A 72,089-nucleotide genomic window follows, 5' to 3' on the forward strand; every position below is an offset into this window, starting at 1 on the left:
AATTTTATCCTACCAACCATTATTTTGTTGGATTTAAATTTTATCCCACCAACCTTTATTTTGTTGGATTTGGGTTTCATCCCACCAATCGTTATTTTGTTGGATTTGGACTTTTATCCAACTAGTTGTTATTTTATTGGATTTAGATTTTATCCTACCGACTGTTTATTTTGTTAGATTTGGATTTTATCCCACCAACCTTTTACTTTGTTGGGTTCAGGTTGTCCCACCAATCTTTCATTTCTGTAGGTCTGGATTTTCCAATCCATTAGATTTTACTAGTTGTTTCGACTGGGATTAGATTCTACCGATCGATTTAAACGCTTGCTGATTTTATTTGAAACTCACTTTGTTTGTTTTGATTTTGTTACAGTTGGAGCAAACATGTAAGTAATTTGGTGTCTACGTTTTTGTCTTGAACTTCTGCGAAATTCGAACAAAGAGAGGCAAGTTGTAGGCACCAAAAAATTTTATATTATTTATTTTTATTGTTATTTCATTTATTCATTTTATTTATTTTATTTTATTCCTACTTCTTACTTTTTCTAAAGAAAATCATTTCAATTCATTCTTAGAAAATTAGAAGGAAATTAGAAAGAAAAGGAAAGGAAAGATAGAAAAAAGAAGAGAAAAAGTAGATTCATCAAATTTTTGTTAAAAAAATTTTTTTTTCTCCACGCGCGCATCTTCTTCTTCGTAAGCTGGTACCGAAACCAGTATGTAGTACAGAGAGTTGCAGCTGGCATTTGGAGCAATTTTGATTGGCATCTTTCCTTTGTTTTCCCCCTAATACATTGTTAGTACAAGGAACCACATCACCTTCACACAATTCATTAAGAATATTTTGGAAAAAAACCATCTAATGGCTCAAAAATCCCGGCAAAATAAGGGTTTCATCCATACCCTTGAAAGTGGGTTTTTGGCCACTTTATTCTATATAAAAGCAAGAGAAAGGCTTGAAAACGCAGCCATTAGGAAGAGGTGAGAAAGGGAAGGCGGCCAAAAAAGAGAAAAAGAAGAAAAAAAGAACAGAAAAATTTTGTGAAAACCTTGAGCAAGGGTTGAGCATCCTGCCTCCTTCTTGAGCAAAATCCGACCTCAATCTCAGTCACTTCAACGTTTTTTCCAAATCTGCACTATCTACATTTGTAGAAGTGCAACTTCTGTTCAAAAAACTCCCAGAAAAAACCCCTCCAAGTACGTGAAATTCAGGCTCGAATCTGCTGCTTCATCAGCCCGTGAACATCCTGCCTCAAAATTTCGGCTGTTAGATTCCAGTCTTGAAGCTAACTTTTCTCGGATCCCCCACATTTATTTGGTGTCTTTAAACATCAAAGGTAACCCGTTCAACCTTCTCCCTCCGTATAAGCTCAAATCTACAACAACTTTACCCCATTTTTTTCTTGGCCTTGTCTTTCCTTCCGCTATGTCTTTTGTGAACTCTTGGCTTGAGATTTCTACCATGTTTGCATGTGACTAAATATGATATTCAAGTGATGAGATTTGGTTGAGTTTCCGGTAGGGGTGGGCACGGGTCGGGTACCCGCCCCTAACATGATTTGGCTGACCCGACCCTAATATATCGGATCAGCCATTTTGCGACCCTAACCCGCTCCTAATATTTTCGGGTACCCGAATAGCGGGTACCCGAAAAAAAGGGGCGGGTCATAGGGTACCCGCCCCTAAAAAAAACTATTTTTCAATAAAACATATTTATTTTCTACTTAATATCAACATGTTTTTCAATAAAAAAAACATGTTTTTCCAATTAATATTGGTAGAGATATTGTAATTAAAGTCCATACATCACCATTCTCACACATTTCATCCAATAATCAAATCGATCTCATAAATTTAGTACATATTAGAATATCTAATAGACAAAACGAAGTTTCATAATAATTTTGAGTACATCACCATTTTCACACATTTCATACTTTTACAACACAACAAACACAAGGATAATAAGTATTTGGTAACTTCCCCAAGGATAATATGGTACAAGACCGCGTCTCAAATAAGTCAATTGTGAAATCAAGTTCGGAAAAGAATTGAATAGAACTAATTATTTTTGAAAAAAATATAACCAAAATAATGTTAAAAATCTTCCCCAACTTCTTTACATCTTTGGAATAGACCTTATGGTATTAAGGTGATGAAAAAGAAAAATAAATTTCTTACACTAAATAAAAGAGACAAATTAAAGAGATATAATTGCAAATGAATGACACAAATATTTTAATTATCTAACTAACAGAAAATTGAAACTCCAAACAAAAATCTTTGATTGAATTGATGCAAGATTTGCAGGAAAGATCGATGGAGGTAGAATAAAAATAAAAAAGATGAAAGGGATGAACAATTTTTATAACAGAGTTTCACAAATTTTTTTTTCATTTTGTTCATGTTTCACCGAGAATATTCGCTTTCTTCAAAAAAAAATGAGAAGAGTAGATCATATAGGATTAGAATATGAGACTGCGAGCCACTTCACTTGCACTTAGAATTAAAAATTACAAAATTATAAAATGATCCCTACTTTTTTAATATTTATAAAATATACCCTGCGGGTCGGGTACCCGCGGGTTTTTATTTTTCTGATCCGTATCCGTACCCGATTTTTCGGGTACCCGACCCTCATCTGCCCCGCTAAGAAAAATCGGATCGGGTATCCTATTTTTCGGATCGGATCGGATCGGGTTCATCGGGTTTTCGGATCGCGCGGGTTTTTTTGCCCACCCCTAGTTTCCGGGCTGCACAATCTTGTTTTGGTCCAAATTTTGATGATTGTTGGTGGTATTTTGCGTTCTGATGAAATAAGAAAAGCATGCGGAAGAAAGCTTTGAAAAAGATTGCATGGAAGTTTTGAAAATTGTGACTTAACCCCTCAATTTCTGCATAATTATACTATGACCCAAAGCTTGGAAAAAATTTAAAAAAAATTCTCTTTTTCAAGCTTTGATCCTCTTTTGTATATTTTAAGCATGTTTTTGAATAAATTATTTCTGGTTTTAGGGCATGATTAAGGCTTAATAATTTTGGGTAGATTTAATGTTTTGTTGGATTCAGTAAAAAGAAGTTAAGCTTTGGTTAATGTTATTTTGATTGCGTTTTTGGTAAAGAGCTCGGTTTTACTTTTTGGGTTAATGATGTAGGTTTGGGAGTATAAAACCCATGCATTTTAGTTGGGTTTGGTTGGACCAGAAGTTGGGCTAGCCCGTTCCTTTCCTTTGATTTTTCATTGGGCAAAAATAATTTTCCGGCCCAAGAAGAAAGGAAATGGCCCAAGCGGCCTTTCATATTGCAAAATCTGATACCAAAATTACAGTTTAGCCCTGACCTTTTAAGTAATTTTTCTGTGGCTCTAAAATTTTTTTATTTCTTGGAATTAAGTCTCTAATTTAATTGCAATTTAATCCCTGAACTTTATTTTTCTTTAATTTTGACTCCTAATCTTTGTAATAATTAGAATTTGACCCTAAAAATTTTCTTTTTTATAATTAGATCCCTAATAGTTTTGATTTTTTAAGTATAATTTGTCTATTTTCTTTAATTGTTAACCATACCCCATTTAAATGCTTTTTAATTGGTAGATTGTATGATTATTTTCATTTCTTTATAATGATAAAGTGAATTTGCACTATGTTTACATGTTATTCCTTTTATTTGTTAATTAAACTGGTGTCTTGATCATTTTGTTGATTTTGGAGTATAAATAGGACAAATTCAATCTCATTTAACCACTACTTCAAGGGAGGTACCTTCTTTTATTATTTTAAATCCTTTTATGTGCTCCTAGGTGTTTTTATATATGATTGAATGTTTTGAGTGTTTTTCTTTTTATTTATTTTTCATTATTCGTTTTAAGTTTTCATCCATTTTATTTATTTCATTTAATTTTTGATGATTTTTTGGAAGGCATTTAAATGTCAAATTGTAATAGATAGGTGCCCAAAAGATGTATTTAGTTAGGCTATGTAATAGATAGATTTTATTTTTGCTAGAAATATAATTTGTTAGATGAATGTAATAGTCAGGTTATTAGTTTTTCAAATTCCCCCCATAGATTGTAATTAGGACCCCAAATATAATAGTTAGGTCTTTATGTGAGTTTATTTGCTTGTGTGTTTATATGTTTATTCACTTTATTTATGATTTTTGCATCTAAATATTATGTTTTATGTGTTCGTGCTCTATTTGTTTTATGTGTTTATTTGTTTTAATTATAATTTATATGGTTTATTTATCTATAATAAATGCATGACGTCACCACACTAATCCAATGCTAATTGAGGCCTTTTTCTCTGATTTCTCACTAGTCCAACACTAGTGAGAACCTATAGAAATGGGCTAATCCAATGCTAGACCCTTAGGGTCGTTTACGCGTTAGAATCACATTTTTGAGTGACATTTATTGCATTTCATGCATATTTTTATTTTTAGGGTCATTTTCTCACCTTGCATGATTTTTTCTCTATATATTATCTTCCTTACTCCCATGTGCGCGAAACGTGATATTTAGACTTGCATTCCATTTAGGAAATTAGAAAATAAATTAGTCCATTTCCTTGACTGGATTAGGAAAGTCATTCTTCAAATATAGGAAATGAACAAATATGATTTCTTAACTTTAGCATGCTCTTTTCCCCTCTATAAGAAGGAAAATTCGAGTCATAGATTTTAGTATCCCATACCCTTTATGTTGCATTCCCCTCTTTTAGGTCACATATATTTATCTATATTATAATTTTCTCTTTTTGAGTCTCATTTTTTACATATCTGTGATCTCTTCAAGGAATCACTCTTGGGCGTCGCAATTAATATGATTTGCACCAATTAAATTTTGAAGAGACATTCCGACCCTCCCGATACCCTTAGATCTAAATTCACATCCATGTAGAAGCATCCTAATATGATAAGTTTTATAGTTTAAACTAAGAAAATTTTCGACTAAATCTCGCAACTAACCTTGGTTAGATTGAAAGGATGCCTTACATTTGAACTTATTAAATCTTTGCCTTCTCTTTTTTCAATCGTGACTCCCAAACTTTGTTCTTTTGTTTTTACAGACCTGAAGTCGTCTAAAAAGGGTTTTGTCTATTTTTTATATATATTTGGATGACTTGGTACACCTAAATTTAATATCAAGTGGCGACTCTTATTTTTCTTTAAAAACCCTTTTTAGACAAAATTTTGGACCCAAATCATCGCACATTTTAAGTCCTATATTAGGCCCTTTTTCTTTATTTATTCTCTAAAATAAAAAACTAATTTTAGATAAACTCATCATTGTTTCAAACACTAAAATTTTATTTTAAAAAATGGGGCGCGGCAGTGGAAACTCCGAACCCAAAACTAACTATACCAGTGCTAAACTTTTCTAGCAAACCTGCATTGAATGGTGGTGTTAGGCCCGAAGACAACCAACGAGACAATTAACAAGAAAGCAAGACTGCTTGGGAGTAGAAGAGATAATCAATTTAAAGAACACAAACGTAACAAAAAGTAAATAAAAAGGAAAGAATTGCAAACCAATTAACTACACAGCTACTCTTGAGCTTGTAGATTAATTCAACAAACCTACTTCAAATTGATGAATTACAATCAATCTTATGTACAAAGGAAGGTTCACCTCCTCCTTGTCCCGAACTCCACTCGGTCAAGTCAGGACGTTTTACTATCCCTCAGGACAACCCTCACAGAACTACACTCATGAAGTATTCACTCACAAATGAAAAGATTACAATGAACCTCACACCACTAAGACTACAAATCTTCTTTGAAGAGTATTTTCTCACTAAAATCACTCTAAATCTTTTGTATCTTCAGTGTGCCAAAGTTGTTTGAAGTATCTGACCAACCACTATTTATATAGGATCAAGAAAGTGCCTCATTAATGCTTCCAATGGATAGAAAGTAGTTGAAGAGTCAACTAGCCGTTGGAGTGTTGGACGTCCGATAGCCCTGTTTTATGCGTCCGACAGCAGGCAGTGAATTTAAGAGATTTTCTTCAATTCTTTCGGACGTCCGGTGCAAGCTTTTTGTACGTCCGACAGCAAACAAAGAGATTTGAGAAATTATCTTGTTTCTATCGGACGTCCGATAGAGACATACTCAGCGTCCGATAGTTTTGTCGATTTCGAAAGATTCTATCGGACGTCCGAAGCATGCGTCCGAAGTTGTGCAATGATTATCGGACGTCCGGTACTGTCTTCTTGAGTGTCCGACAGGTTCAGCATACTCTATCTTTTTCAAATGTGCTTAATCTTTGAACCTGATTTGATTTATTTCTGAAAAAACCTTTGAGGAGATATTAGCAACATCCATTTGTTTTGTAATCATCAAAAACTAGGGACCAAGGTCAACAGGTGGAGTTACTAACAATGAGTTTCCATTTTTGCACTTTGGTTTAATTACATGGGAGGCTTTAAAGAAGTTAAAGAGTGAATGCTGCGGTAGTGGTCCTTTTCGAGGAGTTGGGGGCTGCACTGGGGGGGTAGGAGGGGAATAAAAGAATACGAGCTATCTGACAAATTGAAAATCCACAAGATTATTTCTTTTTTGACTCCAGTCTAGGTTTGCAAACGAGCAGAACCGAGTCGAGATTTGGCCTTATCGATCCGAGTCTTGACTTAATTTTATTGAACTCGAACTCGAGTTCGAGCTCGACGAGCTGACAATTTAAAACTTGAACTCGAAAAAAATAAAAAAATAAAAAAATAATATTTTTTTCTTAATAAATAATAAAATTTTAAGGATATATATGTAATTTTACTATTAAAATAAAAAATATATATACTTAAAATAAAAATATATATATACTTAAAAAATATATATATACATATATATATATATACTCCAGCTCGTGAGCTAATGAGCATAATATTTTGAGCTCGAATTCGAGTTCGATTTCGACTCGAACTTGACTCGAGCCGCTCACGAGCGGTTCGGTTGGTTTGCAACCCTATGTTAGGATATGAGCTGCAATTCACTCAGACCGTTCTAATTATCAAGAAAGAAGAATGAAGACAGAGTGCGAGAGAGAGAGAAAGTGAGTAGAAGAAGGGAAGAGAAATGAAAAAGAGCAACTGAATTCTGTTATCCGACTGTACATGTGTGGGCCCCTTTTATTACCTCTCTGCTGATACGCTACTAACTGCCTAACTAACAATTGCACCGCCATAATTTCCTGGAACCCTTATTAATTGGAACGACACCGTTCAGTGTCTTAATCACCCCAATTACCAACCCCATTTGCTAACCCAATTTCCTAACTTCTGACCCAATTACCCGATGCCTAACGCCCTACTCCAGTCATTCAACTCAAGCGGCCAACCAGCTGTTTGTGAAGCTCATCTTGGTCGGACCCTCCAATATTACTGGGCCTTATTATCTCAACTCACTTTTTCAGCTTTCATAATGTAATCTACTCGAGATTGAAGTTCATTGCTAAGGGCCGTCTGCGACATGAATGTTAGTTTCTGTTTTAACCTCAAAATAAAACAGAACATAAATGTGTTTGTTTCATCGCATCATTTCTCTTTCACAAATAAATCAAAGTGCAAAATTACACTTTACCCCCATATGATTTAGTTTTTTTACATAACCTCCTATAATTTCTAAAACTATATATAATCCCCTCATGATTTGAATTAAAGTGTCAAAGTGACGAAATTTGCAACCCATAATGGAGTCACCTAAAATATAAAAAATATCCCTATGAAAAATTAAAAATTATTTATTAACCACAAGGGGATTATGTATATATTTTGAAAATCATAAGGAGATTATATGGTAAAACATTAAATCATAAGAGATTATATGGTAAAACATAAAGGCATACAGGATTAGAGTATCATACATATTATATTTATATATTTGGTCACTTCGGCCATTTTAATTTTTAAACACAGTAATTTCTATATTTTCATAGGTTCCGTTACGAATGATTATTTCCATTGTTTTGACACTTTAATCCAAACTATGAAGAGATTATATATAGTTTTTAAAACTATAGGAGATTACGTGGAAATTAACTATACCACAAGGGGGTAAAGTGTAATTTGCCCTAAATCAAAATAAACGGTATGATAGAGGAGGATCTTTGTTTCTTGTTTCAGTCTTTATACAATATTTGTAACTATACTCCCCCCGTTATCTTCAATTTTTCCTTCTTAGAATATTTTTAGGCAAATTGTTAATGAGGAAATAAGCTTGTATAACGTGTTCAAGACTCAATACATCAAAAATGCAATACTGCTGAATACTATATCATGTTCTAGGTAGGTATGGTAAATACTATACAAAGAAAGCATGCGAAATTTCCAACCCAATAGCGAGGTCCCAATTTGCCTTTGTATAAGGTGACATTGTGTAATTAAGCAACAACAAAGCATATTTCCTTAACAATAGCTCTCATTACACGGTTCCTGGTCTTTCATAGCTCATAGACGGTTGCAATAAAGTCAGTCAGCTGAGCTTGTGGGCAATGTTATTATAAGAGCAGTGCCTATTATACCACACATTTTTTTTCTTTTGCGTATTCATCCCACTTGTTTCTCATAGACTTTTATTCTTGCATTACTAGTCTCAAATGTAGCATAATTTATGTATGTATGGTTTTGCATTATGGAGAATTAATTGATAATGAATTCTATTATTATTTTTTTGTTAATTGTATTGATATTTAAATTCTTAATTAGATATCCATTCGAACTATAAAGAATATGAACTATAAGTAAATCAGATTCGTTTTTCTTTTTTTAATTTTAATAGATTATTAATTGAATTTAAGATGAAATTAATATTTTGTATAATTGTTTAAATCATTCAATAAAATTATTAACGTAACGGGGGAAGAGATAGGGGAAAATATTAAGGTAAGAAAATAGCAAAGTAACTATTCTAAATCTTTCCATTGAAACTTTTGATTTAATAGATAGGAAAGTAAATAAATTGTGCCCTCATTAAGAGAGCAATTTAGTACGAGTTCAAAGTATTTAAATGTCTCTTGGTTGTATACAGTTCACCTAGTATAGTCTTTTTTTAATGAAATAATTTTTGATTGTTTTACTTCTTTGGTTCTATAGATAAATAATTCAAAGCAGATGATATAGTGTCGTTAACCACTATGTACTCTATATAGAATAATATAGACACAACATTATCATTTAACCTAAAAAATGTATCTTCATTAAATAAGTTAAAATTGGATAATAATACACATTTGATGTACGAAGCAAAAATTAGGAGGTTGTGGTATAGGAAAATTTGAAATAGGATTTTATTGCTAAAACGATTTTGACTATTAGTCAATGTTCAGCTCCATCAATTGAAATGTGCTTAAAATTATAAATATTGGAGACTAAATTTATTTTTGTTGAAATATTATCATTTTAATACATAACTGAACATTCACATTCATAACCTGCCCATCATGTGACCCCATTTTCAGCACATCTCTTTATCAGGTTACTGGTAATCTTTTATTTCCTTTCTCTTATTTTGTGCTTCATTTTCAAGGTGAAGTGAGGCTTGTCAGTTGTTGTCCATTGGTTCCTAGTGACTTGACGTGCGGCATATCTCATGTGCAATTGTGTCAGTCTAATACCAATGAAATGGTAGAAACCACCGTACCATTTGAAGAAGCTTCGTCTAGTCTAGCCTTGGGAAACTTATGAGTTCATTTATTTGGTAGAAAGTAGAAACACTTGAAATCTATCATTTACAATCTAATGGTAATATTTTCTTTCATTTTTCTAGAAAACCAAATGGTTTGTCTGGATAGGAGTTTATTTGGATAATTTATTTGAGATAATTACTGTAGTATTTTTTATGATGTGATGTATATGAGATAAAAAGATGATTGAAAAGATAAAAAGATGATTGAAATTTGTGAAATAAATTATTTTATTTAAAATTATGTCAATTTGAAAGAAAGGCAAGCGCAGCTCTATATTGACCATTAGGCATTAGTACTCTTCAGTTTTATTGAAAGGAGACACTTTAACATCAATTGAAGTCATTTTCCAAGCTATGATGAGAAAAAGACAAACACCTATTACGTATACCTCGTCGAGTAACGTTGACGCCAGATTTGAATCTCAAGTTTCTTCTACAAGTGACACACTAAGTCAATATTTAGATCATTTACGTAAATTGCTACATGATTAGTAAATAAGTGAACAAGACAACTGGAACATTTTTCAAAAATGTCGGCTGAAACCTCTAATTAGCACGACAACGATGAATGTGCATCTATTGGTTTTCAGATGTGTATATATTTGTATCATGTTTGATTTGGTGTATTTTCTTTCGTTGTCGGTGCAGATTTATTGAATGAAATATATTCCTTTTTACAAAAAAAAAAAAAAAAAAAATCCCCATATAAAACCAATATAAAACTTCAATCCAACTTGAGCTTAAAAAAGAAAAACCTGACAGTCTACCATGAAGATGACGAAAGAATATAGAATTAAGCTTAACCTGGCTAATTCGTGTAGCCAACTCTGCTTAGCAGTAGTATTAGTTGTCCTTGCAAGTCTAACAATCTCAGCGGATTGTTTCCATCATGATGATCATTATCCGGAAGCCATTGCTGCTCTCTTCGTCTTTGGTGATTCACTTATTGATCCTGGGAATAACAACTACATCAACACAAGTACACGTTTCCAGGCCAACTTTCCCCCATACGGAGAATCATTCTTCAAATATCCATCGGGAAGGTTTTGCGACGGCCGTGTAATTACGGATTTTATTGGTAAGTATGTAGGAGGTAGCCTGACTTCTTAAATAAAATCAACAAGATATGCACTTAATTATGTCCTTTATACATATATATATATATATATGTATGTATATGTGTGTGTGTGTGTACGCTTCAATAACAAGCTTGCTTTGTTGTTATGACCATTTGCAGCTGAATACGCAAAGCTCCCTTTCATTCCACCTTATCTCCAAATTGGCTACCAATATCAGCTGGCTTATGGTGCAAACTTTGCATCTGCTGGCGCTGGTGCTCTAGTTGAAACCTATCCCGGATCGGTAAATAAGAGAAATGACCACCAGTGATGTAATATTGCCATTTCCCAACATATATAGGTAATTGATTTCGAGTCATTTCTCAGGTTGTCGACCTTAAAACGCAGTTGTGGCATTTCAACGAGGCTGAAAAACTATTGATTTCGAATATCGGTAGAAGAGGAGCAGAACGAATCGTATCCAATTCTGTGTACTTGTTTAGCATAGGGGCAAATGATTACTTCAGCGATTCAACAAAATCCAACATATTTAAGTCGTTTACCCCGGAGGATTATGTAGCAATGGTGGTTGGCAACATTACAGCTGCTCTCGAGGTAAATTTTTAATTTTTACTACTAGACAATAGTCAATTAGCCATTATAGAGCAAGGCGAAGTGATTGTTAGCATGCATAACAGGAAATATACAAGAAAGGTGGGAGAAAATTTGGAGTTGTAAATATGCCGCCTCTAGGCTGTGCACCAGTCTATAGAGCTGCCGATTTGGCTGCTGGAGGGACTGGAGAGTGCAATGGACAGGTGACAGCTTTGGCCAAGTTACACAATGTCTTACTTTCCAAAAGACTCGAGCACCTGCAGAAGCAGCTCAAAAGCTTTAGATATTCATATTTTGACTTTTTCGCTGTTTTTGTCGATTTATTTGACAATCCATTAAAATACGGTACGTGCATCAACTTTATTGCCTATTAGGAATAGTTTTCCCCAACTGTTAAAATCATAACTATGTATTCATCAACTATGCCATTATCAAAGTATATAATTGATTTTGCATGTTCCTGTCTAAGTTTGTTATTTTAGTATCAAAGTATATAGTTGATTCCTAGATTGTACTGTACAAATTTAATTGAAATTCACAACTGTAGAAAACCCTGAATTCACTAGTTAAATGGTTGCTAAATTTTTCAGCAAACCTTCCATAATTCTAGCAAGAATGCGAACATGGTGGAGTAACTAACAATTAGCTTCCATTTTTGCTATTGCATTTAATTACTCCCATAACAAGGCTTTAAGGAAGTGAAGAGTGCATGCTGCGGCAGTGGTCCTTTCCGAGGAACAAACAGCTGCGGAGGGAGGTGGGGAATAAAAGAATACGAGCTTTGTGGCAATCCACAAGATTATTCCTTCTTTGACTCCGTTCATCCAACTCAAGCTGCCAACCAGCAGTTCGCGGAGCTCATCTGGGCTGGACCCTCCAATGTTACTGGCCCTTATAATCTCAAGTCACTTTTTCAGCTTTCATTGTAACCTGATCTACTCAAGATTGAAGTTCATGACCAAGGGACCATTTGTGACATTTATGTTTCTTAATTTCTGTTTTTACTTCAAGATAAAACAAAACACCTGTTAATATATATATATATTGGTTGCCAAAAACAATACATAAATGTGTTTGTTTGATGGAAGAGGATCTCTGTTTTTTGATTGCCAAACCTTGGGGAATTTTCTTAAATCTCACAAGGTGCCAGGCTACCTAATGTTGAATGATAAGCTATTCAGATTCTTCTAAACTGATACCTGATTATAAGCTGCAGATGAGAAAGTGACCTCAAAGATCGTTGGGATCTGATCCAGCAACTGTTCGAGATAATACATCCAGCTGATAAGTGCTGATGCAGCACAACAAGCAGATATTAATGAATGTAGAACTGCATAAAATGATTTTTTGGTCTTCCGGGAAATTCATGGACTCAATTCTCTTTATCGTTTTGGTTTGTTGACAAGAAACAACAAAGACAGAATTTTACTATGGTGATTTTGTATGGTTTTTGAGCAGCAGCATGATTGATTAGCTGATTGTAGTATTCAGTTCCACATTACACTATTCAAAATACATGTTAGCCATTATGCAGAGGAGTGTTATGATATAGTTTGCATTTACCCTTGAACATGTAGAAAAGCTATATGCCAATATATTGAATTGTAGATACTGGATTGCAAATGTCAAAGTTTTCTAAATTAAAATGATTTTCTAGTTATAAAGCATATGAAGCAGAAAGAGAAGTCCAACATTCCAATCAAATCCTACAATACAGAAAATTTCTTTTTCAGCTGTTTTCCCCCCTTTTGTCTTGCTGTACATGGACCTTACTCCTCCAGTCCCTGCTGTTCTTTTGCTTTTTCTCTCCAAATGAATAAAAATAGAAATCCAACCATAGAGTTTATTCATTCATTCATTTTTGCTCCTACTCTTCTAAATTTTTCAAATTGCATACAGCGATTTAGCTTCATAACCTATTCCCTACGGGCCAAATATCTGGAGGCTATGATGTCTATAAGCTGGAAAAATGACCAAGTGGCTGGTCTGCTAATCCTCAGCAAAAGTCTTCCTGTCTTAGCTTGGTGTATGCAATGGAATCCACGAGCAATCCACGAGGAAAATGAACTGCCAGGATTTAAAACTAATTCAATTGAAGTAAAAGTGATGAAAAGATAAAAACCAACCTCTAAATTATTGATTACACATCTCATATTTTTGTTATATAAAGATGAAAACTTTACCCTAGACTACAAACCTGTAGCATGTTTTATATTTGTGTAAAGGACATAATAATTCACAAAGCATTGTCGGATGATGCGCCCGAGAAATTTATCTATTCATACAATTACAATCACAACATAAAAGGTGAATTTGTATCATGTTGCAAATTGTCACTTCTCTTTTACTCCAGTTGTCTAAGCACCTGAGTAAGTAAGAAAAGGATAGTAATAATTTCTGCTAAGAAAAGGATAATAATAATGACATATATCTTGCTTTCTTTTTTAGTTTTGGAATAATGTATTCCTGAATTTCGCGCCTCAATCTGTAATCCTTATCCAGAACCCAATTTACTAGACCAGCACACCAATGAAGAAAGAGGAAAAAGATAACTGCCAATATAATTAGCAGCAAGAAAATCTTTTCTCCCCTGCATTCTGGCAGACTCAGTGAACAAAACATCTAGCATGCTCAAGTCAACCACAGCATTGATCATAGTTTAACCAAGAATAATACAAATAGTCATAGCAATAATAGGTATATCTACGCAATACTTCCAATTTTTATTGAAGCTGAATCGATCAAGTTCCTAGTATTTTTGCTTCTCATGGCATATCTGTCTTTTCCCACTTTAAATCAAAGTAAAGATATCAAATGCATTCTTCTGTTGGCAATGCATTTGAAAAACTTTCCCAGTCCAATGGTAAGGGATGCTGACCCTTTCGCTTCTCTTTAAATATCTGTACGTCTGCTTCCTTTAGATGCTTCTGCCACAACGCAGTTTGCAGCATTTTCTCATGCTTCTGATTCGTTTTGAACATCAGTAACTTATAGAGAAACTAAATAATTCTCTTTTGGACTCCAGAAGTTCCAATGTCTTCTTATAGGTTTAGGACGACAAATCAGGAAGAAGTAAACCAGAAACGACAATGCAGCATCGGCAATTTTATCATCAAATCTATCAAAGCAGATAAAGAGTTATTTAACTTGAGGCTGAGGAAAGATGACACTAAATTCATGATTCTCATGATCTACACTAAAAGCTGGCATGATCATTGGTCCCATTCTGATGTCGAGTTCGGATTTGATTAGCTTCATCAAAAATTCCAGCAATCTGAAGAACCATGAAGTCCCCAAATCTGTCTGGTAAAATATATTAATATCTTTTTTTTTTTTGACAAACGTTACCAATTTTATAAATATTAACACTTGATAACATAAGGGTTAATAACAAAAAGGGGTAACTACCCCCATATCCTTTCTAGCTAACTCTGATAGCCAAGATGGGAATGAACCTTCCCATTCAATAATCCTAACCGACTTGACTGCAAATTGAGCCATAGCATGGCTACAACCATTAGCAGTTCTGGGAACAAACAAGAACAAACAGCATTCAAAGCTCTTCTTCAGGTCCTCAATGTCTTCCAGGATTGTTTGTAGCTTACATTCCTGCACATTGCCTGTATTGATTAGGCTCACTACATTTGTGCAGTCAGATTGGAGCTCTATACTTGTCCATCCTGCAGCTTTGGCCATTTCTAGCGCACTCCTTACTGCTAAAGCTTCCTCTGTGGTTGCTTCTCCTCTCCTCCTCGCCATGATGCCTTTGGCTTTCACAATCTCTCCATGCCAATTCCTTGCAATTATCCCCAAGCCTGTCCTTACCATCCTAGCTGAGATTGCAGCATCTGTGTTGATCCTTATTACTCCTTCCTTAGGTGGTTCCCATTTCTGCTGTAGCTGTCCTTCCACTACTGATGTTGTATTTGGCCGTGTGTTGGTTTCATTTGTAGCTTCATACTCAAGCCATTCTTGCTGTGCTTTATCTATAATCAGTTTTGCATCCATATTCTCAGTCTGGAATGTCATCTTATTTCGAGCTTTCCAGATCTGCCACAGTATGTTCATCGTGAGCTGGATTCTATCCATACCTTGCGCCTCCCTAGCAAATTGCATCACAGCATCCCACCATCTCCAAATGTTACATTGCAGCTCAACTATCCCCTCCCACCTCACTGGAGCTAACTTCCATACTACTTGAGCTAACTTCCATACTACTTGAGCTGTTGGGCAAAAGAAGAAAATGTGCTCAATCGTTTCAGCGTTCTCCCCACAACAGTTACATAAATTGCTTCCCTTTCCAATCCTCTTATAGAGTGTTTCATTAGCATGCAGTGCATTTTGTAGACACCTCCATAAGAAGTGTTTCAGTTTCATCTTAACATTTAATCTCCACAGTCTTTTCCACACTGTATGCTTCCTAATCTCCCAGCTAGTTTCTGATCCTTGCGCTAACCTTTGATTCACATTGTCTCCTTCCCACTTTGCGACATCATATCCTGTCTTCACTGTATATGCTCCAGATTGACTATGTTTCCAGAACAGTCTATCTTTTCCTTCCATATAAACTAAGGGGGATGCTGGTTATGTGTTCCACCTCTTCTTCATTAAACCAAAGCTGCAAGAGATCTGTTCTCCACTTCCCTTCCTCTATTAATTCATGGACGTACTCAAGCTAGCATCCTGTTGGTCTTGCAGTTGATGCTCGTCCATTGATCGAACCAGGTATCCATTCGTCTTGCCAAATCTTCACTGTCCTTCCATCTCCCACTCTCTTCCATAAGCCTTGTTGAAGTAGTTCTCCCCTCTTGTGCATACTTTTCCAGCACCAAGAAGCAGTGGTAGGGGGCTGTTGTTCCAGCCAGTCTTCCTCTTTCATGTATTTAGCTTTCAAAACTTTGCTTACTAACAAATTTGGATTAGTGATGATCCTCCAAATTTGTTTTGCAAGCAAAGCTAAATTGACAGCTTCCAAGTCTCTAAAGCCCAACCCCCCCTCTCCCTTTGACTTCTGAAAGCTTACTCCATCTGACCCAATGCATTTTGTTATCACTTTCCCCACCCCCCACCAGAATCTAGCAATTCTAGCACTAATCTCCTTACACATACATTTAGGAAGTTTGAAACACGACATGATATAATTAGGCATGGTCATGATAACAGATTTGATCAGTATCTCTTTACCCCCTTGACTAAGCATCTTATGTTTCCAATCTTGTAACTTGCTATGAATTTTATTTTTCAAATACCCAAAAACCTGGTTTTTAGCTCTCCCAATAGTCATAGGGAGGCCTAGATATTTACCACTCTGAGCCTCCCTCATGTTGTCCAACACCTCACTAATCTCTTTTCTAATCATGATGGGAGTATTTCTAGCAAAAAACATGGCTGACTTATCAAAATTAACTACCTGTCCAGTAGCTTGGCCATATTGTTGGATGATTTCCTTTATCTTCAGAGCTTCCTTTTTGCTTGCTTTGCAACACAATAGTGAGTCATCTGCAAAAAACAAATGAGAGACCATGGGTCTGTCTTTGCTGATTTTGATACCAGTTAGTTGCTTTCTTTCCACAGCTTTCTTGAGTAAATTAGAAAAGCCTTCAGTGCACAAAATGAACAAGTAAAGAGATAAAGGATCTCCTTGTCAAATTCCTCTGGAAGGCTTAATAAAACCAACCTTTTGTCCATTCAAGTTAAAGGAATATGAAATTGTGGAAATGCAAGCTATGATCCATTGAACAAGATAGGACAAAAACCCATGTGCATCATAATTCTCCCCAAAAATTTCCACTCCACTCTATCATAAGATTTGGACATGTCAAGTTTAAGGGTCATGAAGCCAACTTTACCAGGTCTCTTATTTTTCAGGAAATGCAAAATTTCGTGTGCAGTGATGACATTGTCCAAAATTTGTCTCCCTGGGACAAAAGCAGACTGTGAGGGGCTAATGCAACACTTAAAGACTTTTTTCAGTCTATTAGCTAAGATTTTAGAGATAATTTTATAAAACACTGAACATAAGCTAATAGGTCTGAAATTAGTCAGCATCACAAGGTTATCAACCTTTGGAATTGAGGAAATGATGGCCTCATTGATGGTCTCATTGACAGACTTGAGAAGGTTACAGTATGAAAGAAACTGGTAATAGCATTAACCATGTCAGCTCTAATGACATTCCAGTATGTTTGGAAAAATAAAGGGGACATACCATCAACTCCAGGAGCTTTGTTAGGAAACATAGAAAAAATAGCTTGTTTGATCTCTCTCTCATCCACTGGTTTAATCAACTGCTCGTTCATAAGATTGGAAATAGTGTGAGGTATGCCTTGCAGCACTTCATCAAATTCTGTGGAATCAGTGGAGGTGAAGAGTTCCGTATAGTGCTTGTTTAGTTCCTCTTCAATTTCCTGTTCGCCCCTACACAACTCACCATTTGTCTTCTGAAGCATACTAATCCTGTTCCTTTTCCTTTTTGCCATGACACTTAGGTGGAAATAGGCTGTATTTTTGTCCCCTTCTTTGAGCCACCTACTTCTTGATTTCTGGCTCCAGTAAAGCTCCTCCTCCTTATATGCTTTGCTTAGTTGTAGTTTCAAGTTTGCAGTAGCTCCTTTATTACACATCTCTCCTGCCTCCCTTAGTGCTTTTAGTTGCTCCTTCAACTCCTGTATCTTTGCTTTTGTATTGCCTTTAATTGTCCTATTCCATTCGATCAATGCAATTCTACACTCTTTGATTCTTCTTGCCACCTTAAACATTCCAGAGCCATGTTGTTCTATCCCCCACGCTCTTTTGATTACTTCATGAGATGTTTTGTCTTTTGCCCATCGTTGGTCAAAGTAGAATCTTCTTTTCACTCTTCTTTGCAATGGGGTTGTGTCCAAAATTAGAAGGCAGTGGTCAGATGCCTCCTTTTCAACATGTTCGCAGGTTGCTTTCTCATACATCTGCACCCACCCCACACTACCTAAACATCTATCTAGCCTCTCTTTTATCTCACCCTTCCCCTCCCATGTATTACTCCAGGTCCAAGGTACCCCTTCATATCCTATATCCACCAGTTCCTTACCAGAGATAAAACTATTAAAGTCCCTAAAGCTACCCTCTGACCTTTCTCTCCCTCCCCATTTCTCCCCATTAGAGCAGATATCATTGAAGTCTCCCACCAGCACCCATTTCTCACCCCATTCCCTCTTTTTTCCCTCTATAGCCTTCCGTTGTTGCTTTCTTACACTGTCCTCCGTACTTGCATAAATTCCTACCATCCACCAGTATTCATTAGTGTCCTTATCTACCTCCCTTGCTTCAATATACCAATCAGTACCTTGTACATCCAGCAATGTCACATCCTCCTTCCAAAACAATGCTAATTCCCCTGCTCTACCCTTAGAGCTCACAACAAAGCCATTCTCAAACTTAACTCTTTTTCGTACCTTTTTCATAAATGTTTCCTGGTTTTTTGTCTCACACAAAAACACAATGCTAGGAGAGTGGAGGTGAATTACCTCCTTTAGTTGGGGAATTGTCAAGGGGCCTCCTGCACCTCGACAATTCCACACCGCCACCTTCATTGGCTAAGTGGAGACATTGCGAGGCTAGCCTCCATTTCCCCTCCTTGTTAACTCACAGCTATGTCCACTTTTGATAGCTTGTGTTTTGGGCCATCTACTCTGTCCTCTTCCATCATATCCATATCTTGTCTGGCTTCCTATTCTTTTCGTTTCACTCCCAATCTCCTCAGATTTCCATTATCAGTTATATCTCTTAGTGGTGCCCTTTTAGTTCACAAGCTCCTCCTCCATTGTTTCTTTCCATCTTTTTTGCTTCCTTTGATTGGATATGGGCACACTTCATTTCCAGCTTCACATTCAGTAGTCAATATGCTCCTCTTTTCAAATTTGGCTATCGTCTCACTATCAGTGAATTCTTCCATCACTAAGTCCTTTTCATGATGAATTTCGCTTCTGCTCATACCTTTCCCCAAGTCCACAGTTGCCTTGCTAATTTCTATATTTTCCTTCTCTCCAATCTCACTTCCCTCTGTTATTTGCTCCCCATGCTTGTCTCCTTTCTCCCCTCTTTTTTCCGGTTCTTTGCTTTCCCTTAGAATCTCTCTCCATTTGTCCTTAGTTGCTTCTTTTCTCTTACCACTGTCCTTATCCTCCCTGTCGTCCCTTCGGCTACTCTTTTCAAGCATCACCCCAGGCCCTTTGTTAGTAGATATCCCAGCACTTGTTCCCTGCACTTTGTTTATCATTGGTACTACCATAGCTCTGTGATTTACTTCTGTGCTAGTCGTCTTCCCAGTTCTCAACGGGGAAACCATTATGTTCCCCGCTCTCATCCATGCCCCATACTGACCTTCCCTATTAGACTGCCCCTCACTTCTTTCTCCAGTGCACAATTTGTCCCCATGTCCTATTAGCCCACAGTTGTAACAAAAATCCGGGCAACGTTCATATTTAAACTCTACCCAAGTATTTACTCCCTCCAACTTCACCAAAGTTGCTCTCAGCAGGGGTTGCAGCACATCAATCTCTGCTAAAATCTTCATATGCCTCCCCTTCTTTCCCTCCCTGGTGGAACAATTACCTTCCTTGTACCTCCAAACACTTTCCCTAACTTGAAACCCACTGTTCTACACATCCAGTGAACTGGAAGATTCCAGATTTGCACCCATAAGTGCGCAAATCTAAAGTGGTTGAGGTTTCTTTCACACCCAACCTCCATTCCTTTATCACAAGTATCTGATTATCCATGACCGACAGCCCTCCCATCAGAATTTTCCCACGGTCATCTTTCTTTTCTAGCTGAAACTGAAAGAGGTTTGGACCTAGCCCAGTTACTACCATATTTCTCGGATACCCCCAAACATGATTAGTAAAGTTTTTTATCCCTATGAAATCTGCCACCTTTTCTCCCGTCATTCTTCCAACTAAGTTTCTGCTACAATCCTGAACCCCCTCCCTTATATCATTAGAGCAGAGATCTACCCCTTCCAGCTCCGACTTCGAGAGCTCAAACTTGCTAAAAGCTCGAGTTAGTTCTTCCTCCATCCTTCCGAATCCTGCTACGTTTGACCTACCTCACGCTATTTCCCTTCTTATTAGCTCCAGTCGATTAAACCTGCAAGACAGAGTAGGAACACGCAAGGTAAAAAGACAAACTCAGAAAACCTAACAAACGCACTACCAAACCTTGAAATCCTCTAGCTAGCAAACAGTCTCAGCTACACACGCAAATACACTTTGTGGTTTTTCATCCTTCCTCAGTCCTTCGGATCATGGCTTCATTCATACTTGGGAACAGAGTATTTGGCTTGAAGATTGGTTTACTATTACTGATTTTGGGTGTTTCAGTTGTACGGAAGTTGAAGGGTCACTATTGCTGGTTTTGAAAGTTCAAACATTCTTTCTATTTTGGGTTGCCGCTACCATTCAAATTTTGATAACTCCTATTGGCAGGAGAGAGGCTCTCAAAATAGAGAGAACTTTGCTGGTAAAATATATTAATATCTGAAACCCAAAGATTGCATGGAGATATCATAAAAGAATACTTGGGGATTGTATACCCGTCATATTTCAACAAAACCATGCTAGGAACATCTAGCTGCACCTCTTCCAGATTCCCAATCAAATGTATTTTTCTAATTGAGTGACTTGAACTTTCGAGTGTTCGCAGCCCCAAGCAAGAGTCGATTTTCAACTCTTCAACGTGTGGGAAATTTTGTTCAAAGTTCAAGAAAAACTCATAAGAGATGGCAACACTGCACAAGAACAAATTCTTCAGTTTCTGAGATGGATTTAGTTGAAGCCGCCAAGTTATTTTATTATCTGAGTCGAAAGAGATCACATTCCTTTAGTAAAAGAATTCAAGACTTGGTGATTCGACTTTAACTTTTCTACTGGCGAGCAAGGCAACAGTAAATGTCTTAAGTTTTTGAAGTTTGGTTACCTTAATATTCTTTACCCCAAAACAGTAACTAATTTGTAGGTTTTCAATTAAGCGACAGCTTGAAATTATTTTCTCGCATGTCAGATCATCTAAATACACTTGAAAAAGGCATAATTGTCGAAGACTATTACACCTTATCTTCTCAACTGTATGCAGATTTAACACGCAATTTTGGGCAAATAAGTCGACGAGCCATCTGGATTCCAAAACCACTTGAGGTAAAGCATAAAAATAGATACAAATGCCAAGCCTTGTAACACTGTTTTCGAATGCAATTTGCAGCACTATCAACAGGAGAAGCCAAAGCTAAGAGGTTGTTAAGCTTAAGCACCAAAATACTTATATCTTTCTTGTACTCGCAGTACATTTGAAAGATGGAGTGGGTGAAAGTCGTGTAATCTGCAAGTTTTAGTGGTCCTTCAGAAGTTGGGAAATCATTGTTATAGTCCCACTCAGAACTCAAAAGGTAGTGATCGATAAACTGCAGACTTGGGCGAGTTTGCCATGCACTCAACCATGCCTCAGACAATGAAACTATTTTTACTTCTTCTTTGGTGGTGAGGATAGATGGCATGTGATGTATAATAGGTTCTTGCAATTCTGGTATGCCTTCAAAACCATCTGACTGTGTCATCTTGTTACAAACCCTTCATGTTCATGCTCCTAAGAATTGCTGTGAGTGGTAAAATCTAAGCTTGTTAGAATTAAGAGATAAATTTAATACGCTCCACTAATATATATGGCAGGAGAGACTACGGGATGTTGTCATTAGACAAGTAGAACAAAGACTCTAACATTTCACCTTTTCAAATTAAATACAATAAAAAAAGCATCTTAATTATAATTCACAAGATTTGGTAAATATTGAACAACTAATTAATACAACGAATTTTACCTTGACCTTGATTGAATTCCAAATTGGAGTAGTAAATAAGAAAGCTTACTAAAACTTGATTTGACCAAAAAAAACTGTGAAATTTGATATGGAGATTTTTTTAACATATAAGTTAGGCTTAACATACCAACAAGAACTACTTTTAAGAATATCTATTTGGATGGCCCAAGTTTTGGATAGAGATACAAACATATGCATGTCCTTTAAAAAATTTTCAATAGATAAAAAAAAAAAAAAAAACTACATTCAGAGGATTTTTTTAACAAGTGTCTGGAGGAATTGTTAGCATATCTAAATTACACATAACTTACCATGTGAAATACACACAATCATAATCATTGTATCCCTGCATTTAGCCATCATTATAAATTTTTCAAATGCACACTCATTAACACACCTAAAATCCATCCAACCTACCATGTATATATACGCACTAATAATTACTACCCTTCATTGTATTTATACACTTTCGCTAATTAATTTTACCTTTCTAAAAATTTAACGCCCAAAATATATTTTAACAATTAGGCACCCGTTAAATAGATCCTTTATAAATTAGTTCCACTTTTCCCAAAAAAAAAAATAACACTTAAGTCCTCTTAACGAATGTATAGTGAGTAGCAATTAGCTAAAGTGATACTAAAAAATTATTTAAAATCACTCCAAAATTACTTTTGGTATTAAAAACTAAAATAAAATGTATCGTCTTTGGAGCCTATAACTTTGACGCAAACATAATTTAAGGCCGTATATTCAATAGCACTCAGTTTTTGCATTAATGTTTAATATGTATCCATAGATTGCTTACTAGCAAAGGACTAGCCACAAAGATGTACCCCACAAGAGTGGAATTCATATAAAAACTTAAAAAATAAAAACAAAATTTATGTATGTCAAAAAATGTGTTTATGTGAAAATGTGTTTACATGTATGATAAAATTATTGTGCATATGTAAATGTGTGTGAGGCGTATTTATCAAAATGCATGAAATAATATGATGGGTCATATTTGAGTCAATTTAATATGACCCAACTCAACATCAATCCAATCTATAATTGAACGAGTATAACTCACTTAAACAAAAATCCAACACCAACCCGTCCAAAAATCGTTCAATCCATCCAATTGTCAGGCCTGATCATTTTATTGGGGTGATTGGATCTGGAAGCTATGCTAGTAGTTTCATCATATCTATAGTGGGAAGTTCTACAAAATGGTGAAGAAGTTTCTAACATTTTTGTGGTAAAGTTAAGATTAACCAATGAGAAGATGACACATAAGAAATTACTGAAATTGAGAAGGGTTTGTACAGGTTGCCTATATTGTTTATTCGCGTTGATTTATCTCCATCACTAACACCCTGTTTGAATTGGAAAAAGCTGACCCTGATTTGATGTTGAAATTGGCAGTAATTTAAATGCATATACTTACCTGTGGGTAAGGTTAATTAAAGCATGGATAATTACTCATATGTGTTCGACCCAATGGATAATAACTTATTTGGTACTAAAACATGAACTGGTTATTGCACTTCGACAGAGGAAAGCAAAATTTGATAGCAAAAGCCTCGAGACATGTGCAATTTGCTGGCTCCCATTCTTCAATGAATGACTAATGCTTGCAGTTAAGGCCCTCAGTGGTGTTTTATCATTTATTGCATGTTTACATTTTGTATAGGCCATGGGTATTAGTTTATCTTACGGGCATTATAGTGTCCATTTGGTATTTGTTAAGTGATCAAGTCCGGCAACTTGCGTTTTATTTGTTCTCTTAAGTGGTGTAAGCACTTGATTTGATAATAACCCATTTTAGTATGGTTTTGTTATTCAAATTTAAATTGGAATACAAGCAATATTAGATACCTAAAAATCAAATAGACAAATCGTACTTACCATTGTCATTAGAAATATAACTAGTTGGCCGAAATTGATACTGTGCAATAGTCAAAATCAAAATGGAGTTAGCAAAACAATGCGGGATACTCGGAATTGTATATTGCAGGTCATCTAATATTTGGTTGGATTAGGAGCAGATAGGATATATCCCAAAAAAAATGCTATAATTGTGTTTGGTTGGGAATTCGAGTATGATAGGATTGCTATTATAATGATCAAAGAACCTCTTATTTTGCAATTTGTGACGGCCCCACCTTCCCCTAAGGCGAACCAGAGGGTTCGGCGGGTCGCCTGCCCAACTCTCGCCGGGACTCAGTCGTTCACTACAGTCCTCAAATGCAATCTTATCTTTCTTTTTCCTCTCACATCAATCAAATCTCACTCTCTACTTATCTCTTAACACCCGATAAATTTTACACAGTATCCGGAATTTAACCTAATTGGCCGAATTTTTCCGAACTTTTCGCACTAGTGGGTCCCACGTCCAACATATATTCTTAATTTTTCAAAAACTCTCCAAGCCTAGAAAAATCATCTAAAAACTATAATTACTCATAAAAATTCCTCAGGAAAAATTTCCTAAGCCAGGAAATGCAGAAAACATGCTATTAAAGGAAATAAAACCCTCGGAAAAGATTAGGGTTTTTACAGGTTCTCAAACTCTTTTTTTTTTTTCGGGGCGTCACAATCTCCCCTCCTTAAAAGAATGTCGTCCTCGACATTCCACTTGTACTAATCAAGTCGAGATATCCCGCAAGAATCACTAATATTTCAAGCCAAGCCCACAGTCCGGCATCCTAAACTTCAAGCCTAGGATACACTACAGAGATCTGAAGCCTAAGCTCTGATACCACTTGTAACGGCCCCACCTTCCCCTAAGGCGAACCAGAGGGTTCGGCGGGTCGCCTGCCCAGCTCTCGCCGGGACTCAGTCGTTCACTACAGTCCTCAAATGCAATCTTATCTTTCTTTTTCCTCTCACATCAATCAAATCTCACTCTCTACTTATCTCTTAACACCCGATAAATTTTACACAGTATCCGGAATTTAACCTAATTGACCGAATTTTTCCGAACTTTTCGCACTAGTGGGTCCCACGTCCAACATATATTCTTAATTTTTCAAAAACTCTCCAAACCTAGAAAAATCATCTAAAAACTATAATTACTCATAAAAATTCCTCAGGAAAAATTTCCTAAGTCAGGAAATGCAGAAAACATGCTATTAAAGGAAATAAAACCCTCGGAAAAGATTAGGGTTTTTACAGGTTCTCAAACTCTTTTTTTTTTTTCGGGGCGTCACACAATTTCTTCCTAATAAGGTTAATTTACCATTTTTAATATTTATAACCTGCATTCCTAATAAGCTTAACTTACCATTTTTAATATTTATAACCTTCGTTAACATTATAAATTAAATCAAGGATTTTAATATATGCAAACTTGTAATTGTCACTCGACAGTTTTAATACATCCCCTTATTGACGACGTCATTCATAGGGGTCAGCAAATTGTGCAAATGCGGTAATTCTTCAGTATATGAATTTGGTAAATTCTATTATTGGATTCAATTGAAATATATATCGCTCTCAATTTCAAATTGGAGATTCCTAAATTCATTTCACTGTCGAATTGGGGCTCTAAATTATTATACATTCATTATGCTCCTCAGTTATTTAAAAATTTATTGCTGATTTGATCCCCAACTTTATTTATAATTTAACACAGTACTCATGTTTTAATCATTTTGTAGTTTAATTGGTATTCATTTGATCACGTATAGCTAGTTATATCTTGAATCCTTAATCAATGATTTAAGGAACAAGTAAAAAGTGATTAATTTAAACTACAATACACCTTAGACTGTACAATAATTAGCGATAAGTTTCAAGTTTATAGTTTACAATGATTAATAATAAGTAATATTAGTTACAAATTACAATAGTGACTTAATTGCTTTTAATAGTGAAATCACTCGCACTAATATGTTGACGTGCAATTCATATGCATCACTTAAACTGCTTAGTTTATTTGTTCTCTATGCTTAAAGCCTTGAGATTACTGAATAGAGAATAAGAATTTTCATGTTAAATATGTAATGTAATATTAGAGCACATCGATACTTGCAAGTTACAAGTTATGCATTCAAATATTCAATAATTCAAACATGAATGATGTACCAAACTGTCAATATCTAAATTTCAAATACTAATTATGTTTATTGTTTAATATTTAGTAGTAAACCTATACTTTTTAATTACTATCTAATTCTAGTCATGTATAAAATGATAGGTATTATAGTTATGTTATGTATTGTTGTATATTTGTATTATTATAGTCATATAATAATTAACAAAAACTAAAATGGTATATTGTACATCCTTATATATTTTATCATCATAAGTACATGATAATACCATGTACTCACTATTATTAATACTGTAGAATTTACCATATTAATAATACAATAATATATTTGTAGTATATACCAATGCTAAATAGTATTTACCTATATATTATATGATTTTATAAACCAATTTGATATTCAAATGTGTACCCATTTCATCTTATCGAATTTGAATTCGAAATCGGTTATTACCAAATTCATAATCTCATTACCTATTTTGTACCATATTAGATTTCAGTCAATTTGGTAAATACCGCTTTTGTACCAAATTACTAAACATCCAATTTCAAATTATCAAATTCAATTCAAATTCGGGTATGAATTCAGTACGTACCGAATTTGATAGGATTTTTTAAATTTATTTGGAATGTGGTTGACAAAATAAGTTTAGTAAGGGTAGTTTAGTTCAAGGGCAATATGGTTGCACTACAATGATGTCAATACGTGTAAAGTAGTAAAAAATAAATAAATGTATATGTATAGTATACATAATATGCATATGTACCTCTCAAAAGGGCAAATTAGTCCAAAAATACTATTTTCAATTTCTTGGGAGAGATATTCCGAATTATTAATCCAAATTATTTAGTATTTGGTTGGTTTTGAGTTAGATAACATATATTTAAAAAAATGCTATAATGTGTTTGGTTGGGAATTAGGAAAAATAGGATTGCTATTATAATGACAAAAGTCCCCCTGATTTTGCAGTTTCTTCGTAATAGGGTTAACTTACCATTTTTAATATTTACAACCTTCATAAACATTATAAATTAAATCAAGGATTTTTATATATACAAACTCAAGGGCCAAGGATTTTAATATATACAAACTAGTAATTGTCACTCAAGGATTTTAATATATCCCCTTATTGACATCGTCATTCACAGAAACCAATTCATAGGACACTTTTATTTATTTGGAATGTGGTTGACAAATATGGTTTGGTTGGCTATTACAAATCCACTTTTATGTTATTCTATGAACCATACAAATATTAGTAAAATTACAATAATAATTTGGTCTTCTATATGTCCCATACAAATATCAGTAACTTTACATTTTTTATTCGTAATTCTCCTAAATTTCTATCAATCTAACAAAAAAAGCTATGTTTGTAATTTGCCAGTTTTTAACCCTAATGTATGTAATATAACAAGGTATTTGTTACAACTTTAAAATATAAGTTGTAGTTTAATAAAAATTTGTTAGGTACAACCCAAAAAGAAAAGGACTTCAAACACAAATAAACATGGGCCAAGTTTACCGGCATGTCCCTGGACATATGTGACTAACTTCAAGTGATATGACAAGTGACAGGTTGTCGAAGTCTGTGCAATAATAAAACCTGCTCAAACTAAAATTAACGTCTGTAGATAGCGGTGAGTAGGGTCGAATCCACAGGGACTGTGAGTAATTATTTCTTTTCAAGTTCACAGTGACAAGGGGGTGTTTTTATGCAGAAGATGGTAAACAAAGAAAATCTAAGAAGCTACTAAAAATTAAATAACAATCTACTAAAATCAAATGAGTGATAATTAAGAATCTAGCCAAGAAATAACTTCAGCAATGGTGCACCTAATTGATCATCGAAACAAAGGCAATTCCAATTATTTATCAATAAATAGGTTATAACTACCAAACAAACGATGGCAGTCAACCCCTCCTTACTGTGTCGGTGATCAAGGTACGCCCGTTAATCACTGCTCTAATTAGGAAATAATTCTAGGTACGCCCGTAGAATTTAATTCCCCAATTGCCTTACGTATTAGAGGAGCCCTATTCTAACCAAATAACGCACTACCAGGGTTATTTTAGATTAGCCCGCGTATTCCCCTGACACAAATCTAATCATGCCAGTTGTCACTATTTTAGAGCAATTAAACAATTACGGATTTAATGCCCTAATTGACAATAGATTATCAGATTAACTAATTATCCGCATCCAAGACAATCAATTAATTAAACAATCATAGGCACTGCAACCAAGGAATATGCGAATACCAATAAATAGAGAAAAAGATAAAATTAAATCGATCTCACAATTTTAGGCGACCCAAAGCATCCGTTGTCCCTTGACTAGAGTGGAAAAATTAGTTCATACTTGAGGTGAAAAATCCACGCAAAGATGTAGAAAAAACTGCGGCCATTATCCTTGATCAAAAGAGTTCACTCTATTCGAACAAAAGGATGAATAGCAGGTCTTCTGAGAATGACTAATTGACTAATTGCATAACACTTGTCTTGACATACGGAGAAATAAGAGCTACTAGAGCCCACAAGGAAAAGTCAAAAGAAACTAAGCTAAAGAACAAAAACAAACTAAGAAGAGAGTCAGTGCTCTTCCTCTGCACACCTTTTGCTATTTCCTATATAATGTCTGCTGCTACTGTGCGGCGTCCGCCGCACGAGAGGAAGAAGCCTCCTTTTTTCCTGCGCAAGTTTTCTATATAAAGTAGTGCTCCTTGCGGCGGCTCCTGTGCGAAAAAATGAAGACTTCGGCCCAATTTGCCCAACAAGGGCTCATGTTTTGTTGTTCCAAAAATGCCCCTAGGACAAGCTCTATCATCTGGGCTCTTTTTCTGCCAAATTAGTACCTGTTATTATATTTTCGTTCTACTCCCTGAAATAAATGTAAAATACTAAAAGTGAGTAGAATCCCACAATTAATCCAGATTGGGTCAGGTAATAGGAGAAATTAATAATAAAATAAATGATAAAATCGCAACCTATCAATTTCTCCCACACCTAAACCATGCTTGTCCTCAAGCATGAGAACAGCAAACAAGTACTAATATTTGACAATGGCTATTGCTCTATCCAACAAATTGCCAAGATACCAAGAAAAATATATATCAAGCATGAGTGATCAAGATCCAAGAAACATCACTCCGGTTAGCTTCTAAACCACAAATTTCTCCAATTTCAAGTTAACTAATCTAAGAAAAAGGAATAACGCATAACATTTATCAACAAATGGTCCAACTATTAACCAAAATCTCAACATTAAATCCATAATTCGGCAAGCTGACTTTTATTACACACTATCACAACCTTCACATTTTTTTCACATTTTTTTCCCTACTTTTCTCTTTTTTTTTTTTCAATAGTAACAAAAGACTTAGTCGCTAGCCATTCGAGCCTTTTGACGCGAACTCCACCATTGACCAGATGAAGGATCCCGGTTACTCAGCTTCTATCGCCACGTGACCACGTACTCATAGGAATTACTACCTTTTGACGCGAGAATCAACACTTTTAGGTGCAGATCCCCGGTTACTCAGTAATAACTAATAGCGGAGTACAGTCAAATTTATTCATAGCTAAAGATCACAAAAACTTAATATAACACAAGAATCAAAAGAAAACTTGCATCAGCTAGCCTCATTTTCAAACATGGAGAACTAAAGTTAATAACCGGACCAATTCACATGAAAATGCCAATAATCATTCCCTATACCTAGGAAAGTTAACCAAAAATTATAAGAGTAAAACAATTATTGATATTCACCAAAGAGATGTTCTTGAATTCAATCACATTAACTTGATACATTCTTATTAGTAAAACTTGACAAAAGTAGGAATAGAGGCAATAATCCAACATCAAACATTGGCATGCACACGAGAGCTAGACACCAAAAAGAAAAGAAAAAGGAAATGAATGAAAGACACTAGCACCATAACTGCTCCCCCCCACACCTAAATCCTACATTGTCCTCAATGGAGGTAATAAAGTAATTAAAGTGAAGAGAACAATGAAACTTCCCTCTCGAGTGGCGAAGGGATAGGTGGGAACGGTGGAGGAAAACCGATGTGGCGGAAGTATGCACCCAAGTGCTGAGACATCTCAACTCAATTCAACCAGCAAATGCAAAACTCTGTCCACCCAAAATCTCAACAAAGTCTCCAATTGGAAAGTGAGTATCTCAACTCAAAATCGACAATTCTAGCAATAGCAATTTAGAAATTTGACAATAACCACACAATCGCAAGTTTTTCCTTTTCAATCAGGATGCCAACCAATTAGAAATAACAAATGCTAGGCAAAATACCCCAACCAGTACCACTGGTGCACAACTTAATGCAAAATCAATGAAATTGCTATAGCAAGGCAGAGCAGTAGGAAAGCAATAGTCCCAAGTATTAACCCAATCACAAGATAGAGAAAGAGCTACCACAGAGCAATATTAGAGCAGAGCAATTGCTAATAATATCTCTCAGTTATCAAGAATTGCAAAATTCCAACCCACCCAAAAACTCAACAATTGCCCCCAGCAGTCAACAAGTCAGGCAACAGTAGTGCAGTAATTCGGCAATAACAACTCAACATATACCCTCAACTGGCGATCAGGCATCCACCCAAAAAGAATAAACAAAAGCAAGTGAGATTATCTCAGCGACCCAACGGTTCACCACACAGAATTCACTACCACCAGACGAAACAGTTGAAGTCACTAAGATGAACACGTTAGTCAACCGTCACAGAAAATTCTAACAAGCAAACCAGCTCCTAATAGGGCAAATGAAGCGGCACAGGCTCCCAATTCAATAGGCAATATTAGAAATAATTTAACCAAAATCTCAGTAGAAACCTCAATTAAATACACTCAACATGAATAAGCCAAGCAAGTGTCATAGAAATCCCCCAATTCAACAAGCAATCACAGTGTTTCAGCTCACCCAAAAATTAGCAATTTCAATGATAACAGCCCAGAAAGTTGTCAATAAGAACTCCGCCAAACAACTAGGGGTAAACAAATTCAATGGAAAATATTCCCTCCAGTACCACTGGGGGTAAAAACGTAGGCCAAAATCAATGAAACCTCAATCGCAACAAATCGCTCCAGGTGGCCAGTTAATGCACAATTGCATCCAACCCAAAAGAAGTAATAAATTCAAGTGAAAATACCCCAACCAGTGCCTACCAACCCCCCCCCCCTTTTTTTTTGCAATGAAAGAGTAAATGTACAACTCAATGAACCGAATTCGCAGTGATAGTTCCAAAAGTCAGCAATTCAAGCCCAAGCTTTCAGCTCCCAATTAAGCAGCAAATAAGAGAGGACGAATCTATAGTAGCCACAAGAAATGACGTCCAATAGGTATACCGCACAAGTGAAGAAATAAACTCCAACGGCCACAAATACCAATTGTGGAAAATCCTTAACAGCACCAATCAATGTTAGAAATTGGGGAATAAAGTCCAAATACCTCCGCCAGGACCTCGGCAGTAGGCGGACAGAGGAGCTGTAGTGGTGGCGGGCAAGCTGGAGTGGAGGCAGCGGCTGTGGGTGGTTGGTGTGCGCGAAAGAGTAGAGGGCACGGGACGGCGGCGTGCGGTCCGGAGATGGGAGAGATGGCGGCTTGCGAAGGAGAAACAGGGGAGAAGAAAGAAAGAAAAGAAAAAGAAAGAGGAAGAAAGAAAAGAAAGAAAAAGAAAGAAAAGAAAAAAGAAAAAAAATGTTTTGTTTTGTTTTTTTTTTTAAAGTTTTTTTTTTTTAGGCAAATGTTATTCTCGAAATTCAAAATTAGAAATTAACCGAAAATCGATAACCGTTCTTGAAATTCTTTTTTTTTTTTTAATACTTACCTTTCCCGCGAATGTGGCGCGGGCACGTCAAGAGAGCAAGAGAGCTCCCAGAAGTTTCTGATCGTGAGCTTCCTGCACGTCACCACGCGGGTGCGTCATGACTGAAGATCACCTACAAGTCAGCAAAAGCGAAAATTAATACCCAAAATCAGTCAAATTCAAGGAAAATAGATTTAAACTAAGACACGAAATCAAACAAACAATTAAAAGAAACAATTGGGTTGCCTCCCAATGAGCGCCTTTCTTTAATGTCTTTGGCTAGACATTATCATGTTTTGTTCATGGAGGATAAAATCTTGTGGCTCGTCTCATTGCTTCATCCTCTACATAGTCCTGATAGCCCTCGTAGATAGAATAATCTTTGGGTATACGAGTTACGGGCTTCCATGGACTAGTAAATGGCGCCAAACTAGTCGATGATAATTTGCATTCTCCATTCACTCCTCCCTCACTTGCATTTATTGGTTCAAGATATCTTATCATCGCCACTCTTAATTTATTCCTGTCATGAAATTCAAAATTGTCTGGTATAATAAAGTCAATTTCGTTAACAGGAATTGAAGAATAAGAGTCAGGAGAATATTGATGAAGGAATGGAGGAGATGTCACCGTATTTGGAGATTGTTCACTGGATTCATTCACTTGAACGGGTTGCGATTGGGGTTCCATTTCTTCCTTTTCAGCTTCTTTTTCAACTGCATCTGTAGATTTCTCATTTTGACACTCTTGCATCTCCTCATCACTAGTCAAGCCAATTGCACCCTCATTTTCTTCTAGATCAACAATGGTTTCCGAAAACAATTCTTCCATTTGAGAAGCCAATCGATTCATTCTGGATGTCAATAGACATAGTTGATCTGCCAGATAACTCATTGGATCCTTCATCATCTCATTCCTCATTTGTGTCTCCTGTTGGAATCGGTATGTATTAATAAATAATTCACCCAATTCCTGAAAAGACATACCTGACAAGGACGATGGTTGTTGAGACTCTTGCTGTTGAAAATCCATTGGCCCGGTCGCATAATCAAAATTGGAATTATCCCACCATCCTTGATCATACCCGTTTGAATAAGGGTCATACTGCATTTGATATTGGGGTGGAAAATCTTCAAAAGTATCAATTAGCAGCTCATTCCTCATTTGTGCCTCCTGTTGGGATTTGTATGTATTAATAAATAATTCACCCAATTCCTGAAAAGACATACCTGACAGGGACGATGGTTGTTGAGACTCTTGCTGTTGAAAATCCATTGGCCCGGTCGCATAATCAAAATTGGAATTATCCCACCATCCTTGATCATACCCGTTTGAATAAGGGTCATACTGCATTTGATATTGGGGTGGAAAATCTTCAAAAGTATCAATTGGAGCACTTAGATTGTCTTGAAATGAGGGGCATGTGTCAGTTGAATAACCTGAATCAAAATAAGTTCCACAATTTGCAACAGCCCATTGATCATTAGGAAAAATATGAGTCTCATAACCCCATTCAAGAACAAAGTCCAGTCTATCATCAAAATATGGAATGTTAGCAGCCATAAAAAAAATAAAAAATAAATAAGAGAAAAATAAATTAGAAATGAAAACAAAGTGAACTCAAAAAGAAACAAATTAATCTAACACCAGTCCCCGGCAGCGGCGCCAAAAATTGACAGGTTGTCGAAACCTGTGCAATAATAAAACCTGCTCAAACTAAAATTAACTTCTGTAGATAGCGGTGAGCAGGGTCGAATCCACAGGGACTGGGAGTAATTATTTTTTTTCAAGTTCACAGTGACAAGGGGGTGTTTTTATGCAGAAGATGGTAAACAAAGAAAATCTAAGAAGCTACTAAAAATTAAATAACAATCTACTAAAATCAAATGAGTGATAATTAAGAATCTAGCCAAGAAATAACCTCAGCAATGGTGCACCTAATTGATCATCGAAACAAAGGCAATTCCAATTATTTATCAATAAATAGGTTATAACTACCAAACAAACGATGGCAGTCAACCCCTCCTTACTGTGTCGGTGATCAAGGTAAAACCGTTAATCACTCATCTAATTAGGAAATAATCCTAGGTACGCCCGTAGAATTTAATTCCCCAATTGCCTTACGTATTAGAGGAGCCCTATTCTAACCAAATAACGCACTACCAGGGTTATTTTAGATTAGCCCGCGTATTCCCCTGACACAAATCTAATCATGCCAGTTGTCACTATTTTAGAGCAATTAAACAATTACGGATTTAATGCCCTAATTGATAATAGATTATCAGATTAACTAATTATTCGGATCCAAGACAATCAATTAATTAAACAATCATAGGCATTGCAACCAAGGAATATGCGAATACCAATAAATAGAGAAAAAGATAAAATTAAATCGATCTCACAATTTTAGGCGACCCAAAGCATCCGTTGTCCCTTGACTAGAGTGGAAAAATTAGTTCATACTTGAGGTGAAAAATCCACGCAAAGATGTAGAAAAAGCTGCGGCCATTATCCTTGATCAAAAGAGTTCACTCTATTCGAACAAAAGGATGAATAGCAGGTCTTTTGAGAATGACTAATTGACTAATTGCATAACACTTGTCTTGACATACGGAGAAATAAGAGCTACTAGAGCCCACAAGGAAAAGTCAAAAGAAACTAAGCTAAAGAACAAAAACAAACTAAGAAGAGAGTCAGTGCTCTTCCTCTGCACACCTTTTGCTATTTCCTATATAATGTCTGCTGCTACTGTGCGGCGTCCGCCGCACGAGAGGAAGAAGCCTCCTTTTTTCCTGCGCAAGTTTTCTATATAAAGTAATGCTCCTTGCGGCGGCTCCTGTGCGGAAAAATGAAGACTTCGGCCCAATTTGCCCAATAAGGGCTAATGTTTTGTTGTTTCAAAAATGCCCCTAGGACAAGCTCTATCATCTGGACTCTTTTTCTGCCAAATTAGCACCTGTTATTATATTTTCGTTCTACTCCCTGAAATAAATGTAAAATACTAAAAGTGAGTAGAATCCCACAATTAATCCAGATTGGGTCAGGTAATAGGAAAAATTAATAATAAAATAAATGATAAAATCGCAACCTATCAACAAGTGCCTGTTTTTACAAGTGATTTTGTCAAACATTTTTGCGATAAAGGCCACTCTCAACGTACTAATATAACTATCCTATCTATAGTGGTACAAATTATTGAGAAGGTCGAGATAAATTGGATCGGTAAAGAAATGAATAGTAGTCGTTTGGATAAATTTTAATGGTTGTTGAGACTGATGCGTGGTCTCGGTCTTTGTGCACAGTGCACATGCGCTTTATGTGCGAAAGCATCCCTACCAATGCATAAACAATAATTTGGAGAGTGATGGGACATAATCCACTGCAACAAGTTCGTGTTACCAACAATATCAATACAAATATTAGTAGTTTAGATCTTAGAAAATTTTAGTATTTTGAGCCAATGGGCTACACGATTGTAAATGGGACCATTGGGCTCAAGCTTGACCCATTCAGCCTGAAAATCATGGGGCCAAACTTCATGTATTTGTGTCACAGACAGAGTTTGAGCTTGAATATAAAGCACGATTTTGTTGTGAGCCACGGCTGGATTTCAACACGCTTTTTCTAATTAAAGTCGGATCAAATAATTACTATATACATATGATCCTGTGTACAGCTTCATAATTATATATTAGAATATATTCAACTTATAATTTATACATAGTTTTAGAATAATAATATCAAAGAAATAATTGTGTGTTCATTGTGAGTTTGGGCCAAGCTTGAAATATGCCTGAAATCCCAATATATTTGTGAATTGTGAATATGAGCCTAAAAGTGTGAATCCAAAAAATTATATCAAGCTTGATTCCAAAGCAGTGCTAGCAAGACTTCATTGAAATTTTCAAGATTCATGTATAAAAAATTACAGAATTCAGTTTTACTCTTGCCTTTTTATGGAAATTAGTAGTGTGTTCAAGTTTCTGGACACCAAGGCGTAAAAAGAAAAAGTTTGTAGACACCAAGGTTTTTGCTTTCTAACACAAATTCTAGAAACCAATTAAGTAGCTAATGTTGCACATTCAAATTCTCAATCACTTTGGCCACAATGCAGCAACCTTATGTGCTGTCAAAATTCACCCCTTTCTACGTCGCATGTTCAAAGTTTTGAACCATCTATTTCAGTTCTAATTTCTTCCCATTATACTTATCATTATAAAATTGATTGTAAAAAAATTAATGATGAATTTAAAATAATAAAAAAAACTAAAGAGAATGAATTTAAAAGAAAATTAAGCTTTCATATTATTATTAGCAAATAAGAAAAGAAAAATAATATAGATATTATGACAACATATAGGGGCACAGATTGGACCCCCTAATATTTTGATAGACTGCATCCCTTAATTTGATTTTAATTTTTCATCATAGATTTTCCAAATGTGGCATATATAGATTCGTATATAATATTTGAAAAAGTTCACCACCTTTAAATTTAGGGATAATTTCAGAAACCTCCCCTGAGGTTTCTGACATTTACACTTACCTCCCCTGTGGTTTGAACAATTACACTGACCTCCCCTGAGGTTACTAATCCTTTACAAATTCAGTCCAAATGATTAAAATATTATTTTAGAGAGTGAAATTAGAATTTTGTACCTGATTTGTCCTTTGTGCCACATGTCCAATGAATGGCAAAATATTACAAATTAATTAACAATTAATAAACTTTAACGAGCGTAGTTTATAGGCAAATACGTATTGCCTATTTAAAGTACCAGTTCTTTACATGTATTTTACTTTCAAACATTTACTTTATTACAAATATTTATTCTCAAATACAGATTTGTATTTACTCTCAAATATTTAATTTTTGTTAAACACAAAACCTACCAGTTTTTCTTCCGTAGAAATATTAATATAACACTTTTTCAATTTTAGTTATAAATATTTTTGTATTTAACATAAATTAAATGATTCAAGATAAAATATCCATAAAGAGCCAATACTTTACTCATGTAATGGATGAAAGTCATAAAAAATTAATAGTTTATGAGGCCATTTATTTTTTAAAAAATATTTAATTTATATTAAATAGATAACCTATTGATTTTTTTTGCAAGAATATTACTTTAACACTTTTTAATTTTTAATTACAAATGTTAATATATTTATCATAAATTAAATATTTGAAAATAAAATATCTGTAAAGAGCCGATACTTTAAATAGGATATGCGTATTTGCCTATAAACTACACTATTTAAAATAAGGAGTATAGTTTATTGATTTAAGTTAAGGAGTGTAGTTTATTGATTTAAGTAAAGAGTGTAGTTTATAGGCAAATACGCATAATTTATTTAAAGTGCCGGCTCTTTACAGGTATTTTATTGTTAAATATTTAATTTACAATAAAATATATCAATATTTGTAATTAAAAATTAAAAGGTGTTACAATAATATTCTTGTAAAAAGAAAATCGATAGGTTATCTATTTAATATAAATTAAAATTTTTTTAAAAAAAAAGAAATGGCCTATAAATGTTAAATTTTTATGGCTTTCATCCATTACATGAGTAAAGTATTAGCTCTTTATGAGTATTTTATTCTGAATCATTTAATTTATGTTAAATACATAAATATTTGTAACTGAAATTGAAAAAAATGTTATATTAATATTTCTACGGAAGAAAAACTGGTAGGTTTTGTATTTAATAAAAATTAAATATTTGAGACTAAATACAAATCTGTATTTGAGAATAAATATTTGTGATAAAATAAATGTTTGAAAATAAAATTCATGTAAAGAGTTGGTACTTTAAATAGACAATACGTATTTGCCTATAAACTACGCTCGTTAAAGTTTATTAATTGTTAATTAATTTGTAATACTTTGACATTCATTGGACATGTGGCACAAAGAATAAATCAGGTACAAAATTCTAATTTCATTCTCTAAAATAATATTTTAATCATTTGGACTGAATTTGTAAAGGATTAGTAACCTCAGGGGAGGTCAGTGTAATTGTTCAAATCACAGGGGAGGTAAGTGTAAATGTCAGAAACCTCAGGGGAGGTTTCTGAAATTATCCCTTAAATTTATAACATTATTTTTCTAATTTTCATGTTTCATAATTTCCTAAATATGACTAAATTACAAAACGCTAAGGTACAAAATGCCTAAATGAGAAATAGGCCATGGTTTTAATTTATATTCTATTAGAAGTAGAGGGCAATGAATTTTTCTATAAATGATTTCATTTACCACTGAATAAACGCATTCAAGTTATTGTTAGTAGTTCGATAAGATATAGTAGTGTGGTTTCAATTTGCATGATCCATTATGTGTAGAATAATCAATATGTTGGTTTAAAGCACAATGACTAGAATGTTTAATTTCTAATCATAGTAATATACAAGTTGTTTATCAATTACACGTTCATTCATTGTTTATTGTATGTTTAATGTATATTCTTTTAATGGATAAAAATTTATTTAGTGTATGTGGATATATAATATTCAAATAACAAATTTGTAAACTTACGGTACCAAGTAGTGTAATATATAATTTTCTTAGAGTTTGAAAATGACTAGATAACCTCAGATAGCTTCATGAGAAGTGAAAAATGGATCACCTTCACTAATCGCAACTATATACAACGGAATAAGATGAGTTAAGTAGTGATTACATTCTATACAATCAAATAAACACATTGTAAGTACCAAAAGCTAAGTTATACAACCAAAGGAAAAGTGCAAGCATCAAAGTCACAAGATGCTAAACGTTTAAACAAAAATATAAGTAATAAATAAAAAAAGGGTACAATTAAATGTACAAAATATAAGTTACAAACATACGAATAAAGTGTAAATACCAAATAATAGGATGTACAACCAAAAGAACTAAGTGTAAAAATCTATATATAATGGTATAATGAGTATTTCATTAAAGTCATCACAAAGAGTTGATTTTCATCTATTTTTCGCTTTATATAAAGATAAATGGGAATAACGTGTAATTTACGGTTATTTAAATGACAGTGGCTATTTGATTCATTCTTTTCCACTTGATCTAATTTTCTTAGATAGCTGAAGCGTGTCCCTGTTGTGCAGTACTGGCTATAAGATGGTTGACAACGATCTCTGTGAAGATTAGATATTCTTGTATATTGTTAGATAAAGGTTATAAATTAAGTCGAGATGATGTGTAGTTGATATTATTATGTTGTCCAAATGCAATTGTGTATGGAACCTAAGCGTTAGTATGTTTGTGCTTAATTGGAACTATAGTATTTTGCATGCAAGCTTCAAACAAAGAAAAAAAAAAAAAGAAAACACTTTGCTGCACCTAACATGCAAGCTGGTTAATGCTTCTTCTAGACTTCTAGTGACAAATATGTGAAGATAATTCTTACAATTCACTAATAAAGTAAAAAAGAAAAAAAATGAGAGTGTTGAACCATTAAGGGTATGTTTGTTTGGGTGGAAAAGGTTTTCCGGAAAACATTTTCCACATTTTCCGTTGTTTGGTTGTCAATTAATTTGGGAAAATAATTTCTGACAGAAAATAAGTTACACCCACGGAAGGAAAAAACATTTTCAGCTTGAACAATATCAGATCCAGGACTAACATTTTCTTCATCTTCAGCATTGTTCTCATTAGTACTCTTCTTCTCGTCCTCTTCATCAGATTTTCACTTAATAACCAAACACTGAAAAATTATGGGGAAGGAAGTGATTTTCCAGGAATGACTTCGATGTCCAACCAAATGAACCCTAAATGCTTGTCAAAAAACAGTCATCACCTCATGTTACAGATGCTCTTGAATGAATCAATAAATATGAAGAATTATTTCCAGTAAGCCCGCTGATTTCTAGAAAAAACTACTGTGCAGCTTAATGATAGACATGAGAGTTGAGACAGAACATAGATATTATGCTCCTTGACCTAATTGACTAATTGTTGAACTTTTCATAGGGTATAACATTACCTAAGGTAGCACAATTCTAACGTCAAAAGCCAGGACTATGTACATGATAGGCCATATTTTATTTCGCCTCCAAGTCTCAAGAGTGTGATTTTGTGTGAACTTTAATCTTCAAAATGTACTATGTATGCGCTTAATTCCTAATTCCTACTTGTGGTTGCCAGGCTGGAAGCTAGTGTAGTTGGGCCTGCTATACAATTGGTGCAGTTATTGTACTTTTTTTAGAAAGTATTGTACGTTTGCAATGGTGGTTGTATTAATTTATTGAGTTGATGCACAAAAACAAGATTTAGGTGTACAAAATATAAATGTAATTATATACTCCCTCCGTCCCGTTTTATTAGTCTTGGTTTTTTTTCACACAGATTAAGAAAGTGTAATTAATTTGGTTGGAAACATAAATTTAGATTAATAATTTCCTAAAATACCCTTATGCTAATCACGAAGAGTGCATTGGAAAAGCTCAATGTATTCAATGTAGTGAGTTAGTATTTAATAATAATGTATTAATAACAAGATATTTAATAAGGGTATTTTAGACAATTTGAAAGATTACTACATTCCTTAATGGGGAAGTGGACTACAATTTGGGACGGACGAAAAAGGAAAACAAGACTATCAAAGTGGGACGGAGGGAGTATCAAATCATGTGAAGTGTACGACAATCACAACCGCACAATTGTACCAAACTCCCAATGATAGTAAGCCCAATTTTAGAAAGGGTGCCAAGGGTTAAACAAAGGCACGCAGATTTGCATTAACTCCATCTTTCTAAGATACATCGAGGAGAAGATAGGTATACATTCTTTAGAGTTGAACCTTCACCATTTCTTCAGTTCAGCTTCTCTTATTAAGAGATGGCTGCAAATTGCTATAGAAAATGGTGTTAAAAAGCTTGGCATATATGTCTATAATCACAAACTGTCTTGGAAAGTTTTTGAAGCCAAATCGCTTCTTGACTTAGCTGTTCACCATTGCCAAATTGAATCTGCAAGTCGTTGAGAATCTAAAATGTCACAATCTTCGACGATTGTGTCTGTGGTGTCAGAAAATAATTTCAAGTTGCCACTTGATTGAAAAGGTGGAAATTAGTTTTGGCCTAAATGTTGTCAATGTCAAGCTTCAGAAGCTTAAAAAATTTACTGTTGGCTTGCCAATCAGCGGAAATGTTGAAATCCAATCACCAAGCCTTGAATTCTTTGCTATAAAGATACATTATCTAATGGTAGAGTATAGTTTCGGGCTTCAACTATATGCATCCTGGAAGCTAAAGAGTATGTGGTTGGATGATGTTGTCATAACTAATGAGTTCTTCTCTAACTTTGCACCAAACTTCGCACACCTTAAAGAGTTGAAAATCCAGTCTCACCCAGGTTTGAAAATACTCAAAATTTCAAGTCATTTACTTAAAAGAATGGATTTGGGATAGAACGTTAAATTGAAAGAGGTGCAAATTGATGCTCCACGCGTGGTTCTGTTTAGATATGAAGGAAATACCATCCCAAAGTTTCTCTTTACTTCTTCATCCAATCAATGCATTTCAGAGATTGCTATGAATTGTCATTCTTAATTGTCAATCTTTACTTCTTCATCCAATCAATGATGTGAACTCAATTGTTTTACAAAATTTAAGTTGTGCCAAAATGGAAAGTATGCTATTTTAGTACTAATAGGTCCAAACATACTTGTCTAGGACCTGTCAAGTTTCACGTAGCTTCTGCTAGAATTCTTTATTGGCCTTGCTTAGCATGAGGAAGAAGGCTCAAATCAAAAACTGAGGTTCATTCCTTAATCAAATCAATCTTCACAAGTGATGTCTTTATTAATAGGTGGAAGTTGTTCAAGTATGCTTTATGTGTCCATTTTATTGGAATTACTGAATATATTAGTTCGTTGATACATTGGATACAGCCATTACGTAATTCGTTTACTGTATGCTGATCACTACCCCTAGCTTGAATGATTTTGCGGAGAATAGCTTTTGGAACATTTGCAACTTGCTGTTGATTGTCTGCATGATACATATGTACTAACACAAAAAACCTCACCGTACATGGTGCTTCCAACTCTCGTTATGGTGTTCTGCTGTTCTGAAGTGTTTCTGGGCTAAGAATGATGGTTTTATATGGATATTTAAAGCACTTCATATGTACTACTGGAAGTGAGATGTCAATTGCAGTCATAGTTGATCTGAACTTTTCAATGATCAAGCACCTGATACCCTTTCATCTCAAGAGCGGGCATGTGTGGACAATTTTCTGGACCCTAATACAAATATACAGATAATAATGGTGCCGGGATTTGTTCTATTGAGTTTTCAGATTAGATCTTCCAGTCAGCTAACCTTGCTGCTATTCCTATTAATCCTGTTTACCAAACATGAAGTTGCACGGTCTTCGGCATCTGCATTAGATTAGGTTGAGCCTAAATGAGACGAGCATGTCCATGACTACTGCTGTCACTGTAAATGGCGATGCTATCAAGTTTTCTGCTTTTCTAATTTTATGATAGCCAAACAAAACTTCTAACTCAGAACAATTGATTTATCAGCATCTTCCATCTTTTAAGGTCGAAATTTCCAGATGAATGGTTTGCATGTTCAGTTGATATGAATTACCCACTTCTTTGCTTGTAAATAATTTAAAAAGCATTTATTTTTGCTTTTGATCCTGTAGCAAGGATGGAGATATCTAGATGCAAATGTCAGCCCATTTCATGTCTGCTGTATGAATTGTTCTAGTACATCTGCTGGTGCCTGGTAATGAACAAATATATATTTTTTCAGGAGCTCATGGAATTCGCATTTTCCTTGGTCAATTTGTGTCCCAGTTGGTCCAGAGTGGTTGTTTTACCGACTGGCAAGCTTCATGGAGGGTCTCAACATTTTGTGTTTTATTTTGAGCTTTATATTAGGGATAATTTTACAAACCTCCCCTGAGATTTATGACAATTTCACTCGACTCCCCTCAAGTTTTACAAATTACACTAACCTCCCTTGTCACAGTAAAATGACTATAATGACCTTCACTTAATCAATAATTCATAGTATAATGAAATGAGATTTAAAAAAAAAAAAAAAGAAAAAGAAACCTGACATTTTCGACTATCATGTTTGCAAGTTATAGCCAACGATGATTTTCTCTCACTTACTATCATTCCGCTCTCATCTATTAATCCCTTACTTCTAAAACTCGCTCTCAAATTACCACCACCCATTGCCTATAATTGCAGACAATCACATCACAAGTGATCTCTCAAACTCTACTATATATTCATATTCCTTATTTCTTCTCTCAAAAAAGGGTAGTTTAGGATTTTTGAGAAAAAATATAGCCTTTTGGACAATATTGTTATATAAATAGTAAAAGAAAGGGAGGTAGGTATAATTTGATAAACTTGAAGGGAGGTCTCTACAATTGTCAGAAACCTCAGGGAGGTTTCTGAAATTATCCCTTTATATTATGAGCTTTTGATGTAGAATGATGCGTGTTATATGCGTCCCTAGTTAAGTCTAAGGGTTACGTACATTAATGTAGAGAAATATTGTGTATAAAGGTCCTAAATTATAGTACTAGTTAAATTTTGGATTTCTGATTTCTTCCCTTATGATTTCATTATCCAATTACCAGATCAATGGCGGAACACATTATGCTTAAAATTGGTGATTACCCTACCAAGCAGGCTGGATTTGAATTATCCTAACATGAATGAGTTAGGTGCTGAGGGTACTTTGGTTTTCAAGTCTACAGAAATAGAAGAAGGGTCCTCATGAAAATTAATAGACTCAGCAGAGGCCTTGGGCTCTAGTTTGGAGATTCACCAAGACTATTACAGCAAGCTAACAAGCATTCATTTAACAGGTTCGGTTTGTTCCGGAATATGAAACCACAAGTTCCAAATCACTGACAATCTAGTTCACATTGGGCATATCAATTTGTTAATCAGAAAGTACCAATGTTCAAGAAAACGTTCAAGAAAGGCAAAGAAGTACATGAATTGGATGCATAAGTAGGAGAAAGACATGAGCATTGGCACAACAATTAAGTTTAACTCTTGCACATTAATGAAAAGTTGGATCATTCATACCAATTTTGATTTTTCCAACAACCTTTTTTCCAAATATTTCTCAAGCAATTTTGCTTGGGTTGCAGGACAGAATTCATTGCCCAATTGCTACAATTTGTCGTCCACATTTCTTGGAAGGTGATGCTACTAATGTAATCGGAGTACTCAATATTTGTGACTTTCTTCAGTCCATTCTTCTAGCTGATTTGCCCATTATTCATTAACAGAAAAAAGAATGCCCAAAAAAAAAAAAGATATCTAAAATTTTTTGGAGTAAAATTGCTTCTAGAAACAATAACTATATATATATATATATATATATATATATATATATATATATATATATATTTATTTATTTATTTATTTAAAAAAAACGCAACTATTCTAAAAGAATTCCATGACTCATCCTATAAGCAAAACTGCATCTTGCTTAAATTAGCTCTCTCAAAATTCAATTCTCTACTTTCCAGATCAAAATCAGACACATGAGAACTTTAATTGCTTTCTGGTACAAGTAGTAGTTAGTTGATGAATTTAGAGACTGCTGTATGAGGATCTTTGCAAACAATAATATGCCCTACATATAGAACTGAGAATGGAATCTGTTCCCATATGGTCATATTTTGGCAAATAAAATAAAATAAAGCGGTAAATTAGTCCACATGTACAGTACAAAAACCAAACACACAACTGTCTATTAACATTTATTGCATCAAATGAAGTGTTTCAAAGTCGAACACAATTTTTTTTCCTTTTTGTGGAATTTTTTTGTTGAATAATAAACAGTGGAGTTCAAAACCCTCCCAATTCCCTAAAATTTATACAGAGTTCGAAACAAAAAGGCACACAAAAACACAGGCAAAAGTTTTGCTTCTTCAACTGCTTTCTTCTTCTTCCACAGCAACAGCAAACCTTTTTTTTTTTTACTTTTTTGTTTTAAAATAGAGAAAGCCACACGTATGAGCAATTATAAGAAAGCCACACATATGAGAAAGCCACACATAGCAAACCCTGCTGATATTAGAAAATCCAAAGACAATAGCAACTCTTTCTTGCCCTTTTGACTGAGATTTTGTGTACATCTAACTTTCAAATGTGGCTTTGCAGGAAGTAATTGATGCTGAGGATGAGAAACTGAAAAAGCTAAAGAACGAATTTGGAAATGAAGTTTATGAAGCTGTGACAACAGCTTTGATGGAGCTGAATGAGTACAACCCCAGTGGCAGGTATGTTATACCTGAGTTATGGAACTACAACCAGAAAAGGAGAGCAACACTGAAGGAAGGAGTAGCATACATAATCGAACAGTGGAAATGCCTCAAATGGAAAACCAAAGACCACTAAAGGTGAACCTTCTTACTCTCTCTACCTGTATGTAATCAAGGGGATTCAAGACACCTCTGCTACTGACATTTTTTTTCTTTATTTTAAGAGCAAATTGTGTTTTGGAAGTATATGCACCGATTAATCCATATTATCATGAAACCGATTTATGGTTACAAATCCATACTCCTGCCAACTTCGTGTTTAATAGCTATCCATTTTGAATTATTTCACACTTGCTATGCTAATCGTGGTACGTGCATTATTCAGGTCCATGGCCTATCCATCTTCATTCAATGATGATGTCACTGTGGTGAATCATCCGTTATATTGATCATATACTGTGGTGTATGCTACTCCTTCCTTCAGTGTTGCTCTCCTTTTCTGGTTGTAGTTCCATAACTCAGGTATAACATACCTGCCACTGGCTCATTCAGCTCCATCAAAGCTGTTGTCACAGCTTCATAAACTTCATTTCCAAATTCGTTCTTTAGCTTTTTCAGTTTCTCATCCTCAGCATCAATTACTTCCTGCAAAGCCACATTTGAAAGTTAGATGTACACAAAATCTCAGTCAAAAGGGCAAGAAAGAATGACAGATATCGATCACTCCAGGGCAGATACAATCCTCCAAGGACCAACTCTTTTAATTGTAGAGGGAAAGAAAACTCAACAGGATTCGATGGCAATGACTCCGCCAACACTTCGAGTGCTTCTAGACTTGAAAGGTGACTTAAGTTGCAGCATCCCACAGAGCACTCTGCTGCCGAGAGTTGGATCTTCAGTTGGCGGACATTTGGAATCTTTCTCATTATATTTTCCGCTCTGTCGTCTAAAGTCACAATCAAGGTGGAAAGAGTATCTAAATTCGAGAGGCCGGAGGTGTTTTCAAGATTTTCACACGGCAAAGAACAAGTAACGTTCCAGCCCACCACATGTAGATGCCTCAACTTGGTCATGTTCCATATGGTATCTGGCAATGAAACAGTACCAGATTCAGCAATCATAACAAAAGTTTCTAAGTTGGAGAGCTTGTCAATTGTGGAGGGAATGGAACTCATTGCACCCTGAACACCCAAGTATCTCAGCTCAACAAGAGCTTCTACTTCTCTAGGAAAAACCTTATGCCGCAGAAAAATTTGCTCCAAATCCAACACCCGAAGTTTTTTGTAGATGCCAAAGACAAATGACATATCAGCCATGAATGAATCAGTCTCTTCAATCTGACTAAACAACAGTAGACTGCATAGTTGTGGACAGAATAGCCTTGACTTCTTAAACTGCTCTACCTTGGACCAAATGGACAACCTCTCGAGGTAGGGGCGCTCATTAAAAGTGGAAAGTTCACCGTAGCCACGCAACACCTGTAGGAAATTTTCTTGTTTGGCTCTGTCCTTACAAAACTCGTGTAATAGATCATGAATGCGACAAGTTTTGACTCCACCAGTATGTCCTTGTTTGGCAACCATGATTAGGTTTCGGCCAATAAGATCCATCATGTATTCTTCTGCTAAATCCTCTAATCTCTTTGGTTCTGTATCTTGCACAGGCTCTTCAGCAGATACAAAGCCTTCGGCTATCCATAGTCTCGTCAACTTCTCAGTTTCAATTTCTTGATCTTCTCTAAATGCCCCAAAGTAGAGAAGGCATGGTATCAAATGAAGTGGTAAGTTCATGTAACTCAGCTCCAATGTATACTTGAACCGGTCTGTATCATACGCAATGGCTGAAGTTAAACGATCAACTTCACTCCAAGCCTCATCCTCTATAGTTGACAAAATTCCAGCTATGATGACTATGGTAAGAGGCAATCCCTTGCAATTTCTTGCTATTTTCTCCCCAAGCATGCGTAGTGGTGGAGGACAATGTGCTTCTCCAAACACCTTCTTCTGCAAAAATTCCCAACTCTCTTCTTTGGTGAGTTCACGAAGATTGTGAAGTTCCACAGAATCCACACCAATTCTAACCTCCGAAGCCACACTAGATTCTCGAGTTGTAATTAGGATTCGACTTCCAGTCCTATCGTCAGGGAACGAATGACACAAGCCATGCCATACCCCAATGTCCCAGACATCATCTAAAACAACGAGATATCTATTCTTCAATAACAGTTTCTTGAGGTTTAGCATTAAATCAATCTCATCCAGAACTTTGTGCTCTTCATTCACGCTAGCCTGTTTACCAAGAGAGGACAAAATTTGAACTAGTAGCTTTTTCAAGTTATATTCTTGAGAAACAGTACACCAAAGAAACAAATAGAAGTGAGCCCGAACTGGGGGACTATTGTAAATTTTTTTGGCTAGAGTGGTCTTGCCAAGTCCAGGCATTCCCACAATGGGAACAATTTGCAACATTGCTGATCCTCTTTCGAGTCTGTTAATCACTTTTTTTGCCTCATCCTCGAGACCAACTACAAATTCATCGGTCATTGGTACTCTACCTCTTGATGGCTTGAAACGGGTAGTCTTGCGAACTTGTCCTTTGAAGCTATGACAGGAGGGTTTACTTCCTGAGATGCTTGAACCCCTTTGCTGAGCCACAATAAGCATAACATTGTTGTTCGTGTTGACTAACATAGCACAAGATTCAGCAGATTCTCCGACCACTAAGGAGTCAACACCCAGTTCTTTCATTTCATTCAGAAAGAGTGAGAAAACTACAATTCCTGCCTCACTAATAACAGCCACAATTTTATCATTTAGCTCATTCATATTCTCCTGCGCCTCATTCAGAATGCTTCTCAAAAATCTCAGTCCCTCATAGAGTCTTTTCATTTGATCTTTCACAGAAACTGCGAAGCTGGTTCTGCACCATAGGAGCTCCCAAAGACTACTTATGAGAGAATCATTAAAATCCTTCAGTATTTGCATATCTGTCTGCGTTGTAAGCAATGATTCTGGGGATTTCGGAGCTTTAAGGACTTTGACATATGTCTCAAAAACTTGGGTGTCAACGGGGTTAATCTTCTCCAGTAGTTCACTGATTATGGAGCACATCCTGGGATCATGCATCTCTTCATCTTCCTTGTAAAACAAACACTTGTAAGAGAGGCGTGCGGCATTTAGAGCCACAACTTGAACGTGAGCCAACAGATCTCCCAATTCAAGTTCTTCAACACCCAGAAATTTGGCAAAGCCAATGAAATTTTTCAAGAATGTAAGCTTGTCTTCAAGGGCCTCAATATGTGCGTGCAAAGCACTGTTGTAATCTTCCATGGACTCAAAATAGCGACGGCTGAGAAGATCGATCAGATTCTGTAGAACGGAGTCTATGAAGTCCACGAGTTCATAGTCTCTTAAGCAAGAGCCGGACTCTGATGAGCTGCAGCTCGACAAGGTATCGTATATGTCGATGATATCTTGCTTAAAGGACTCGATGTTTCGCAGCAAATTAGAGACGACTGGTTTCAAAGCTGAGACTACGCTTTTCAAATTGAATGAACTTTTTGACCTAAGATAGAGGGACTTTATATCCATCCCAGGTCTGTTTACAGCAGCTTCAATCTTATACAAGAAAGCTCGAAGCCTTACCTTCAATTGGTCGTTGCTCCAGTTTCTTGCACACAGAAGAACTGGTTTCAGGAACAGCAGATTCAGCTTGAGGGCCTCAAATCCTTCACGCAGGTTGGAAAATCCAGTTTCAAACGAATCACGTTTTTCGAGGTTGTTCTGGAGCAACTCCAGATTATGCAAGACGGAATCGACACGAGTAGAGGCCATGTCTCTCTCTCTTTGCGGGGATCTTCCTCTGACTCTCGAATTTCAGAGATGGTAAAGGAGAAAGAAATCTCAGCGCTAGAGCCAGCAACAGAGTATTTTCTCGCTGAACAACAATACTTCCTGAGTGACAATTAGCAGGGGGAAAACGGGTGTTGTTGGTTTCTCCGCTGGGACAATGCTATAGTGCCTATAGTTATGATAACGATATTAGAAATTTACTACTATATAGTATCTATTACCTTTAATGATAGATCAAATTTTTTAATGACTTTTTAAATATTATATTAAATTAATTAATATTAATTTTAGTAAATTTTTAATTAAAACTAGTAAGTATATACCTGAAAAATAAGTTGTAGTTAAAAATACAAATTTACACTTTAAATAATTTAATTTACTTATTATTTAACAAAATTTACTTTTGTTTAAATTAAAATTACTAATACTAAAAGTAAAAATTTTTCATAGTTAAGTAAAAAATCACCATTTCTGAAACAGGTTTGCCTCTCCAAAGTTGGTTGCCTTCTTTTTTTTTTCTCACCTCAGGACATGATGGAATAGAAATTTTTTCCTTGCAAAATTTTTCTGTTCAGTCCACATTTTCCATCTCTACTTCCTGGATCCTGGTCGATCGGGCATTTGCAGACCCAACAAAAAGGTTGAGAATTTTATTAAGGCTGGGTGGTGGTATCAAGCAAGAGAGCGGATAAAAAATAACAGCCAAAAGGTTAGACTATCATGTTTCTTGAAAATCGCTTCATTATATTGCTTTAATTTGTTTATCTTTCATTTGATTTGATTGTCAACTTGAAAAATGTATGGGAAATGACTTAGACCCTGTATGTGAAACATAGTAGGGTGTCGGCATTTATGGGAAAAGCAATTAATTCAGGAATGCATATAAGCTGTTTGGTGAAATGTCAAAAAGAAATTTGTATGATATGATTGATGCTTGTACGGGGTTAAAAGCACAGAGCAACAAGCCTTTTAACTTCCAAATCCACCGAATCCATTCAACTGAATGCTTTATTGTTTCATTAGGCATACAAAAGTTCGATGTTATGCATAATTTAAGAGAACAAGTTGACTGCACAAATTAGTTCGGTAATTTCTATTTCTTCAAGACTAAAAGAAAAATCAGATGATAAAACTATTAAATAAATCATTTAAATCCATGGTTATTAATTTTAAACTTTTACATATGAAACAGGGATGCAATTTGAGATAACTTTCAGTAATCTTTGGGTATGGGTTGCGTAAGATTGCAATCTTTAGGTATGATCAGCTTGAGTATGGATTGCGTAGGAGTCCAAAGTTGCAATATTTCATATGTACTACAACGAATTTAAGTAAAAATCTCAGAAAACATACACCAACACAAACATTGACATGATAGCTTCTAGCATTATGCTGAAAATGGAAGAAATGACGGGTCATGTAGATAAGCTAGTACAGTTATCTAACAAATCGCCCAAGCATGGTGGTGATATAAGTTGGAGAATCATTGTTGATCGGCTTGAAAAATTATCTTCTAATGAAATTCAACTATTATGCATACAAGAAGACACTTTCGGTCTAAATTCCATGAGACTTTCCCACACTTTCGGTCTGAACTCCATAGTAATAAGCTTTCGGGATACACTTTTGGTCAAATGGGGATACAATGTGTTCGGCCAATAAATGCAGTGTCTGTTCTAAATGCTTCTTTGGTGAAGTTGTAGTTAAGAAAGCCTTAATGGGAGCATATATGTGTGTATATATATATATATATATCCTGGTTTTAGAAAAAGTCAGAGCATGTGGCTTTGTATTACTGGTGATCAATATATGTTCAAAGGAGGCTTCCTAAGTCTTCAAAAGTCAGAGCGTACTCTTCCAAGCAGATGCCAAACAAACTGATCTACTTAATCGAGCTTGTTTTGGCCGCCCGGTAGTCACAGCTGAGAAGGATAAGCAGTGGTTCCAATTAGGTATGGAGGAAGCTTTTTACCTCTTCTATGTCCTAAAATGCATCGAAATCATCAACGAAAATAATTGTGAAATTGATAGTGAAGAGTTGTGGATGTACATGATGTCCAAAAAGGAAAATTTTACGAATTTATTCAAAGCTTATTCTCATCTTCGGATGAAGAATTGGGTGGTTAGATCAGGATCACAGTATGGTGTGGACTTTGTCGCCTACCAGTATCATCCATCTTTGGTGCATTCAGAGTATGCTGTGATTGTTTTGTCTGATAACAATGGAGAAACAAATGGGCGTTTGATGGTTTGGTCTGATTATCATTGCACACTTGACTTTGTGGCAGTGTTGCAAAGACATTGTTGCTTGTTAATATTGATAAATGTGGAGAGAATGTAACATTGCCATCATGTTTAGAAAGTTACATTGTTGAAGAAAGGACAATCACTAGGTAGAGTCCACAACAATGCCGTGAGAACCAAACAATTGCAACTGGGGAATCTTGACACCGAGAATTTGCGGCAGCAGTTGTCAACAAACATTAATGACAAATCAGACCATGAATATTTTGATGATTTTTAATGCAGGCTTTGATGGTTTTAGAAGGGATTGTCCCTTCTGTACAATTTAGAAAGATTCAAGTCCCTATAGATTGTTTAAGCTCAAAATGTAATTGATATCAACGTTGCATGTTCCTGTTAAAAAAAAAAAAAAAGAGGCTTCAGCCTTTCCAGTTTAAAATGGAAATGCAGAATCAAACTTCAATACCCTCTGGTTTTCGAGCTACTCATTTATTAATCCTGAAGGTTATCAGTTACTTGGTCCTTGATTCTCCAAAAATAACTGAAAAAAAAAATGTATGTTTTCAGTCTTTCAGTCTCATATGTAGCGTAGGTAATGGCTTATTACTGAACTACAACTTCGGGATACCCTTTTCGGCCAAATGAGGATACATTTTCTCAGGCCTGAATTCCATAGGCCTGAATTTAGCTAGAAATAGCAAAGATAAATTATAATTTTTCCCAACTATGAATACTTTTATTGTTCATCTTCTCTGCAAATGATCTTGTAGAAGAAATCCCCACAAATTCTTAGGGTGTAGGACCAATTCCATTGCAATGTTAAAACGTTCAGTCTCGGATTGAAACTGAAAATTCATGACACTATAAAATGGTCCTAAAATAATTAGTACACTATGATACAATGTTATTTTAACAACAAAATTTTTTTTTTTTACTAAAAGTCTAAAATATCCATGACATACGTATAAGGGATATTTTACCATATTTGTATCTCACATCTAATCATGAAAGCTAATTTGAGAAAAAATATTTTTGACAATAGAATTATTTTGAATTTAGTCAACAAGTTGAGATTTTTTAAACAATAAAAGTGAAATATTTTGGGAACTTAGTTGTTTATTTTCCCATAATTAAAAATTGCTATATTTTAGCAATTGTTGCCATTGACTTTTCATTCTGTAGACTAATTTTTATCAATGCAAAATTAGTTTTATTAATAATAATTGAAGTTCCATTGATCCGAGGATTGGCATTTTATTGCTATTATTTTATATGTAAATATTTAACCTAAGTAATAAAATAAATAATAGCTACTTAAAAAAAGAAAAATTGGTGCTCAATTGATTGTGGTGTAAAATATTAGTATACAATTAACTAGAGTTTGAAATGGAATTAAATTTATTTAGTATTTTACTGCTAACAACTTTGACCCCATTTAATGGTTAAAGAAAAAATAAAAGAAACGTAGAGACTGGAATTGGTACCTTAGTGTGAAAAAGGAAAGTTTTTCTAAACTAATGCTGCGTGAAATTTTGGATGCACATGAAATTAGAAATGTGATAACTTTGCAATTCATTCTCGTTTATGATGAATTTCTTCGATTCTATATAGAATCCCAATTTTTTTCGTTTAGCCGGAAAACATTCTTTTTTTGTCATATTGATGGCTTTTGCTTTTAAGATTATCTACATGTCGGTGGTTAGTATTATTGACAAGGTTAGAGGTCATGGAAAATGTTACTAATTTTAGGAGAAATTATGTATTGTAAAAATGGTTTAATAATTTTCTATTAAGCATAACTACTGCATACAAAAGGAAAAGCTATTTGATTTTATTTTGCTTTGATTAGAAGAAATTGTGCTAGTAATAAAGGAAATTTCAATTCAACAATCAACGTGCACATGATTACAGTAAATTTTTAGTCATTTAGACTAATATATGCGATAAAGTAGTCAGATTTAGTCGTTTGTGAATTCATAATTTTAACAGTTTATATAAAATTTATCTATAAAATTCATCTATAGAAAATATGGCGATGTACAAATAAGTGCAATTCTATATATAACTCGAAAGATTTGTTGTTACTGTCATCCAAACTTTCTAACCTTTCACAAATTCAAAATTTATAATATGACAAATTATTCTTACATATTTTATAAGGTCATATGCAAATAAAAAAAGTTTTCATAGTATATTTAAAATGCTTAAAATATATAACATTTATAAATGATACGTACAATTGTGTATCATACATTTACATTACGAGTAATTACTAACTATAATACTAAGCTTCAATTATTAATAAAAAAATCTTAGCATTATTTCAAATAAACTCCCTAATACTTGTTTCATATAAGTTTCTTTAAGTAAAATAGTAAATTTATACCACAAACTAGTAAGTTTTGATGATTAACCAAATTTACTATTCTATCAACAATATTTACTATTAATCTATAAAAACTTACTATTACTTGAACTAAACTTACTCTCCAAAAACTAAGTTTCAGATATAGAGTAGTAATTTACTTCAAAAAAAAAAAGTAAGTTCCATATTTATTCAAATTTACTTTTTGAGACATAAAAGTTACTAATTTATTGAGTTAACTTACTATTTTTTATGTAAAACTTACTAACCAAAATTTTAGATACTATTTTATTTAGATGACCGGTATAACAGGTAATCAAATGGTCGCTAAAAGTATTTTTACCTGTTATATCAGGTAAAAACAGTTTCGTTACCATAACGATAGTTACTTCAGACTTTTCCTCTCTCTGAATCAAGGCGGGGATACCATTATCCAACATTTTGAGGGCGGTTGACTTGGTGAAGACCGGAGTAGAAAAAGAAAAAGGGTAATTTCGTCATGGAAAATAAACAAACAACGAATTCATTAACTTTGCATTTACTCAAGAAGAATCAACTTTTAAAAAAATAATTAAAAAATATCCACTAAAAACTGCAGCAAACAACCATTATCATTATGGCACTAAGAAAGCGACAATCAACCTGCACTTGCATGATAAAAGACATCTGCATTATCCTTCAAGTGTGAAAGGGTTGGTTTGCATTGAAACAGGACAATTATTAAAGTGAAAAACAGGCCCACATTTCTCTATCCACCCACGCAACCAAATATATATATAAGACAGGCTTTATTGAGGATCCAATGGAGATCATTTATAGTTTTATCAAACCAAAGTTAATTAACCATCAAGTAGTAACACGTGTTCACTTTTTTGTCCTTAGGGCTGGCACCGGAGCTGTTTGGGAGGAGACCCGATGCCAAATGGCTCCCCCGCCCTCGCACTCGCTATCCCCTGCGCCTTGCCTAGTTTCTCGTGCAGTCCCCCCGGCAAAAGACAATAGTGTAGAAATTAGGCCGTCTCGGGTAAATCTCCCACGTTGTCAAAAACCTTGATGTGTGCTCAGCAAATTATGAAAATACATGTATTGCATGGCAATCAACTATTCCCGGAATAGTTGGTCATTAGGAAAAGGCTTGGGGCTCTCTTTAGATGTAGTCAATGTTTTAAAATCCGGACCGTCAATTGAACCGGTGAAGTGAAAGAGTCGAGATTCAATCGGTCGGACCGGTTCAACCTCGGTTTAATGAATTTTTTAAAAAATAATTTATATAAATATATATATGCACAAAATAAGACATGCAATAGACTAATTTAAAACTTTATATGATGAAAAGTTTACTATTTTTGAATAACTTGGATTTTCAAAAATAAATTTTTTAAATTATAAGTTAAAACAAATAAATTTCATTTCAATTTCAATTATATCTACCAAAATAATCTTAAATCTATCCCAAAAATATCACAATATTTTGAAATTATACAAAATTCACGTCTATGAGGATTTGACATTGTAAACTTAAATTTTAAATTTATGCCTCTAGGATTTAGAGATTGCAATTTAAAAAAAAAGTTTAGAGTTCGAAGGAAGTCAAGAGAATCGAAAATAGAAATGCAAACTTGATAAGAAATAAAAAATGAGATAAAAGTGAGTGGTTGTAGAATTAAATAATTTGGGTTAAAAAAATAATTCTTTTTTAACTTTTTTCAAATTTGTGTTTTCAATTCGGCCATTTGACTTTCTCACTCAGTCCATATTCATTGGAAAGAAAAAAATTCTCCATATTCACATTTTTTGTCCACTAGAAAATTGTTATTAGCGCCCAATTATTTATCAATGTTCCCTTATTTAATATTTATTTACCAGTCAGTTAGGTAACAATATCCTTATTCAATGTTACTACCTACGATATTGTTTTGAGATTGTAATTGAAATTAAAATTTTTAAGTATTTTGTTTATTCACACAAATTTAAAAAAAATCAAGGAGTCATGATGTAAAGTACGAATGTGTACAGTGTAATTATAAATATTTTTTAAAATAATAATTACTTATCAATTTTTTTCCTAAATACTTGTCTACAATGTCAATTGAGCAAGAATATCCCTACTCAATCTTTCTATCTATTATTGCATTTCAACCATTATTTTATTGTGAGATTGTAACTGAAATTAAAAGTCTAAGTATTTTTATTTATTTTCACAAATTAAAAAATCAAGGGGATTACATTAATAATCAAGGGGAGTACATTAACAAACATAGATATACCAACAATATATTTGTGATGTAAAGCACAAGTGTTTTTGATGTAATTAAAATTTTTGAAAACAATAACTTATCTAAACAATTCAATTTAGTTACCAAATTAGATTGTCATTTTTTTTAATTTTTTATTTTTTCACAAATTTATTTCTTGATTATTTTTATTCTACACATATTAAATCGTTGTCGTACATTTTCTACAAAAATTTAAAAAATAATTTGAAAAAGCTATTTTATTAAAGGATTTTTTTAACGGTTGTCCTAACACATTTAATACACCTAATTTATTATTTATATACATATACTAACAATTATTACTATCTTTGCATTTATATATGTTTTATATACAAAGAAATAAGTTTGATGTATCTTAGGTTTAGGGTGTTTTTAGTTTTTCATTTAATAAGTTAAGTAGATATTTGCACAAAAAATTCATGTCCGTTGCCTATGGCTCAGTGGTAAGGGCTTCTTATAACAAACACAAGGTTTGGTGTTCGACTCTTGGCAGCTACAATTTGGAATTTCATTTTGAAAAGTTTCAAAAACCGCCGGTTCACGGTCTAAGCGGGTTTTTCCGGTTCGTCCGAGTCATCCGGTTTCCAGCGGTTCTTGACTACTCTCCGGGTTTAGCTCTACACCGGACCGTTGGCCTGTCCGATTCGCGGTCCAACCGGTTGAACCGGTCGGTCCGATCCGATCCCGTTCTGAAAACACTGGATGTAGTGTAAGGGATTAAATCTCTTGACTTGCATTTCTTTTCCAAGTTTAATTCTTCTTAAATATAAGTCAAAGGATCAAATTCTCTGGACTTGCATTTCTTCTCTAGACTTTCTTAAAAATTTCACTAGAGAATGACTGTCCTAAAAATTTCACCATCAGGTGAAAGTGTAGAATAGGATTAGCAAATCAGGTGTAGAATAGGAATTATCGCGTCAACGTTCCTGTGTGCGAGGAAATCAACCAGCAACCTACACTTGCATCATCAACATTCTTGTACGGGGAAGGCAACCGGCAACCATTGTGAATTCCTTTTTACCTGTTTGTCTTTTTCTTTTTTAGCCAACTTGCCTATTTTGCAGAATGCCTGGTTCAAGTACCCCAACCTTTCGCCTTGTTTTTTTTTTTTATTTTTTTTTATTTGGGAACCTCCAGTCTTACAGTCACGCTAGACAAATGACTATTTCTATACCCCTCAATAGTCACAAGTTGGGAACACTCATGAATTTGTTATTTTAAAAGAAATGGACTGTGCTATTAAAAAGTGTACGATGACTACATTATATCTGGCCATCAAGAAAAAAATGTTGGCCTCGCCGTGCAACTTGAATGTAGCAGTTGATTAAACCAAAAGTCTACCGAGTTGGTGGTGGTTTTTAGCCTTTTTAACTAGCATGGGCCTGGCCTTGCTACGCCCTGGCCTACCCACTAATATCAATAACTAAATTGTGGGCCAAAAAATATTTATTATCTATTTAACTCTTTTGTTTTTTGGGTCTGCCGTACGCGTAATAATAAGGATAATTTGCTCAAAGCTCATAATGATTTTGTACGTCCATTTTAAATTGCTACAAAACAATTACCAAAGTGAAGACAGGATTTCTTTAGTTTATCATTCAGGTGTGAACGCAAGACATCTTCCTCCCACGCAACCAAAATATAAGAGAATACAAGAATTGACCGTTTATTTGTTTTGGTTTGGTTTATTAAGGATCCAATGGAGATCATTTAATTTTATCAAACCAAAGTTAATTTAAGTATCAAGAACTACTAAGACATATTCACTTTCTGTGCTCAGCAATTTATGATGATACATGTACTGCGTGGATAGTGCATGCCTGGTTGGAATGTTCACCTAGCTGATTTTTTTTTTCCCTTTTTAAAACTATTCATCTTTTTCTTTTTTTTTTTCCTACCAACTTGCCAATTTACGGATTGCCTGACCCAAATACACCGATAACAACATAATAAAAAGTAAGATAGAGAGTGTCATAAAAAAATGAAACGGAACATCCATGGTGCCTTTCTTATTCCCACACCAAATTTTTGTTAAAAATGTAGTAATTATGCCCCTCAATGGTCACAGGTTGGGTACACTTTTAAAAAAGCATGAAATTGTTACTATTTCAAAAGAAATTGACTGTGCTATTAAAAAGTGGACGGCAACAATATCGCCGGCCATCAACAAAAAAAATGTTTTTCCCCGCCTTATAACTTGAATGTAGCAGCTTTTAACCTTCTTCCATTCATTTTAGAATTGCCGCAATAAAAGTAGAACGAAAAGGTTCCCGACAAGCATCACGTGCTAGACAGGAAAGACACTACTGAATTTTTAGCTTTTTTTTTTTTTTTTTGGCCCCTTTTCTACCTATGTTGCGGATGCTTCTGAAATAGTATGGACACAAGACGCGTCGTTGCCTTGTTGGTCAGAAAATACAAAACAACTGTTTTTGGGATAGGCTACCTGTAAAACTGGTTAAAGAAAAAATTTCCAAAACATCCGAATTCATCTCTTCTATCCTTCCCCTCCCTCTTCTACTCCTATCAGTTCCTCCGTCTTGTCACCTATATGCATGTAAGCCAGAAACGACAAACTCACAGTGAAACTAAGGTCCGTTTGTATTATTATTTTTTAAATTTTTTTTAAAAAAATATTATAATAATTTGAAACATATCAAATGAAAATACGATTCACGAATTATATAATTTTTTTGATAGAAAACTGTACAATTCAAACAGAGTCAAGTTTTGGATATGGATCCCTTCAAAATTGTTTTGAAGGGAATACTTGGGCACACCTAGGGCTGAATGGGGTGTTCAATTTGTTGGGAGATGCACGAGGCAGTTGCTCAAAAAATTTTCGATCTTTTATTTAAGGTATCGATTATGACCTTCTTTTTCTTGTCAGAGGGTTTAAATTGAATAAAAAGAAGGCCGTAAGGATGAATAGAGCGAAAAGGCCAAAAAAAAAAAAAAAAGGAAGGATTTCTTGGGCAAGAAATAGTCTGATAAGCAGGGATTTGGCAGCGGTGATTGAACTTGAGTATCTGCCATTGCATCGAAGGGGAAGATGACTATTTCTCAAAATCGCACTTTAACCTACTTTTCCGTCAAGTTTTATTTTGGCCCAGAAAGTACTGAACAAATTGCATCTTAACTCCAAAACTGTTTCTTTCAAGGGTGATTTCAAAAACCTCCCCTGAGATATTTAATAATATCATTTAGTTTTTTTTGTAAGTTTTAAAATTTCACTTACCTCTACTGTAGGCTTGACAAGACTAAATATCTCTATGCATAAAGCCTGAGCAGGTTTGATGTTAAAAATAAGTGTCATTATTTATTTTTCTGAATAGACCCTTCCAAAATTCAGTATCATTTCATATACATCTTATCTACTAAACTTTCCACTTCTATGTAACTACCGCTACACTCTTCCCATGTTAGTCCTCTACCCACTAATCAAAGTTGCTTCAATACATCACCTTCCATTTCTATTATTCTATAATTATATTCCTTGCTTTAAATGTTGCAAGAATCCACCTGACTGGAGGATTGCATTTATTTTAACTCTCCGTTATCAACACAATTTTCGATCATTATTTACTTTTTTCCTAAAATATGCATACATATTGAGTATGCATCACCCACAGTCCCTATTAAAAGTTGAAAATTAACAATATTGCTCTTGCACTCTTAATAACTATTTAACCAATAAAATAAAATAAAAATTTTAAACCAAAAAATGTAGATAAAAAATAACTAAATTGTTATCCAATATTGGTCCATATTTCTTTGCATCGAGGTGGTTGGGATAGTAAGGAGACGAAAAATCTCTTAAAGAAACTGAAGAGAAGCAAAAATGGGACAATGATTATTAAATTTAGAGAGGCCACATCCTTGATGAAATGAGTGATGAACTCTTTGATGTTTACCACACGGTGACAATTCAAATCCAAATGTGTGCAAGAGGATACTACAATCAAGAAGTTCTTTGTTTCTTCTTTTTAACAATTATAAAATGATAGATGCAAGACCTATTATGGAGCAATTTGAAGAAATTTTGAACCGTTTTACTTATGCATATGGATGAAATCATTGCTGTGACTTCCATAATAGACAAATTGTTTCCAACATGAAAAGATTTCAAGAGAAGTACGAAATATAAAGAGAGAAGACATCTGTCTTGAAAGTGTTGCCAAGTCCTTAAGAGTCACTACAAGAAAATTGTTCATCAGTGACAACACAAAGTCATCACAGAACATACAAATATCGTCACAAATACCTTTTATTGACGACTTTTTGATCGTCACAAAGTCGTCACTAAATCCCCGTCGGTAAAAGTAAACAGTGATGACCTAAAATGTCGTCACTAAATAGTTGTCATTAGTGACGACTTTAAATAGAGCATTTTTGACAAAAGATCAAGTCGTTAATAAAATACTTTCAGATTATCGTCACTAATGACAACTATTTAGTGACGACCTGATTGTCGTCACTAAATAGTGGTCATTAGTGACGATAATCAGGAAGTGTTTTATTGACGACTTGATCTTTTGTCAAAAATGCTCTACTTAAAGTCGTCACTAAAAAGCACCGAAAGCCATTGTATATAACTATTTTACTGACAACAATTGTCGTCACAAATGTAACTTAGATTTAGTGACAATCTCTGTTGTGACAAGGAGTTTTATTTTCTATTTTGTGACAACTTTTTTTTGTCATTAGATAATTTCTCAATAGCTTAATAGTCATAATTTGGCCTGTAATCATTGCTAAATCATTGATTTTAAACAAACCATATAAATAAACATGAACGATTGATAACCAAAAGTATTTGCATTAGATTACATGGTAATAATATAGCATTCTCAAATGCCAAATTCAAGTGTACATTACCCAACTAATGCCTACAAAAATAACATTTGTCCAAAATATCACTTGTACATAAGGTACATTTACAAAAGCAATCACAGTTTAAGAAATTGAAGAACATCTAAATGAACCACTCCATGAGCAAAAGGCAATTTTGTCTTCAACATTCTTCAACCATAACCATAGATATCTTCCAAAAGCTAGTATGAATAGCATTTATCTGTCATAAAAGAGTAAAAGAAGTAGGTAAGGGGAGGAGTACAATAATAAAGAACAAGTAATGAGACTTAGATTATTAAGACAAAAATTACAATTCATTAAGAATCTCATATAATTTGGGCCCACATATTACAACACCAGCAAGAAGTTAGAAATCACAGTCCAATCTATACAAATACAACACTGCATAAGCTCAACAAAAGAGCTCTCTAAAATAGTTTTTTTTTATTTTCTTTCTTCTTCTTTAAATAGCTCAACTTATTGAACAATTAAATTGGACTCCCACAGTAATTATTGTTTACAACTAGAATCGATGCCTGCTTGTAGCTTTTCCTGCCCTTCTCATACATTCAAGGGAATGGGAAATGATTGTGGAAGTAGAAAAAGTAGACAACTTTCCTACAAAACATTCATAACATACCGCTTTGACTCCAGCTTCTTGCACGTATGCAATATCAGCAGGTGTAAAAAGTCCAGACTCACCAACGACCTAAAGATTTTGAAGACAGGAAAATGAATACATTGGTGATTAGACAAAATAATATGTAATGAGGCAGTCATGTGCCTCTGTCAACAATTTAACAAAGAAGGAGAAATCTTAAAGGGCATGAGAAAAGTGCAGAAATAGGATACTCACAATTATGCCTCTTTCTCAGATTATTCTCCCACGTTCTCCTTGAAGAAGATTTTTAGTATTGCTGATGTCAACCTTAAATGTTTCTGCAAATAGACAAAGCTAAATTAACTTGCAAGACTCCAACAAATGACTTGTACTGATTCTGTAAGCTACTCATTGCTCTTTTAACATTTTTTCTAGGTTGTGCATTTTTTATCATCTTCATCCTTGTTCTTTTCGGATTTATAGCTTGTTTCCACTCACCCATCCTCAAGATGAGCACCTTTACCCATTGTTACCTAACTCATTTTTTCCTGACTGATTGTTTACGAACTACCATTCTAAGAAAAAAGGTTATATCATGCAACCATATTGAATATCAGCACTAAGCAAGACGAGATATAACTAGGAAGAGTATCCAGCACCAGATTTTGGCATCTAGCAATTGGTGCCGTGCGGAAGTATGTCGAAGAAGTTAATTCCTAGAAAGTTTTTTTTTTTAAAAAAAAGGGAAGTAGGGGATTGTCATAACAGAATTAATTTGTTGGTATTATTATTTATAGCATCACAGTGCAAATGATATACACTTCAGCAAATGATTAGCTACTTGAAAATATTTAGGCCTTCTCATCGATGTTAGTAAGAATACAAGAAACTAATTTTTGTCCAAATACAGCTACAATCGAATGTAAACTCGATAGCAGCTTCAGAATCAAAATATCAAGGTATCAAACTTTAAATGCACAATCAAGAAGAAGAAGATTTAAATGATCGATATAGAATTTTCTTTAGAAACATACCGAGGTTACGGTTGTTTATTCCAATAAGTTCAATCCCATCAATCCCAAGAACACGACCCATCTCCCTCTCATCATGTACCTAAAAAATGAGATATGACAAACAAAGGTCAAAATCATTGATACTTCAAACTTTTTACTTGACAAGAAAAACAAAATAAAACCAAAATTGCTTCAAGTAAAGTACCAAGATAATTATTAGACAGCCTTCATGAGAACAGAAGGACCACTAACCTACATATGTTTAAAAAAGAAATTTTTTCTTCATGAAGAAGACGAAAAACAAACTTGAGATATCATTACAGATTTTTGTTGATATTCCGATTTTTGTACAAATCACAAACAAGAAAATGAAAATTACCCTGACTTAAACGTCCTAAATCTAACACTAAAAGTGAGGAGGGAATTGAGTTCTACTAATTGTTAAGACAGCAAAAGGAAAGAAAGAAGAAAACAATAACCATACCTCCACAAGTGGTGTTAAACCAAGCAATTTGCAGATCTTAGTCATGTATTTGATATCAAGATCTGGTAAAACAGCAGCAATTAACAGGATTGCATCTGCGCCTTTTGTGCGAGCATAGTATATTTGCCAAGCGTCTATAACAAACTCTTTGCATAACAGAGGGCACTGCACATGTAAATTGTTTCAGCAATCACTTTCAAAAATAATACTTCGAGCTAATATTCAGCAGAAATATGCATCAAGAAGAAAAAAAATACCTTCACTCCTGAATTCCTTATCTTCTCCAAATTCTCAAAGCCTCCCTTATTTTATGGAGCACAGAAACAAAAAAGTAGTGATGATAATTAGCAGTAAGAATTAACTTAAAAACAAATACATTGACTTGCAGAGATAGGCTTATATGACCCTGAAGAAAAAAGTCACCAAATGACTGAAGAGTTTAAATCCTTGCTTGAAAGTATTTCTGGTCTGTTAATACACTGAGGCATGCTGCTCCACCTTTTTCATAGGCCTTAGCAATTTCAACCTGTTATAATAGACAACCAAGAATTAATGCAAACAGATAACACTGTCAACATCTTAAGAATTGTATTCAGATATTATAACCCACAGTAACCTATTCAATTAACCACTGATAGAGGAATAAACCAGCAAACAGCTATAGGACGAAAAGATTCTCTAATCAAACCAGAACAAGCAGCTTTTATATAATATAACTAAGTCTCCCTGTATGAAGCTTCCAACTTATTGATAACTGTAATCTGCCATACAAGCCTTTTAAAATCTTACAAAATGATTTAGTTCCAGTTCTTCCTTATCTAATTCTCTGCTTTAGTTCCTCACATACTGACCAATCAACTCCCATTATACTTACAGAGCCATATAAGATCAATCTTTTTTGCACGGCAAAAAAAGAGCATGCAGTCAAAACTCATATGCTCTATTTTTGTACAATCAAACCTTGTAACATATACAAATTTTGACCATGAAGTGTTCAGTAATGCACAGAATACATGGGATTTCAAGGTCAAAGAAAACGTTACAGGGGAGGGAAAAAAATGAAAAACAGAAGCAAGGGCAATGCACAATGACAACTGCATACCACTGAACAGGTACTTCTAGCTTCTGTGCACCACTCTATTGGCAGCAGAAAAGTCTCGCAAAAAAAGAAGAGGGGGCAAAAAGGAAAAAAGGCATGCATCTGTAAGGACTTGAATACAAGGCATAGACCTTCTCCACCAGCATCTTTAACATCCATTAAAGATAAATTTAGCATCTCCTTTTAACAAACTTAGAATCTGGAGTATCTTGAGGAAAAAGGGGACTTTGAGCATAATCAGTTTACTAACAAGAAAGACAGGTTTTCAAATTGCTCATATCTTTTAAGGAATACGTGACTTTGAACTAAACATGAGAACATCCAATTCCAGGTTAGTGAAAGTCCTTAAAGCTTCCACTGATGGCTATGCGCTTTACAATTAGCCTGAAATTGACTCATCACAGTTCCTAATGTCCTACCTGAGCTCGGTCAAGTAAATTGAAAAACAAACCATAGCTAAATGAAATTGTGGTCACCGGCTAAGATCAGAAAGTCATTTAGTGATGTGATAATATGGTTGACGAAGAAAACTAGAGTATATGCCAAAAGCTATTATCAAAATTAGGGCCATAAAGCAATTGGAGAAAATGATCAAGTAAATAACAACATAGCTATGATAGCATCTAATAATCAAGAGCTGCTTCGAGATTTTGGGCAGAAATTTGCAAAAAATATTGTAGAATATTAGGGATTTGGAAAAATTGGGTAAAATGTATAAGAGAGAGAAAAACGAACCTTTCCAATGAAAACCTTGCCCTTTAATGCTGGATAGCCATGGTGATGCTAGTGAGAAGCCAAAGAACGGATTTGTTGTGTGGGTGAAAGTATTAGGTGCCGTGCGGAAGCTCTGTTTTGTGCTGATTCGCTTCCCTTTTCTCCGTCCTTGTTTCTTTTGTTTCTGTTCAGCCCATCCGCCGCCCCCTTTACTTTCTCTTCTATTCTCTTGTTCTCTCGCAATCTTCAGCCGCCCCCTCTAGCCGTTGTTTCTCTCTCTCTCACTCAGCGCTGCCCCTTCTTTTCCAGCCGTAAGCAACCCCCAGCCCGTTACTCCTAACTCTCTCCGCTGGTGGTTCTCTCTTTTTTCTCTCGAAGTTCTCCTCTCCTCTGGTTTTTCTCTCAGCTATCTCGCCGTCCTCTTTCTCCCCGTCTGTCAAAACCTAACTCTCTCTGGTTTTTCTTACCTTCAGCCATCAACTTCCCCGCCGTTGTTTTTCTCTCTCTCTTGCCCCTCTTGTTTCCTCACTCAACCAGCCGCCAACTCTCTTGCTTCATCAGCCCTCCAGACCCTCTGCTCCCAGCCGTCAGTGCAGAAGCTTGTTTGTTTCATCTCGGTGAAAGTTTGTGTTTCAGCTCGGAAGCTCTGTTTCAGCTCAGTGCAGAAGCTTGTTTGTTTGCTTTAACTCAGACCAAGTGTTCCGTTGCTTTTGTTTTCAGAATGTGTTCCGCTGCTTTGGTCTTTGCTTTGCTTTGGATATTGTTTTTGTTGCGCGGCGCTTTCACTATGATTTGATCAAAATTTTGACTTCACTCATTTTCCCTCCATTTGATACCAAAAATCATGTTTTTTTTTTCTGGATTTGTAATATGGTTTGAACCATAGATTTTAATGCTATAGTATTATTCTTTATTTTTTAGCAAAAAATAAAAATTTTCATCAACATAGGTGGCAAAATGTGTTAATTTCATATAATTGAAAATGTACTTTTATAATTTGCTAATATTTTATACTAATTTTTTATAATTGCAGCACTAAAGAACATCATGTAATTGAAAATAATTAAACTCAAATTATATGGTTATAACATAGTTTTAATAAAAATAATCATTTTCCCAACATTTGAGACCAATCATCATGCTTTTTTTTTATTTTTAATTTGGTTTGAAGCATAGATTTTATTGCTATAGTATTATTCTTTATTTTTTAGTACAAAAACGCAAATTTTCATCAATATAGGTGGCAAAATTTGTTAATTACATATAAGTGAAAATATACTTTTATAATTTGCAAATATTTTAGCCCTGCAATTTTTTATAATTGCAACACTAAAGTACATCATTAATTGAAAATAACGAAAGTCAAATTCTATGGTTATAACAGACTTTCATTAAAAATAATCAAATGCTATTAATAAGACATTATTGTTAAGTCAAAATCAAAGAAAATTTAGTGATGACATAATGTTATCACTAATTTATTCAAGATTATAATGACAAGAAAAGTCGTCACTAATTAAATTGCTAGTTTTTAATATTGTCAATTGCTAGTTTTTAATACTTTTGTGAAAATATTGATAATGGTTGAGAAAATTTTGCTACATTACTGCAAGTGATAAATGTACTTTTGTTCTTTTTCAAACATTTATTTTAATGTTTAATTTTGTTTAAAACTATTGTACTAGTATAGATTTGCAAGACAAAACTTAAGTTCTCAATAGTTAAAAAATTCATTACAGAGAAAACACAAAGTAGTAGTTGTAAAATGTGTATAAATTACAGATATTTTAATGTGTAAAAATTACAGTTTATTTTAATGTTTAATTTTGTTTGAAACTATTTTACTAGTATAGATTTGCAAGACATAGATTTATGGGTAATTTCTTTTTTTTTTTTGCTTTCACATATTTAATTTATGTTAAATACAAAACCTACCAGTTTCCCTTTCATAAAAATATTAGTGCAACACTTTTTGAATTTTACTTACGAATATTTATGTATTTAACATAAATTAAATGATTCAGAGTGAAATGCCCATAAAGAGCAGAATATTTGTTCATGTAATGGAGGAAACCCACAAAGAGTTGGTACTTTATGGGCCATTTCTTTTTTTAAAAAAATTTAATTTATGTTGAAAAGATAACCTGCCAGTTTTCGTTTTGTAAGAAATCAGTGTAACACTTTTTGAATTTTACTTACAAATATTTATAAATTTATCATAAATTATATGTTTGAGAGTAAAATGCCCATAAAAAGCTGGTACTTTGAATAGATAATGCTCATTTGCCCATAAACTACACTCCCTGAAGGCTATTTTGTTAATTACTTTGTAGTACTTTGTTATTCCTTTGCTAATACTACTTGGCATGTAGTACAAAGGATAAATCTGGCATAAATTTCTTATTCCATTGATAAAAAGACCTGCCTGCCTTATAACTATTGTAATGAAAGATATATCTTTAGAGTTTATAACAAATTATTACTTAAGTTTGAGAAAATTATAAAATATTTATGCATAGTTTATCAAGATACCATTCGCAATTTCCTAATAAAAAAATAGGGGATAAATTGTAAAAGTTAGGGTGCCATAATAGAAATAATAAAATTGGTGTATTACATATGGGGGTTAAATTGCAAAAGTTAGAGTGCCAAATTAGAATTAATGAAATTGGTGAATTACATATGGGGCTAAATTACAAAAGTTAGGGAGTAATAATAGAATTAAAGAAATCGGTGTACTACATATGGGGCTAAATTGTAAAAGTTAAGGTATCATAATGGAATTAATGAAATTTTTTACAACATTTGGGGCTAAATCGCAAAAGTTAGGGTGGCACAGTAGAATTAATGAAAGTGACTTAGAAATAAGTACTTTAAACAGTGACGATTAATTCTTGTCACTAAATCCGAATCGGTAGAGTAACAGTGATGATATTAGAAGTTGTCACTATATAGATCATTTTAGTGACAACGTTTTTCAAGGTCGTCACTGAAGACTTAGTTGCTTTGAGCAATTATGACAACTGTCCTTATCGTCACTAAACAAACACGTTTTGTGACGACTTTTTTCGTCACTAGCAAATGTTGTCACTAATAACCATATTTCTTGCAGTGTAGTTTGTGACGAAAATAACGGGTCGTCACTAAACATTTAGTTGCTTTGATGCAATTGTGACAACTTTACGTGTCGCGACTAAAGAAGCTCTTTTTGTGACCATTTATTGTCATCACTAAAAAATGTTGTCACTAATAACTAGTTTTTTTAGTGATTAGTGACGACAACAAAAAGTCGTCCGTATATAGGCCAAGCAATAGTGATGATGTTCTTAATGTCGTCACTATTGTGTGTTCTAACACTCCCGCGCTCTTGCTAAATCTTGGCGGGAATTTACTAGTGACGACTTAGAAAAGTCGTCACAAATGAGTTGGCTCCCATTAGAGGCTGGTGACGAGTTAGAAAGTCGTCAATAAAGAATCCCCTTTTGTGACAACTTTTTTTCGTCACAGAGAAAAGTTGTCACTAATGACCAATTTTCTTGTAGTGAGTTGAGGAGGAAACTCGCATGCAAAGGAGGAAACACAAGATGAGATCCCAGATTCTTCTACCAAAATACACGTGATTGAAGAGGACAGTCAAGCAAGTCGCGAGACAAGAAAGATGATCAGTACAAGAATCACTAAAATAACGAGAAAATGAATAAGAGAGGAAACTGCTGCTATTGCAACAAACGTGGACACTGCAAGTCCAAATATAGACTTTTTAAGAAGGCTAAAAATGAGAAGTAAGAGACATGCAATAATGCAAGTAAAGGGCTAATTGCAATGATCTTCAAGGTGAACCTTATGGAAGATGGCTTTGCTTAGTTGGTCAATAGTACTGAGGCTATAAAACATATATGCAAAAATAAGGAATTCTTCAAATCTATGAAACCAACTCAAAATGGAATAGTTGCTTTACATAAAATATTCAGCCACAGCTCCCATTGCAGGAATAAGTGAAGTTGAATTTGGAATTTACTTGTCAAAATATTATAACTCTTATTAATGTTCTTGATGTACCGAGAGTTAGGAAGAATCTTGTTTCCTATGGTCTGTTAAACAAGTTTCATTTCAAATTTCTATTTGAATACTGAAAAGTTTATACTTCCTCAGACAAGTATGTATGTAAGAAAGGGTTATCCTTGTTATGGTATGTTCAAACTTAATCTACTGGCAATCTACAATAATAATAAAGGAGAATTGTAGTTTTAGTCCCCAATATTTAGCATATATGTTAAATTAATCCCTAATGTACTAGCCAAAACAAATTTGGTCTCCAAAATTTCTAATATTAAGCACATTTAGGACATTTGATGGAAATTCAACAATGACTAATGGTCAAAATCAAATTGCCATTAGTCAACAGTTTTGAACTTTGTATTTTTGGTCCATCATGTTTGAAATTTTAATCATTTCAATCATTTTAGTCACTTTAGATTTCAATAGTGATATTGAGGGTTTTAGGATAAAATAAGATGCGAATTAAAGTGAAATTGTATTAAATGGGTACTAGGAATTTTAATTAAACATTTTTTTTATTTTTGACACTAATTTCTCATATATTTCTTCCTTTTTGTATAATCCATCCCAAATTTGGTATAATGTATATAATTATTGTTTTACGCTATTAGTAATTAACTGATAATTAATTAATAATGATTAAAAGCACTTGATATAGTATTTATCTTTACTAGATTTTACAATTACAATTCCTAACTATAGCAATTTAAGTCCTATGTGCACAAGTCATGCAAGAACTTGTGTAGTAGACTAGCAATATAATGATAATAAATTTTTATATTAACACTAGAGATATCTCCTTTTGTTTTTTTATTTTATAAATTATTCGTACATTGTCATCTGATTGTAATGTATTCAACAAAATTTATACTTAGGAAGATATTTGTCATATATGTAATTGAATTCACATTTCATTTTGTCTCTAAACCCCAAATTATAATGACTTGAAATTTAAGGGACCACATTAACTGAAACATCAAACATTAAGGACTAAAAATAAAAAGTCAAACTATCAAACATTAGGGACTAAAAATAAAAAGTCGAAATGTCAAACATTAGGGACTAAATATACAAAGTCAAAACTTTTGACTGAAGCCAATTTGATTTTGATTGTTGGTTATTGTGATTTTTCATTATCCTAAATTTGCCTAAATCAAAAGTTTTAAGGACCAGATTTATTTTGGCTAAAATAGTAGAGACCAATTTAATACACAGGCCAAATATTAAGCACCAAAACTATAATTCTCCCTAATAATGATGATATCCTTGTATTATATAAGAATGAGTTTAGGAAAAAGATTTCAACAGCAAGAATGGGGCTATTTTGGGAATATGAGAGTATTTGAAATGTAATTGGAGTATTGAATATGAATCATTATAGCTGATTTGGTTTTTTTTTATAATTACTTAAATGTCCTCTCAGACATTTAAAACTATGGGTAAGTTTAACATGTGACAGTATTCGATATCCAATTAAATATTCGGTACAATTGAATTCAGCTTGTGTTTTAGTAGAATTACATAAAAATCCTTTTAATCATTTAATTGTATTAACATCTAAGTCTCTTAATTTCTTAAAGCCTTTCTCAACAGTTATTTGCAAACTTATGATATATAGATGTTAAGACACAATTAATGTTGATTAGTAGAGAAGTTTGGTTTCTTGGCCGTTACTAGAGTAACCCCCATCTATTCAAATTCATTTCATTTACTTATAACTTTGTTCCACTACAATCATATAGTCTATTGAATTCAGATGTTGCTATATTAGCTACAACTCTTTCCCATTTTGCAAACATCTTTCTCAATATGTTTGTTTTCTTTAGCTAATCCACTTTTTTAGTTGTAAGAAATTTGTAATCTTGCAAGTTGTATGTGCAATACTTTTTTTAGTGTTTTAATTTAATTGCCCATATTAGATAGGCTTGATAGGGAGGAGATCACATTTGTTAATTGTTATTTGTGGTTTAGAATAAGTTTGTCAGCATAAATTTTTTCATTAATAGATTGCATCTACTTTTTTTGTTGTTTTAACTATTAGTTACAATAATTTTTAAATCATTTACTACTTTTTTTATGATTCCATTTAGGCAATTTTTCATTTCATTTGATTTGTCAATATGTTTAACTATCTACTTAAAACTATTTGGCTGCAAATCTAAAGTATGTACTTCATTACTTTTTATTGTTTTTTTGAATTGAGTGGATTAAGATGTTTTAGTACTTTTTTTGAGGTAATTATTCATCTAGATTAGCATGTTAGTTATTGTATATCTTTGCAATTAGGTCAAAAACTGATGTTTTGTGATTATAACCCCTATCGAGAAGGAGATGCTTTGCTATATGTCCTAAATCATACAATAAATCATAATTGATTGATTTGTCAATGTGGAGCTTTTATGATGATATGTTCTTGGAATCAATATAAATAAAAAAATTTGGCTTGCAAGAACCGAAATTCCACTAGCAATGATTTCTTCAAGTATGCTAATTTTTCAAATCTCACTTATATGACAAGATAATGAGGTAGATTGCCCTCATATCAAGATTAAATTCAAACTAAACGACAAAATTTAACATCCCTAAAATGTATGAGCAGATATAAGTAGATCTTTTATTGTATTAGATTAGACGCAAAGTGATTAATAGTATTTTATAATTATATTTTATTGCATATTATATTTTTTGACTCAATATGTAATTTATGATTTTTCTGTTTAATATCACATAATAAAATTATCATACTTCAATTCTTATAATACAAAATACTAAATAATAATTATTAACTGTCTTTACTTAAAGGTACTAAACTCCCGCGCATGGCGCTGGCTTTTTCCCCTAGTTTTGTTTATATGGTTGAGTCTTCTTAACTAGCCAATACAAACATGCAAAAGGCTGAATTGATAGGCATTACGATTTCGCACGACATTGGTATATTGCACTAATTTGGCTCCCTTACGTCCGATGACTCCGATCTTCAGTCCTTTCGTTGGCTAAAGTCCATGTTCAACAACCTAGAGTGAAACTTTTTGAGTAAAAGGTGGTCAGAGGCTCAGAGCACGTTCTTAGATACAGAATAAAAAATCTAAAAATTTTTGCAAGGCCAAAATGCTGCTTTTGCAATGATAATATGTGATATGGTGGACATTGAAAGATTGAGGAGGTAAATCGATGCAAAACAGTGTGTGCACTGATGGAGGAAA

At 34.2% G+C, this 72,089-nt stretch overlaps 3 protein-coding genes and 2 pseudogenes across 3 annotated transcripts; 2 read left to right on the plus strand and 3 right to left on the minus strand.

The window, feature by feature from the left end:
- The first annotated feature begins 10,371 nt into the window (after nt 1–10,371).
- LOC113727531 (GDSL esterase/lipase 2-like) lies at nt 10,372–12,441 on the plus strand. The gene is made up of 5 exons (XM_027251755.2): nt 10,372–10,759; nt 10,919–11,043; nt 11,127–11,354; nt 11,438–11,699; nt 12,042–12,441. Exons 1-5 carry the CDS (start codon nt 10,450–10,452, stop codon nt 12,281–12,283), a joined length of 1,167 nt encoding a protein of 388 aa, XP_027107556.2. The 5' UTR covers nt 10,372–10,449; the 3' UTR covers nt 12,284–12,441.
- A 3,588-nt stretch (nt 12,442–16,029) lies between these two features.
- Nucleotides 16,030–18,925, minus strand: LOC113724555 (uncharacterized). The gene is made up of 3 exons (XM_072077135.1): nt 17,467–18,925; nt 17,111–17,335; nt 16,030–16,952 (listed from the first exon to the last, which is right to left on the minus strand). The coding sequence occupies exons 1-3, from the start codon at nt 18,923–18,925 to the stop codon at nt 16,030–16,032; spliced, it is 2,607 nt and encodes an 868-aa protein (XP_071933236.1).
- Nucleotides 18,926–44,783: 25,858 nt separating this feature from the next.
- LOC113727532 (putative late blight resistance protein homolog R1B-17) lies at nt 44,784–49,347 on the minus strand. The gene is made up of 2 exons (XM_027251756.2): nt 46,115–49,347; nt 44,784–45,971 (listed from the first exon to the last, which is right to left on the minus strand). The coding sequence occupies exons 1-2, from the start codon at nt 49,157–49,159 to the stop codon at nt 45,807–45,809; spliced, it is 3,210 nt and encodes a 1,069-aa protein (XP_027107557.1). The 5' UTR covers nt 49,160–49,347; the 3' UTR covers nt 44,784–45,806.
- Nucleotides 49,348–50,548: 1,201 nt separating this feature from the next.
- LOC113724556 (tRNA-splicing endonuclease subunit Sen2-1-like) lies at nt 50,549–51,745 on the plus strand (annotated as a pseudogene).
- Nucleotides 51,746–61,290: 9,545 nt separating this feature from the next.
- Nucleotides 61,291–64,272, minus strand: LOC113724557 (indole-3-glycerol phosphate synthase, chloroplastic-like; annotated as a pseudogene).
- Nucleotides 64,273–72,089: the final 7,817 nt, after the last annotated feature.

The sequence above is a fragment of the Coffea arabica genome, chromosome 2c, assembly GCF_036785885.1.
Source record: "Coffea arabica cultivar ET-39 chromosome 2c, Coffea Arabica ET-39 HiFi, whole genome shotgun sequence".
Lineage (NCBI taxonomy): Eukaryota > Viridiplantae > Streptophyta > Magnoliopsida > Gentianales > Rubiaceae > Coffea > Coffea arabica.

Bases quoted from the DNA above. Each gene is read 5' to 3' on its own strand.
- LOC113724555 (XM_072077135.1), bottom strand. From the start codon at position 18,925: ATGAAGGTGGCGGTGTGGAATTGTCGAGGTGCAGGAGGCCCCTTGACA. The intron at 17,336-17,466 runs GTCTGTCAATGA...CTAAAATCTTAG, and splicing joins TCATACTGTAACCTTCTCAA to CTAATAGACTGAAAAAAGTC. The intron at 16,953-17,110 runs GTTTTTGTCCTA...TGTGCACTGAAG, and splicing joins GAGAATTATGATGCACATGG to GCTTTTCTAATTTACTCAAG.
- LOC113727532 (XM_027251756.2), bottom strand. From the start codon at position 49,159: ATGGCCTCTACTCGTGTCGATTCCGTCTTGCATAATCTGGAGTTGCTC. The intron at 45,972-46,114 runs GTTGAGTTTTCT...GTGGCTTTGCAG, and splicing joins AGTCATTGCCATCGAATCCT to GAAGTAATTGATGCTGAGGA.
- LOC113727531 (XM_027251755.2), top strand. From the start codon at position 10,450: ATGAAGATGACGAAAGAATATAGAATTAAGCTTAACCTGGCTAATTCG. The intron at 10,760-10,918 runs GTAAGTATGTAG...GACCATTTGCAG, and splicing joins TGTAATTACGGATTTTATTG to CTGAATACGCAAAGCTCCCT. The intron at 11,355-11,437 runs GTAAATTTTTAA...CATGCATAACAG, and splicing joins ACATTACAGCTGCTCTCGAG to GAAATATACAAGAAAGGTGG.